Source organism: Rutilus rutilus (genome assembly GCF_951802725.1).
Source record: "Rutilus rutilus genome assembly, chromosome: 8".
Taxonomy (NCBI): Eukaryota; Metazoa; Chordata; class Actinopteri; order Cypriniformes; family Leuciscidae; genus Rutilus; species Rutilus rutilus.
This window is the reverse complement of record NC_140222.1, coordinates 12,694,973-12,767,061: the sequence shown is the minus strand read 5'-3', so window position 1 is coordinate 12,767,061 and position 72,089 is coordinate 12,694,973. Positions and strand designations below refer to the sequence as shown.

At 37.3% G+C, this 72,089-nt stretch overlaps 1 protein-coding gene across 2 annotated transcripts; it reads left to right on the top strand.

The window, feature by feature from the left end:
* Positions 1 to 25,449: 25,449 nt before the first annotated feature.
* On the top strand, positions 25,450 to 70,718 carry LOC311294838 (uncharacterized protein). Of its 2 annotated transcripts, XM_084415879.1 has the most exons (7): positions 25,450 to 25,624; positions 30,446 to 30,784; positions 54,257 to 54,607; positions 60,224 to 60,547; positions 64,162 to 64,536; positions 67,974 to 68,086; positions 69,791 to 70,718. In XM_084415879.1, the coding sequence occupies exons 1-7, from the start codon at positions 25,534 to 25,536 to the stop codon at positions 69,815 to 69,817; spliced, it is 1,620 nt and encodes a 539-aa protein (XP_084272005.1). In that variant the 5' UTR covers positions 25,450 to 25,533; the 3' UTR covers positions 69,818 to 70,718. The 2 variants fall into 2 exon arrangements, with proteins under 2 accessions (XP_084272005.1, XP_084272006.1); XM_084415880.1 differs by lacking the exon at positions 60,224 to 60,547 and having other exon boundaries at positions 25,460 to 25,624; positions 69,791 to 70,711.
* The last annotated feature ends 1,371 nt before the right edge of the window (positions 70,719 to 72,089 follow it).

The following is a 72,089-nucleotide window of genomic DNA, read 5'->3' as shown; positions in this document are numbered from 1 at the left end:
CTCCATGATTATATTGTCTATTATATTATATCCAGGTAATTGGTTGATGGAAATTTGATTAAAATTAAGATACAATTTATACAAAACGAAATTCACTTTAAAGAAAGGCTTTCTAAACAAAACTTAATGAAGTGGTCAAAGTCTGACCCACTCCGTGTCTCTCGTATTGCGCATTCTATCCTACTCGTGCTGTTCACTTTTCATAAACAACATAGATGGAAAAAAATAACATTATAATATTTTAACAAATATGAAACTAAATGCGCTTTTTTAATGGCTACAACAGTATAGTAGGCCAATAGTCTCTCTATTTGTGCAAATTGCTGCACATTCATTTAATTCTGAATTTTGCACACGCAACTGGAAAGGCATTTGTTCAAATCAAGTTCACGGATAATTGTGCAGGCATTTGTTAGTCATTATGATACTAAAATCAAAACAAAGTAGGCTATGCTAAAAAATCAGATGAGCCCAGAATATGAACCAACGTTTAATTACACGTTAAACATTTTCCTCCCATAGAAAACCATTATAAGAATGCTTAATGTGGCTTAATGCAGATTAGAATGTCCCGTTATTATGTCGAAATAACGAGATATTATGTTGAAATAATGACTTAATATCACGAAATAACAAGATAAGTTTTCTTTTTTTCTTTTTTTAAATGCGGTTCAGGGCTTCCATAGAATACAGCCTGAATATAATTGCTTCCAGAATTTATTTTTGGGGGTGCTTTGGTCTTTCTTGGGGGTACTGAAGCACCTGCTAGCCTCCCTAGCGCCGCCCACGTCGTTAACCAAGGACTGAAACAAACCAAGTTAACCAGAAATATAATTTCGTAGCATTCAATATCATAAAACACATTCTCACTTGTGAAATGTAATCCCTTGCTGTCTGGGTTTATATTTCGTTCGCGTGAACATCCATATGCAGCACAAAAGTCCGGCATCATCCGTGAATTCGAAGTACAGGCGGAGATAGCAGCGTTCCCTAGCCACTTCCTATGACAAGACCCCTGTTCCAAGATGGCGGCGGTTTTGACCAGGGGGGTAATCGAGCTCTCGATTTCCGTACCACCCCCGGCGGCCGCCATTGGCTATCAAGCCTTCACCTGCTGTTAGCATCCCATTGACTCCCATTCATTTTGGCATCACTTTGACAGCGAATAACTTTACATCTGAGGCGTTTAAAGACTCCATTTGTCCATTATTTATTTCTAAAGAAACACGACAATGTATAAAATGCTCCATTACCTTGTATCTTACGTTATGGCCCCGTAGAAGCAGTTTTTGTAAAAACAGGCTAATGATTGCGTCATAACCACGCGACTCTCTGGAAATTACCGTAGAGACAGGAGGAGAAGCTTGCAGTCAATCGGGGGGACGTGGAGACATAAAGTCCGAAAAAGTCAAGGGAGAAGCCCATGGAGAATCATAAAGTTGCTCCTGCTCCTAGCTCATGGACAGATCCTACTCACACTCTCCGTCTCTGCAAGATTCGGAAGGGAATGATTCAGATTTTTCTTGGCACAGCTCCTAGAAGACTTACAACTGTCAGACAGGCTGCTCATGTCACATCCACGTCGTCAAGCTCAGTTTGAGTCTGCGCAGTTCGCTCGGCAATCAGGAAATGAGTGCTTCTAATTTGCTTCACTTTTCTCCTTTGAAACCCCAAGGCGACATCTAGTGTTTATATCTATGACTTCGCATCTGCTGCCATGTTGGATCCATAGATATAAACAAACTGCTTCGGTGTGTCGCATAGACGTCGTCATCGTCTTGCTGCTCCCTCCCCGTTCTGTGATTGTGTTGTGTATTGAAGTATTAAACACAAGACCGGAGTAATTCCTTCGATGCTCTTTTATTTAACACATGTCAAACTTGTCTTCTAGAACATATCACCTCTCATTCTACTCCCCAAGCAGCACTTCAACACTTCAGCATTCCACTGCCACCTTGTGGTTAACTATGAACACCACAGATTGGTTCCCTTTTTGAGGGGAAAATCTGGTCCATGGTGTCCAGGCTGCCTAGCAGCGTGAATAAAATCGCGCTGCGCTCAAGGCAGCATGGGGGAACCCAGGCTACATATGCATAGCAATCAAACTTAGAAATAGGAACGACGTTCTTAAAGGAACACACACATCTTTATACATCACTGATGTGAAATGTATATTTCAATCACCTATTAGATCTGAATTAGAACCAAACAAAAGCAAATAGAAATGAGATAACCCATAACCTGAAGAATCATATTCTACTGGGTTATATATAACCAATATATATATATATATATATATACATACAGATAGATTAATAGATAGATACATATATACACAATGCTACAGCTGATGCCACAGTGGAAGTGAAAAAATACCTTAACGATGCATTTTTGCCCAGAACTCATGATCCCCTATAACTTACTGGAAAGAGAGAGCAGTAATCTTTCCTCATTTGTATGTCCTTGCTAAAAAATATCTTTGCATGCCAGCAACAAGTGTCCCTTGTGAGATAATTTTTTCAAAGGCTGGAGAAATTATCTGCAAAAAAAGAAGTAGGCTAAGTCCTTCCACAGCAGAGAAATTAATATATTTGAATTAAAATCTATAAAAAAGTGAGATATTGTGGCTTGATTTCTTTTATTAATATTCATTTTTCATGACCAAAATAACATTATGCACAGTGAGGAGCCTACAGGTTACAAGCTTCACATATAAAAAAGAAAAAAAAAAAGAAACATTTTAATGGCTCGTTGTCAAGGTTGTTTCAGATCAACACCTGCAAGTGACCACTAGGTGTCACCGTTGAGACGGGTGTCAGATTGTTTCAAAGCCTCGACACAATATGGCACATTAGCTTCAATCGTTTCATTGTTTCACGAAGCCTCGATCTGCCCATCACTATGTACCGCACCGGACCGTACCGCTCAGTGGAAACGAGCCATTAGATCTATGGCATCATTTTGAAACGGAAATAAACTGACCATAACATAATTATTTATTAATTTATGTATGTTGTTAGTTTAAGTGAAATATCAGTCATTCAAGCATTTCATGTTAGCCATGTCACTCACTAAATCTTGCCAAAACAGTAGAGTAGATACAGTGATAAAACAGATACAAAATCTTCCTAAATTCACAGGTACATTGACAGAAATATTGACTTTAAACCTCTCTAAAACTGAATAAATTCTATGATTTCTCTTCTGTTTTCTCTGTTGTCGATCTGACGTCATCAATCAGAAGAGTATGGCAGTCGCAGCAGCCATGCCCATCAGTGCAGTGACGACCAATCGGAGCACAGCTTCAACAGAATCACAACGGGGGGCATGGCCTTCTGAAGAATCAACTGAAACAGAATTGAGATTTTCAAGAAGTTGAATTTAGTCTCTGTCATGAACTCAAAAATATATCATTTTTTTCTCCACAGAAAAAAAAGTAAAAATAGCTTAGAAAGACATGAGTAAATGATGACAGAAGCTCATTTATCGCAGACTACCAATCAGCAGATTAATTCACTGAATAAATGCAACAAACAGTGCTGTCGTACCTGCACATGTGTGACAGAGTGTGTTGATGTCCAGATGTGTGGTCTGGTTGCTGTCGGGATTGTTCAGCACACAGCTGTAGGTGTTTTTATCCTGATATTCCACCTCCAGAGGTAGAGAGAGACTGTTGCTGAGATCAGACACACTGGTGCTGGACAATACACTGATTCCTTTGTACCAGGAGAGAGTCACATGACCCACTTTCACAGATGAACACACCAATGAACACGATGATAATGGTGAAAAACATCGTGAAGAGCCACTGCTGATGACAGGAGCAATCAGATAAGCTGAAATAAAGAGAATTAAAAATATGTAGGGAATAACTTTCATTCTAACTAATCAGTCTTTCATTCATTCATTCTTTCTTTCTTTCTTTCTTTCTTTCTTTCTTTCTTTCTTTCTTTCTTTCTTTCTTTTTAACTAATCAATCTATCTTTCTTGCTAACTAATCTATCTTTCTTTATCTTTAACTAATCCATCTGTCTTTCTTTCTAACCAATATATCTTTCTTTCTTTTTAACTAATCCATCTTTCTTTCTTACTAATCCATCTTTCTTTATTTTTAACTAACTAATCCATCTTTCTTTCTTTCTTTCTTTCTTTCTTTCTTTCTAATCAATCTTTCTTTCTTTCTAACTAAATAATCCATCTTTCTTTCTTTCTTTCTTTCTTTCTTTCTTTCTTTCTTTCTAACTAACTAATATTTTTCTTTCTTTCTAACTATTCTTTCTTTCTAACTAATTTATAAATCAAAATTTAAACTACTTAAAACTTCTAACTACTTTTAACTTCTTCAAACTCTCTGGTCCGGCTTTCTCAAGCCAACTTAAAGTTTGTCTCAACATTTTTTTTTTCTAGTTTGAATGAATGCTATTCATCATTTTGACCACCAGATAGCCACAGCGAAAACCATCTGAAAAGTTTCCAATGAATGAATCCTTCTAAAAGGACAATTCTGTAAATAGGAAAATTCTACTAGCATTCACCTGAAGACAAAACGGATTTACAAAAGCAGAAAGAAAGGGACACACACACAAATTACTTCTGTTGAAAAGTATGCCTTTGATCTACAGGTATAAGTGTATTTTCTATACTAGATTACTACTAAATTATTCTGGTGCAAACAAGAGTGGGAGAGGCCAAAAATCAATACAGTGTCATTAATATGATGACATGCTGAGGCACATGAGGCAAGAAGAAAAAAAAAACAAGAAAGTACAACACCCAACAGACACAGACTGACACAGATTGAAGCAGTTTTCACATCAGTACTCTCTACATGACTTAAACATTTCCCCTTTTCTGAACTGCTGAAGAAAATGTTTTGCTCACTTGTTTTTTGCTCTTTGTGCTTTTGGCATCTGATTGGCAAGTTCTAACCATTTCTATAGTTTTATAAATCTATTATAAATCTGTATAGTCTGTGTTTGATCCCACATTCAGTGCATTATTTTTCTATTATCTTATTGGCATATTAAATGATGAATTTGGAAGTCTTAATGTTCTAAACGTCACTCAGCTGATTCCATCTGACAGTACAAAGTATCTGCAATATAAATAAAGTTTATGTTCCTTCTGAATTTCAAACTGGGGAGAGTCTAAATCTGATTTAAACAAGAAAATACATCAATACGTTGCTGGATCCAGTTCACCCAATGGCCATCAGTATTTCATGGGTTGCTGAATTATACATATGCCAAAGCCAAATCTAAAGATAGTTATTCTTACTTAAATGTACCTGCTTAAATGTGCTACTGATGATGAACTCCCTCTGTTCTGCAGTGTTTGGTAATTCAGATGCAGTGAAAATGGTGTCAGTATCAGTGACGGAGGGAGATACTATCACCCTAAAGTATAATGATTCTCAGCTACAGGAAAATGATCTGTTTTCATGGACATTTGAACGTCCGGAGAGTCGTATAGCTGAAATCAATAAAAGGGCTAGAACTTTCCTCACACATAATGGTGTTCCTGATGGGAGATTCAGAAACAGACTGAAGCTGGACAATCAAACTGGATCTCTTACCATCACAAACACCAGAACCTCAGACTCTGGACTCTATGAAATGACCATCAAGAGCAAGAAAGACAACACATACAGATTCATTGTTGCTGTCTATGGTGAGTCCACAATTACAGGTTTGCTTGTTCTGTCTACTATTTATTACTAAATCAGCTTTTTAGCAGTGGCATAACTACTGTACTTATATGGACAAACCCAAGAGTAAGTTTAAAATTTAATTAAAACGTTTAACCCAACTGATGGGTTTGTCCATATTTTACCCAAATCCTTTTAATTACTGCCAAAGTCGCGTGATTTCAGTAAATGTGGCTTTCTTACGGCATAACTGTTTCGAAATGTTTCAAAACTCCAACGGTTCACCGATGTCACCGATGGGTAACTGAGATCGCTCTCCAGCGGCCAACCATTGAACAAGTGACCTCTGATCAGTTTAAAAAAAATACTGATATTTAAATGAGGAATTTGAATAATTAAAATGAATAACAGTAGCCTAGTTAATAGTCTATTGGCCTTTTTAGCTGAGCCATCCTTAAAACAAACCAAACAAGCCCTGAAAAATAAAGAACACATATACAGACACTTTAATATTAGATGTTAATTGCATTTGATAGATTATACTTTCAATAAAACATTTGCAATGGGTTTGTAAAAATGTGTTTATGCATGTTTTTGTTGCATTTACTCTGTTCTCACCAGCAGGTGTTCCGAGCGCTTCGAAACAGTGAATCATTTTGTGAAGCAATTGCTGATTTGAAGCTTTTATAACGTTCTATTCAAAGATTTAAGGCAGCAACTGAACTTAAGTTTTTAAGCTGAAATAAAGAGAATTAAAAATATGTAGGGAATAACTAACAACAAATAATACATGATTAAAAGGAAAGGACTGGTTCTATTGTCAATCACTCTCATCTCATTGTCTGCTTTGTTTTTATTAGGTAATGTTTCTCAATAATTGACACTTCTTTAAATCCTGAAAACTCCCAGATTTCTCTAAAACTTAAATGCTAAAATGACTAAAACTGGATCTTTACATAAAGTACATGTAACAAGTACAAGTACTTTACATGTACAAGTACAACATGTACAAGTACATCTGTGCATGTAAATTACACCTATCTCAGCTTAAAAACTTAAGTTCAGTTGCTGCCTTAAATCTTTGAATAGAACGTTATAAAAGCTTCAAATCAGCAATTGCTTCACAAAATGATTCACTGTTTCGAAGTGCTCGGAACACCTGCTGGTGAGAACAGAGTAAATGCAACAAAAACATGCATAAACACATTTTTACAAACCCATTGCAAATGTTTTATTGAAAGTATAATCTATCAAATGCAATTAACATCTAATATTAAAGTGTCTGTATATGTGTTCTTTATTTTTCAGGGCTTGTTTGGTTTGTTTTAAGGATGGCTCAGCTAAAAAGGCCAATAGACTATTAACTAGGCTACTGTTATTCATTTTAATTATTCAAATTCCTCATTTAAATATCAGTATTTTTTTTAAACTGATCAGAGGTCACTTGTTCAATGGTTGGCCGCTGGAGAGCGATCTCAGTTACCCATCGGTGACATCGGTGAACCGTTGGAGTTTTGAAACATTTCGAAACAGTTATGCCGTAAGAAAGCCACATTTACTGAAATCACGCGACTTTGGCAGTAATTAAAAGGATTTGGGTAAAATATGGACAAACCCATCAGTTGGGTTAAACGTTTTAATTAAATTTTAAACTTACTCTTGGGTTTGTCCATATAAGTACAGTAGTTATGCCACTGCTAAAAAGCTGATTTAGTAATAAATAGTAGACAGAACAAGCAAACCTGTAATTGTGGACTCACCATAGACAGCAACAATGAATCTGTATGTGTTGTCTTTCTTGCTCTTGATGGTCATTTCATAGAGTCCAGAGTCTGAGGTTCTGGTGTTTGTGATGGTAAGAGATCCAGTTTGATTGTCCAGCTTCAGTCTGTTTCTGAATCTCCCATCAGGAACACCATTATGTGTGAGGAAAGTTCTAGCCCTTTTATTGATTTCAGCTATACGACTCTCCGGACGTTCAAATGTCCATGAAAACAGATCATTTTCCTGTAGCTGAGAATCATTATACTTTAGGGTGATAGTATCTCCCTCCGTCACTGATACTGACACCATTTTCACTGCATCTGAATTACCAAACACTGCAGAACAGAGGGAGTTCATCATCAGTAGCACATTTAAGCAGGTACATTTAAGTAAGAATAACTATCTTTAGATTTGGCTTTGGCATATGTATAATTCAGCAACCCATGAAATACTGATGGCCATTGGGTGAACTGGATCCAGCAACGTATTGATGTATTTTCTTGTTTAAATCAGATTTAGACTCTCCCCAGTTTGAAATTCAGAAGGAACATAAACTTTATTTATATTGCAGATACTTTGTACTGTCAGATGGAATCAGCTGAGTGACGTTTAGAACATTAAGACTTCCAAATTCATCATTTAATATGCCAATAAGATAATAGAAAAATAATGCACTGAATGTGGGATCAAACACAGACTATACAGATTTATAATAGATTTATAAAACTATAGAAATGGTTAGAACTTGCCAATCAGATGCCAAAAGCACAAAGAGCAAAAAACAAGTGAGCAAAACATTTTCTTCAGCAGTTCAGAAAAGGGGAAATGTTTAAGTCATGTAGAGAGTACTGATGTGAAAACTGCTTCAATCTGTGTCAGTCTGTGTCTGTTGGGTGTTGTACTTTCTTGTTTTTTTTTTCTTCTTGCCTCATGTGCCTCAGCATGTCATCATATTAATGACACTGTATTGATTTTTGGCCTCTCCCACTCTTGTTTGCACCAGAATAATTTAGTAGTAATCTAGTATAGAAAATACACTTATACCTGTAGATCAAAGGCATACTTTTCAACAGAAGTAATTTGTGTGTGTGTCCCTTTCTTTCTGCTTTTGTAAATCCGTTTTGTCTTCAGGTGAATGCTAGTAGAATTTTCCTATTTACAGAATTGTCCTTTTAGAAGGATTCATTCATTGGAAACTTTTCAGATGGTTTTCGCTGTGGCTATCTGGTGGTCAAAATGATGAATAGCATTCATTCAAACTAGAAAAAAAAAATGTTGAGACAAACTTTAAGTTGGCTTGAGAAAGCCGGACCAGAGAGTTTGAAGAAGTTAAAAGTAGTTAGAAGTTTTAAGTAGTTTAAATTTTGATTTATAAATTAGTTAGAAAGAAAGAATAGTTAGAAAGAAAGAAAAATATTAGTTAGTTAGAAAGAAAGAAAGAAAGAAAGAAAGAAAGAAAGAAAGAAAGAAAGAAAGAAAGAAAGAAAGATGGATTATTTAGTTAGAAAGAAAGAAAGATTGATTAGAAAGAAAGAAAGAAAGAAAGAAAGAAAGAAAGAAAGAAAGAAAGAAAGAAAGAAAGATGGATTTGTTAGAAAGAAAGAAAGATAGATTAGTTAGAAATAAAGATAGATTAGATAGAAGGATAAATAGATAGATTAGTTAGAAAGAAAGAAAGATAGATTAGTTAGAATGAAAGAAAGACAGATTGGTTAGAAAGAAAGATGGATGGATTAGTTAGAAAGAAAGAAAGATGGATTAGTTAGCAAGAAAGAAAGAAAGATGGATTAGTTAGAAAGAATGAAAGATGGATTAGTTAGAAAGAAAGAAAGAAAGAAAGAAAGAAAGAAAGAAAGAAAGAAAGAAAGAAAGAAAGAAAGAAAGAAAGATGGATTAGTTAGAAAGAAAGAAAGATGGATTAGTTCGAAAGAAAGAAAGATGGATTAGTTCAAAAGAAAGAGATTAGTTAGAAAGAAAGATAGATTAGATAGAAAGATAGAATAGTTAGAAATAAATATAGATTAGTTAGAATGAAAGAAAGATATATTAGTTAGAAAGAAAGATGGATTAGATAGAAAGATAGATTAGTTAGAAAGAAAGAAAGAAAGAAAGAAAGAAAGAAAGAAAGAAAGAAAGAAAGAAAGAAAGAAAGATGGATTAGTTAAAAATAAAGAAAGATTAGTTAGAAAGAAAGAGATTAGATAAGAAGATAGATTAGTTAGAAAGATAGATAGAAAGAAAGAAAGATAGATAGATTAGTTAGAATGAAAGAAAGAAAGAAAGATATATTAGTTAGAAAGAAAGAAAGATGGATTAGTTAGTTAAAAAGAAAGATAGATTAGATAGAAAGATAGATTAGTTAGAAAGAAAGAAAGATAGATTAGTTAGAATGAAAGAAATATATATTAGTTAGAAAGAAAGGTAGATTAGATCGAAAGATAGATTAGTTAGAAAGAAAGATAGATTAGTTAGAAAGAAAGAAAGATAGATTAGTTAGAATGAAAGAAATATATATTAGTTAGAAAGAAAGGTAGATTAGATCGAAAGATAGATTAGTTAGAAAGAAAGAAAGAAAGAAAGAAAGAAAGAAAGAAAGAAAGAAAGATATATTAGTTAGAAAGAAAGATGGATTAGTTAGAAAGAAAGATTGATTAGTTAGAAAGAAAAAGATGGATTAGTTAGAAAGAAAAAAAGATTGATTAGTTAGAAAGAAAAAGATGGATTAGTTAGAAAGAAAAAAGATGGATTAGTTAGAAAGAAAGATTGATTAGTTAGAAAGAAAAAAGATGGATTAGTTAGAAAGAAAGATAGACTAGTTAGAAAGAATAGATAGATAGATAGATAGATAGATAGATAGATAGATAGATAGATAGATAGATAGATAGATAGATAGATAGATAGATAGATAGATAGATAGATAGATAGAAACAGTCTGAAAGTCTGACCTGAGTTTGGAGTTTGTAGAGTTAAAGCTCTAGGAGGAGTTAGAGTTGAAAAATTTTGGGTCAGAAGAATAAGAAAAAGAAGAAGAATAATAATAAGTTTAAATAGGATTTCAGTAAGTCGGCTTTCCCAAGCCAATTTAATTACTGTGTCCCTCTGGCTTCACATTCTGCAAGTGATGGCCGGAAGTAGTGTTGCACGGTGTACCGATACTTCAAAAGTATCGCGATACTCGGAAATTAAAAACGTCACAATACCTAAATTTATCAGTATGGATACTAAAAAAAAAAAAAAAACGTCTCCCTATGGACGTCTGTGTTTTTTTTCCTGACGCACGCAGCACAGAACCTGCCGCTGTCAGTGTCATGTGACAAAACACTACAGCGAGATGGCTGCATGTGCGAGCACAAGTGGTCCACGACTCGTAGAAAAAGATGACGCGAGGAGTGACATATGGAAGTACGTTGCCTACCTTGCTCTGTTGCACGGTGCACCAATACTTCAAAAGTAAATCGGAAATTAAAAACGTCACGATTCCTTAATTTATTAGTATCGATACTTCTAAGAATGACCACGTTCCAGATTTGTAAGGCCGGCGACACACTGGCTGCGTGTCGTGTCCGTTTTTATTTCGGCTCCCATGTTAACTTCCTGCGTGACACACGCGTCTGGGCGCAGCTCGAGACGCGCGGAAAACGCGTGCATGCTAGAAACATAGACTGGCTAGAAATAGAACCGACGCCTATTTTTCACGCGTCACGCAAGCGTGTTGGAAGCGTTCCCAGGCAAAATAGAATAGGAAAATATGTTTCTATGTCATTTTGACACGAATACATATTAATAAATGACATTTTTGATGTTTGAAAGTTTTGACATAAATACAATATAAATGTAATTTAAAAAAAATAGTATCGATTTTCAAATATTGCACCTCTCAATACAGAACAAATTATTCTGTAGCCTATTTTGCCGTCAACACTGCCGACGTTGTCTTTGCTGCTATATATTTATGTTTAACATGAAGTATAGGCCTTCCACAACTCTCTCCCCACGTCAAATATATCACCAATGAGGCTTATCATATGTTACCAATATTAAACATTGTTTAATATAATCGCTGTTCATATTTTTATTCAAAGTTCAGAATCAAGATACAGCTCTTATGTTTCTTATGATAAATGAGATAATGCTGCTAAATTTATAAAAAAATGTACCTTGACTTCCGGTCGGAGCATCGTCAAGATGGTCGCATAGAGAGAGAGCTCCCGGTTGAGCCAGTGTAATTAGAGAAATTCCCCCATACAAGACAAATAAATAATTTCATAAAAAACACAAATAAGGGGGCAAGAACCATAACACCACTTAGAGCAATAAAAATTCGTCCGAAGACAGGAGGTGAGAAAGACGGGGCGCAGCAACATTAGCAGCTAACGGGTTTAAACTAGCAAACAACGTGGAGAAATGGCCGACTTGGAACTGATTCTGCGAGAATTGAAGGAGTTTCGCCAAGAAAATAAAGATCAATTAGAGACAATAAAAGAAGAAATTGTGAAGGTGAATACCAGATTGGACGAGGCAGAAGGGCGAATTGAGAAAGCAGAGGAGAGGATCCAAAATACAGAGGATGTCATCACTGCTATGCTAAAGCTACACACCAAGCTGGAGGACAAGCTGCTGGATCTGGAAAGTCGCTCCAGACGCGATAACATACGGATTTATGGGGTGCCGGAGGGAACCGAAAAAGAATCAACAACGATGGTCTCATTTGTGGAAAATTTACTCCATGAGGGTCTCGAGTTAACTGATGACATGCCCGACCTGCAGATTGAAAGAGCTCATCGGTCGGTGGGACCGCAGCCGCCAGCGGACGCGCCGCCACGTTCCATCATAATTAAGTTTTTAAGTTTCAAAACAAAAGAGACATTACTCCGCAAGGCATGGCAGAGGAAGGGGTTTACCTGGCAAGACAACCATATAAACCTGGATCACGACTATCCACCTCTGATACTCAAAAAACGAAGAGAATATTCAGAGATCCGCAAAGTGCTGAAAGAAAATAAAGTTCAGTTCCAGACCCTCTTCCCAGCCAGGCTACGCGTGAGACACGACGATGGAACCAAAACCTATGATACTATAGAGGAGGCTTCAGAGGACCTGCGGAGAAGAGGCTACACGGTAACAACAACCACCAGACCGCCGGAGACGCTCATGGAACAGGTGCAGCGATTATCCTGGAAGAGAGTAGACAGACGAGCAAGGAAGGATACACTCAAAGCCGGACGTGATGCAAACTACAGGGAGAAACTCCGAGCCTTCAGGAGATCATCACCGGCCCCCTCCGGGACCTAAAGGATTTAACCCAAAGTTCGAGGACAACGGAGTTATTGTGAATTTTTTTTTTTTGAACTGTAAATAGTGGCGGAATTTTATAGCAGAATTGACTGGTTCGTTCGGGACTAACTTTTCATCTTTTAATCCCTCTATTTTTATTTTATTTTATTTTTTTACTTGTTTTAATTATTTTATTTTATTTTTCTCCATGCGACTGTTGCAGGTAAGGGCCTCTCCCTCCGGAATGAGGAGGGGGAATTTTCCCTTCGAGCCACTTTGGGAGGCTCAACAGGGTCAAATTAACAGACCCCTACATAGGGAGTCACACGGACAAATGTTCGGTTTTATGTTTATTAATATGTTAGTCGTTCATTCCCTGCCGGTTCTTGCAGGGAGGGGGAAGCGCACTAGGTTTCGGAGCGAGATGAAGGGGGGAATCACATAGATGCAAAATAGGTCATTAAAGATAGCATCATTTAATATAAATGGGGTACTCAATCCAGTTAAGAGAGGGAAAATCTTATCAAAATTAAAGAAGGATAGAATTCAGGTAGCTTTCTTGCAAGAGACGCACCTTAATGACACTGAACATGCCAAATTGAATAAATCAGGATTTAAACATGTTTACTTTTCTTCCCATGGATCGGGAAAGAGGAGAGGAGTGGCGACTCTGATATCCGGTGCTGTAAATTACGAACACATATCAGAACATAAGGACACTGAAGGCAGATTTGTTATGATTACGGGCAAAATAGAAGGAACTGTGATGAGTCTCCTTAACGTGTATGTTCCTCCGGGCAGTGACTGGTCCTTTTATAAACATATAGTTGATCTAATGACAACAAAAAGTCAAGGGATTTTAATAGGTGGCGGAGATTTTAATATCCGATTAAACCCGAAAGTTGACTCATCAAATGGGAAATCTGGCGCTAAAAACATTAGTAGAAAATTAAATACGTGGTTGCGTGAAGTGGGGATTGTGGACGTGTGGAGAGAGATAAATCCGACGAGCCGAGACTACTCGCATTACTCACACGCTCACAATGTCTACTCGCGCATAGATTACTTTTTTATGCTTAAAAGAGATCTTTGTAAGGTGGATAATTGTGAAATAAAAGCTAGCACTATTTCAGACCATAGTCCCATTTATATGTTAGTCCATCTGAATAATAATAAGAAATCCACTCTCTGGAGACTGAACTCAAACATTCTGAATAACCCAGTTATTAAAGATAAATTGAAAAATGAAATTCAGTTGTACTTGGATATTAATGACAATGAAGAAGTGACCCCACCTATTCTCTGGGACGCATTAAAAGCGGTGATTAGGGGCAAAATAATAGCTATATCCTCATATGAGAAGAAAATTAGAGGAATGTAATAGCAATTTTTTATCTCACTGGGAAAAACAGCATCACAGGGTTAAGGAACACTCAAAAGGCAAAATTGTAATAAAGAAGAAAAGGCCTTTATTCTTTGAGGAATCTTTTCGCAACCGCAGCCACCCAGATGTGAAACAGAAAGCCTACTGACATAATAAAACTGAGACATTTTATACAGGTTTCTGACATTCTTGACTCCTCCTTTCCCTAGTCTCTGTAAATTTCCTTAAAGACATCTAGTATGGACTGGTTCTACCCCCCCCCCCCCCCCCCCCCCTGGGCAGGTTATGCTGTTCTTTGTCCCTGAGAAGCCAAAAGGCCTTTATTTACAATCTTTATCCCTGAGAAGCCAAAAGGCCTTCATTTACAATCTAGATGACCTCCTGCTGTTCTTTATCCCCTAAGGGGATGGCATGGGACCCCTTGTTTATTGTTAAACGACCCCTGTATTCTCCTGGCTGGATCCTTTCTCGTGCTCAGGTGTAAGTTTTTATCACCCTGTCTTCCTGTCCCTTCTTCAGCTGTTAGAAAACCCTCACAGAAATATATATGGTCAGATGCTTTTACACACACTCAATTGAAATCAACAAGTTTAAATGAATGGACACAAGAACAATGAATTTTTCATTAACAGGAATAAAACAAAAAAAATTGGAGGAAGATTTGAAAAAACTACAGAAAGAACACGCAAAGTCTCTAAAAGATGAGAACAAACATAAGATTAATAAACTAAAAAAAGAATTAGATGAAATAAATACTCAGGAAATAAAAAAAAAACTACTTTTCACAAAGCAACAATACTATGAGGCAGGTGGGAAATCACTGAAACTTTTATCATATAGGTTAAGAAAACAACAAGCGGATAGAACTATACACAAAATAAGAAACTCCACAACAAATGAAATAGAAACTAGACTGGAAAAAATCCAACAGTGCTTCCTAGAATACTATAAAACATTATATTCCCAGCCACAGACAAGCAACGACAATCAGATTGATACCTTTCTGGCCCAAATTAATCTCCCACAGATCACTGATGAGCAAAATGAAAAATTAATATCTAAAATAACAAAAGAAGAAATTCAATCAGCAATCAGGAGAATGAAAGGGGGGAAGTCTCCAGGGACCGATGGTTTTCCTACAGAATGGTACAAAACAATGCAAGATCAACTAATTCCAACATTATTAAAAACGTTTAATTGGGTTTTAGAAAACAAAAATATCCCCCCTTCATGGAGGGAGGCAATGATCTCGGTCATACCTAAAGAGGGGAAAGACCAATCGGACTGTGGGAATTATCGTCCTGTAAGTCTCTTAAATAATGACTACAAACTATTCACCTCCATATTATCTAAAAGAATAGAACTGATATTACCAATATTAATACACAAGGACCAGACTGGCTTTGTTAGACAAAGACAGACCCAAGATAACATCAGGAAAACACTGCACGTCATGAGACAAATCACACAACAAAAACTGGAGACACTGATATTAAGTTTAGATGCAGAGAAAGCATTCGACTCAGTGAGGTGGTCATTTTTATATAAAGTACTTTCAAAATTTGGTTTCCATACGAGTATAATTGACACATTTGCAGCTCTATACAACAAACCAACAGCTAGAATCAAAATCAATGGAGATCTAACCAGTTCATTCATCCTGGAAAGAGGAACGAGACAAGGGTGTTGTGCGTCGCCGCTCCTCTTTGCCTTGTTTATAGAACCCATGAGTCAACTGATTAGGCAGAGGTCGGATATAAAGGGGGTAACAATGAAATCTGGGGAGCAAAAACTGGCCCTATTCGCTGATGATTTATTGATAAGTATAACACAACCTACTCAGACACTCCCAAAATTGATGAAATTATTAGAGGAATTTGGTTTCATTTCGGGTTATAAAATTAATATCAACAAAACTCAAATATTAAAATTTAACTACGATCCACCACCCTTAATTAAGACCATGTACAATTGGAAATGGGATGCTGAATCCATTAAATATTTAGGTGTTTTATTACCTAGGGACTTCTCAAGATTGTATGACATCAATTACGGCCCATTAAATTCAAAGATAAAATCTGATATACATAGATGGAATGTTATCCCCTTTTTAAGTTTAAGCTCCCGGATAGAATCAATCAGGATTAATATTCTTCCACGGTTACTATACCTTTTTCAGTGTTTGCCAGTCAAAATACCATCTAAGCAATTCTTAGAATGGGACAGATTAATAGCAAGGTATGTGTGGCAAGGGAAAAGGGCCAGAATTAAATTTAAGACACTGCAATTAAGAAAAGAGAAGGGTGGAATGGGCCTTCCTTGCCTACAGGATTACTACCATGCAGCCCAACTGAGACCTTTAGTCTGCCTGTGTTCGCCAACATACACTGCAGCATGGAAAGAAATAGAAAGTACGATGTTAAACAGAATCCCAATAACAGCCCTACTAAGTGATAACAAATTATTAGAAGAACAGGAAATCCCAGACGATTCTATAACAGGCAATTCTCTGAAGTCCTGGCAGACAATAGTAAAAATTTGCAGATTAGAAGAAGCATCAAAAATTATGAGATGGTGTGCCTATGATTCAGACTTTGCACCAAACAGGATCGATGGCAGATTTAAGATATGGATCTCAAAAGGTTTAACTACTTATTACTCATTCACCCACAAAGGGGTATTCCAGAGTTTTGAAACCCTACAGAAAGATTATGGACTGGGAAAAGATGATTTTTTTAGGTACCTGCAAGTGAGACACCATTTTAACGAAAACCTTAAAGGGGTGTTAGGAACAGATGAGTCAGGGTTCCTGGAAGTATTTTTAACATTAATTAAACCCAGACCAAGTAACAAAATTATCTCCAAATTATACAATACCATACAATTATCTAAACAAGAAAATACAGAATACATAAAGAAGAAATGGGAGAGGGAATTGAAAGTGATGATCACACAGGAGAGCTGGGGGAAAATATGCCAATTACAATGGTTATCAACCGGGTCAAACACATGGCGGGAGTTCTGCTGGAAAAACATTGTACGATTTTTTATCACACCCATTCAGAAACGGTACCAGGGTAGCGGAGATGCTTGTTGGAGACTTTGTGGGTCTAATGGAGCCAACCACTTTCATATTTTTTGGGACTGCCAGACAATTAGACCTTATTGGGAAGAGATCCATAAACATATAAACAATGTATTTAATGTAAACATTCCATTCAAATGTGAAACTGTGTATTTGGGCAATCTAGGGTTCGAAACATGGAACATTAATGATAAAAAATTGCTGGCGATACTGTTGGCAGCCAGCAAGAAATCTGTTACGAGGAAATGGTTAAAAGTAGATCCACCCACCATTGATGAATGGATTGAAATTGTTTATGAGATTTATGTTATGGAAAAGATATCCTTCTCCCTCAAAGTTGAAAAAGAATTTTTTTATAAGATTTGGTCCAAATGGACTGAGTATGTAAAACCAATCAGATTTGATTTCATTTGACTGTACTTGTGCTTTGTGTAGACCCTGCCCTCTTTGTGTTGTTTTAAATACCTGAAGTTGTGCGCATCCCGGTTCCGTTCTGCTTTGTTATTGTTCTTAACTGAAATAAGTAGAGGTCCGTAAAAGGAAAACTCAGAAGGGCAATATGAACAACTCATCCAAAATTTCTGAATTCATCCCTGCCTATGTACTTGAACACCTAATATTGTAATTAATGTATGTGGTGGGATTTTGCCTTTCCAAATAAAAAAATAATATCAAAAAAAAAAAAAAATGTACCTTGAATGTCATTGCTCAAATTTATTTTTTATATTTTGATATTTCATATTTTGTTCAAATGTTTAATATATCTGCTGTACATATGTTCATTTATTAGTGTGTTATATGATTAGAATGTTGTCCCGGTTTTAAAATAAAGCACAGCAAAGATATTTGAGAGTGTTTCTCACTTTTCAGGAAAAGTATCGAAAAAGTATCGAAATCGCAATACTTGACTTGGTATCGGTATCGAAACAATAATTTTGGTATTGTGACAACACTAGCCGGAAGCTAGTTATTTTAGTTGATAAAGCTTTAAATATGGATATTTTTCTTACACAAACGCAATGCTTTGCTTCAGAAGGCCATTATTATCCGCCCGTTTTGAGCACTTGTCTCATTTAACTCTGATTGTATTCTGAAAGAAGAAGGACATATACACCTAAGCAGAGGTGTAAAGTCCAGGAGGTAAGAAAGTAAAAGTCCTGCTATATGTTTATTCCACCCATGAACTCAGCCAGCTTATTTCACTAATTAGTTTTATCTCCTGGCTGAAAAACTGTGCTAGTTAGCAAATACAGGTGATTGCACCAAAACTGAGGAGGACTTTTACTTTCTGATCCTGGACTTTACACCTCTGCACCTAGGATGGGTGAGTAAATCATGGGCTAATTTTCACTTTTTGGTGAACTATCCCTTTAAAACTTGTAGCCTATAGGCTTACAGTCAAAATGACTCAAGAAAGTATGGTTTCATTTTGAGGGTGTTTACAGCTTCTTTTGTTACCAGCAAATATAGGAAGGCAATGAGTTGCAGGTTTTTAAAAGATTAATCACTTATTTAAAAAAAAAAAAGAAGAAAAAAAAAGAAGGAAAACATAAAACCCCAGAGAAAAATCCCAAAAGAACCAGTGGCGAAGTCTTCTGCATTCTGACGTCATCCCTGCATCACTCACCACTCCACTTGGCTGTTCACTTTGCAGAGCGATGAGTGGAATGTGGAGTCCAGCTCCCCCTCTCTGATTGCATCTAATGTGTGGAGCTAGAAAGAATATCCAAACACACCCTAACCTATAGGTTACTCATATCTCTATCCCTCTACCAATTAGATGTCCAGAGAGGTGGAGCCGTCAGCCTGTCAGTAATATTATGGAAGGAAATTGGGGTCAAAAGTTTTTAAACGAAATGTGAATTTTGTCCACGTCAACACGCACCGTTTGTCCGTGTTAACATGACAACACACACAGCAGCCAATGAAATTGTTGTATTTGAGACTACTTTTGCATATGGGACGCGATGGTACGTTGATATATATGTATACAAACATCAGACATCATGTTTATTCATGAAGGATGTCGTAATGGTATACTGGTATGCACGTATACAAACATCAGACGTTTTATTTGTTCATGTGGGATAATGCATTGATACGTTGTGAGTGATGTCAGTCTTATGTCATGATTTGTCAAACGGTGCGTGTTGACACGATCAAATTTCATGCGTTGCATTTAAAAAGAATAGGCCCCATTCGCCTTCCATATTTACATGTATTTAATGCTTTGAATGCGCGTATTTAACGCGCTGATTTGTCACGCGTATTTCACACGTTAAATACGTGTTAAACATGCGTTGTTGACGTGTTAAAATTCATGTGTTTTTGGCCCTCTCGTCTTTCCATACGTGCCTACACATACAAAATAAACAAGTAAAAAATTCCCACATTAATGCAGACAAACAGTGTGTGTTGACATGGTCAAATTTCACGTGTTTCGTTTAAAGACTATTGGCCCCGTTCGCCTTCCATATAATATAAACGCATGACCAGCGGTATTTGAAGCTGCGTGTAGCAGATCGCATGAACAGCGGTCTTTGAAGCTGCGTGAAGCAGATTGCGCGTTTTCAGTTCATTCCATATGGGGGTGGAGCTTATGGAGGCAAAATAGTCTCAAATATAATTCACGCAAAAAAACATGATTCATACATGTGTAGACAATTTCACATGCATGAAACCTAATTCATGTACACACAAAAAAAAAAAATCACGCTCACAAAAAGCTATTCACATGCGCAAAATAAAATTATGTTACATTTCACAAAGGCAAAACACAATTCGTAGATATACAACTGTGCACAAAAACCTTTGAATGTTTAAAATGTACGTGTTTATCCTTGAATGTGAATGTGCAAATCATCATTCACGTGTGAATCGCCTTGTTCAGGTATAGTGACATCTGTCTTGAGCGTTTCAAAATATGCAGGTTGTGCTGGAGTTTATGCTGCATTTAGTGCGTAAATCATAGCCTATTTTTTACACAATGCTTTGCATTTGTAATGTTAAATATTGCAGTTGGATGCTTGCATTGTGCTTACTTGTTGTGTTTCCTAAAGTAAATTAAACTAAGTAAATACAAATAAGTAGGCCTAATAAAATTGACAGAATATCTTTTACTTATGGCAATCAGGAAAATAAATAAATGTCTCTTTCCAACTGTAATCGCGTGCATCTGTGATGATATATTGCCGGTGTGTTGATAATTATACATTACACACTCGCTGTAGACACCCCAATTAAGGATAGGGGTTGGGAGCATTTCCGTTGTGTTGTGGCTTATTTCCGTTTTGTGTTGTGAACTTATGTTTGCTTTTAAAATTCTGTTGTGTGGTGCACTACTGGGCCATCATACCTATCAAGTATTTTATGGCAAAACATAAAACACGAATGCAAACTTTTTTTTTCTTTTATATACTCACCTAAAGGATTATTAGGAACACCTGTTCAATTTCTCATTAAAGTGTAAGTTGCAGGTTAACCACCACAGCCAATTAATGTGTAAATTAAAGTGCTCTATATGTATATATTTAATTATTTCTGTCTTAAAATGCGTTCCGTTTTCAGTTACTGAGTGATGACGCCATAAGAGGAACTCGCAACCCATACTCTGCTAGATTCTTACTGTATTATGGCTATTTGGAGAACGACTGAGGATGCGGGAAACCATCAAATTCTTTATGGACCACAGCCCTACAATTTTTAACCGGTCAGGAGTGAGAGAGGGGAGCCATGGCACTCAAAGAGTTATTAATGTTTGGTGTGAGGAGAATGAGTGGAGGGCTGGCCAGGTGTCCTGGTGAGTAACGTTAGCTACGTTAGATCTAGTCTAGCCTGGTGCAAACTTAACCCGGATAATATAACGGAACAAGCAAGTCTTTTCAAAATACTGCCGTCATGTAGAATAGCAAGGAGGGACAACGACTGAAGACATTATATACTTAAAGTAAGTCAGTCCAAATCAGAGCTGTAGAGATGCACACACTGCACAGGCACCAATCGCTAGTCTCATCGACGCCTCAAACGTCATGTAATACACTTCCTCAATCCACGCGTTATCAATTTCTCACGATTTAATTAGCGATGTTTATTGTCAGAAAAGAAAAAGAGAGATTGATGTCCCCATCACTGTGTTTGTGTGGGCTATGCCACCCAATTGAATCAGCAGTGGAGAGTGTGTGCTGCCGTGAGGTGAACGCGTTTTGGAGTTTAGTGGAACAGCTCGACCTGCGACCGGCTGATCTGATGTGCCTGATCCCGTTTGTTTTGCGAATAGCGTATTCTCATTTCAGGCAGGATCACGGTCCCTTTGAAGTCAGCACACACGAGTATGTTTACAATGGAGTTATTTTATCCATAATTTTTTTTATCAAATAAAACATACAACGAACTTTTCTTAAGTTATGTGAGGCATCTATAGCTGCTAGCGTACGGTAACTCTACTAGTGAGTTCCTCTTATGACGTCACGCCCCATCTAGTGGAAGGGAGCGGGAGCGGTTAAAACCACTGTTAAAAGTGCCAACTTTTCATATTATATCAGCATTTTGGTATAAAAAACAATGGTGGGCGGTTCTTATCTTTATGTTTAATAAACACATTGCATTACTTCGTGAAAAATTTAACCTGTAACTTACACTTTAATGCAATTATCTAATCAACCAATCACATGGCAGTTGCTTCAATGCATTTAGGGGTGTGGTCCTGGTCAAGACAATCTCCTGAACTCCAAACTGAATGTCAGAATGGGAAAGAAAGGGGATTAAGCAATTTTGAGCGTGGCATGGTTGTTGGTGCAAGACGGGCCGGTCTGAGTATTTCACAGTCTGCTCAGTTACTGGGATTTTCACGCATAACCATTTCTAGGGTTTACAAAGAATGGTGTGAAAAGGGAAAAACATCCAGTATGCGGCAGTCCTGTGGGCGAAAATGCCTTGTTGATTCTAGAGGTTAGAGGAGAATGGGCCGACTGATTCAAGCTGATAGAAGAGCAACTTTGACTGAAATAACCACTCGTTACAACCGAGGTATGCAGCAAAGCATTTGTGAAGCCACAACACACACAACCTTGAGGCAGATGGGCTACAACAGCAGAAGACCCCACCGGGTACCACTCATCTCCACTACAAATAGGAAAAAGAGGCTACAATTTGCACGAGCTCACCAAAACTGGACAGTTGAAGACTGGAAAAATGTTGCCTGGTCTGATGAGTCTCGAGACATTCAGATGGTAGAGTCAGAATTTGGCGTAAACAGAATGAGAACATGGATCCATCATGCCTTGTTACCACTGTGCAGGCTGGTGGTGGTGGTGTAATGGTGTGGGGGATGTTTTCTTGGCACACTTTAGGCCCCTTAGTGCCAATTGGGCATTGTTTAAATGCCACTGCCTACCTGAGCATTGTTTCTGACCATGTCCATCCCTTTATGACCACCATGTACCCATCCTCTGATGGCTACTTCCAGCAGGATAATGCACCATGTCACAAAGCTCGAATCATTTCAAATTGTTTTCTTGAACATGACAATGAGTTCACTGTACTAAAATGGCCCCCACAGTCACCAGATCTCAACCCAATAGAGCATCTTTGGGATGTGGTGGAACGGGAGCTTCGTGCCCTGGATGTGCATCCCACAAATCTCCATCAACTGCAAGATGCTATCCTATCAATATGGGCCAACATTTCTAAAGAATGCTTTCAGCAACTTGTTGAATCAATGCCACGTAGAATTAAGGCAGTTCTGAAGGCGAAAGGGGGTCAAACACAGTATTAGTATGGTGTTCCTAATAATCTTTTAGGTGAGTGTATGTTGTCTAAAAGTAAAAAATTAAATAAAAACTCTTTCAAATATATATGTTCCCACTATTATTTAACTATTTTAAGCTTTAAATGGTTAATAGAAAGTTAGTGTTTTATAGCCTAATATAGCCAAACAAAAAGAACAATAAACATAACAGTACTTTTGAAGAATGCACAAAATACTGTATATAGCTTAAAGAAAACCGCTGAATCACTGCTGTCACATGCACATATATTTTGCCAACCTTGCACAATTTACACTATCATTTCTCTTCTTCATCATTTGCTCCTTGTCCACGTTGGGGATGTTCACGGAGTGCGCAAGCCTCTTTTACGCAGGATAGCCTCAGAGTGCAAGTGGTCATGTGTGAGGAGGGGATGCATGGCTAACAGAAGGGAGCGGGATAGCTGGTTGTGCATTTTCGAAGAAGCAACAGCGTTTAAGTCTGGCGATCGATTCGAAGTGGACTTTGGCTGAACAACGCGTCTATGCCTAAAATCTGCGGGACATCTGTGGCAATTTAGAAAAATGGCAAGCTCCTCTGAATATTGCTGGGTTTGTTTAATTCTGCATTCAATCCTGCGATTGCAGAATCTCAAAATCCCGGAGGGTGCCGTTTTACCACATTAAGGAGAACTTCCACGATCGCTCTTCGGCGGTGGACGAGAAGGGTATTCCTGCACAACCGGAGGCTCCAGTTTCAGGACCCCAGTTCTAGGACCCCAGTTCCAGGACTCCTTTTTTATGACAGCGCCACCTACCGAACTGGATCACCAAAAACACTAATTTAAAATGGACGAAATGGACTCCAATCAGACTGTGAGAACCGATATTCAATTAAGTTTTATTTTATAACGTTTAAACAAAGCAAAGTTTATATCACCAAAGTGAGAGCTGCTAACTATGAATTAATTATTAATTCCCACGAATTTAGAATTTGTGTGCTAGTTTTATTATTTATTACGATGTTCTTAATTCGTGGCCATGATTTAATGAATCCTTGTTGAGTTTTAATGACTATAATAAGTCAATCTAGCCAGCACATTAATTAAACTTAAAAAGATGACAAAAGCATGATGTGTGTAAGATTTACCTGTAGCTTACTGTATTAGTGTGAAACTTGCTTAAAGGGTTAGTTTACCCAAAAATGAAAATTCTGTCAGTAATTACTCACCCTCATGTTGTTCCAACCCCGTAAGACCTTCGTTCATTTTCGGAACACAAATTAAGATATTTTTGATTAAATCTGAGAGCTGGATCACTCCTCCATTGGTTTCTAAGGCATTATAACTTGCTGGCCCAGAAAATGTATTAAAGACATCGTTAATATAGTCCAAGTGACTCCAGTGGCTCAATCTTAAGTTTATAAAGTGATGAGAATACTTTTTGTGCGCAAAAAAACACACAAAAATAACGACTTTATTCCACTATTCATTTCCTTCTCTCTGGGCCTCGAGTGGATTCACGTAGTATAACAGCGCAGCGCATCTGGATTGTACGTCACACGTAGGCTCACTATATGCATGTATATATACACATTCTTGAATCATTCTTGAGTCTTGTCTTGCCTCTCTACAACCTATCAAATATCTGGCTGTAATTTAGTGACTGCATATGCTAATTCCATTTTACCTGAAAATGAGCTACACTGAAAAAAATGATTTATTGACTTAGTTGAATTTACAAAAAAAAAATATGTTAAGTGGTTCCACATAATTGATTTTAGCTACATTTAAACAAAAACATTACGTTGAACTAAGTTCAACTTGATGCATTTGTTTAAATGTAGCTAAAATCAATTGCGTGGAACCACTTACGATAAAAACATTTAGAAAATTCAATGAATTTACTGAAATCATTGAATTTTCTAAATGTTTTTATCGTAAGTGGTTCCACGCAATTGATTTTAGCTACATCAGAGGCTAAGTCAATGATTAAAAAACATGTTAAAAAGTTGTGGCAAGATAAATGGGATAGGGGAGATAAAGGGAGGGGTTTTTACATTGTAAATCCTGAGATTGGTCAGGGTCGTCTGGTAATTAAGGTGTCGAAGAGAAGAGGCAATTACAAGAATGAGAATAGGGCACACCGGACTAAACAAAACATTACAGCTAATAGGAAAACATAATTCAGGAAACTGCGAGATTTGTAATGTACCAGAAACAGTGGAACATGTCTTTATGATGTGTAGGAAATTTAATAGAGAAAGGGTTTTAATTAAAAGGAAAATAGAGGACAGTGGGGAAAGTTTTATCTTTAGAGATATTTTGTCTAAGGCTTCTGATCATAGAGTAATAAAATATATGGTTGAATTTTTAAAACACACCGGACTCAATGATAAAATATAGGAAATTTATTTATTTATTTATTTATTTATTTTTTGGTAGCTTGCAGGCTACATTATTTCCAAAGATGTAAGCCATGTTGATGATCAGGCACAATTTATCTGGAGGGTGGCGGTAGTGCGCTAAGGTAGTCTGCATCCGCCGTTAAGCAACCAAAGAAGAAGAAGAAGAGCTCCGTAGACGGGCTCTGCTACTGCCTACTTCAGTGGACGCATTATCACCCTTATTGACAGAATGGTGGATATTTCACGTAACATCCGTCCACTAATTTTCACAAGAATTAAGTTCTTTATTTGGCACATAGCGAGGATTTTACTCGTGCTTGGTAAGACATTAAAGTGTTTATCTTTCTTCAGGCCAGCAATTCGGGGCATTTACTCAATAATTATTTCTTAATTATTCCCATTTTAAGTGTCTGCATTGTTATAGATTTATAGATTTACGTGTTTCTAGGGTTGTGGTGACATAAACTATATGTTAACCCATTGGCGTCGGAAGAAAAAAAAAAGTGGGTGGGTCCTCCCCCAGAAAAATGTTACTGGAGTAGCTAAATACCATTTCATTCTGGTGCCTTTTAATTAAACAAGTAAACTAAACTCCACTTAACGTCGGGCGGTTCTTTGCCTCCACGTCGTGCATTAAATGCACAGCTATCCGTGGATTATCCCCCTAATATGGTAATTTGCCAGCAATGACAACTTACGCCCGTTTCACACATACTCCGTGTGCAGTGCGGGTGCGGTGCGTGTTGCAGTGCATATGCAGTGCAGGAGCAGCACATGCAATAGTGCTTTCACATATGCTGCGTTTGCAGTGCGTAACTGATCCGCTGCTGTAGGCTATAACACAAATACATACTCGCTATTTGTATTTCAAATCCGGAAGTTATCAGCAACTTTTATTTAAAAAAAAGTTTTTTGTCAGCATTGCAATTCTCTTTGTACACATATACACTCTTTAATAGACGTATTCACGTTTAAACACAATTTAAACAACATATTATTAAATGCATTACTTCTATATAATTATATATTAAGTTGCTCAAGCAAGTGGTAAAATATTTTACCATGTACAGATATTAAAATCGAATAACCTACATACATTTTAAATTAAAAATTAAAATTGACAAAAACAGCAGACTCATACCCTCTCTTTGCATAATTTAAATCTTTATAATAAACCTTGCATGTCACAAAGAACTTGTTTTTCCACCTCCACGAATGAGACGAGTGTTGTTCATTATGCCTTGTTGAAGCAAATTGTATTTTCCCTTGATTTACCCGCGGTCTTAACGTCTCAGCATTGCGATTATCTTTGCACATTTCACTCTTTAATAGACGTGTGCACGTTTAAACACTATTTAAACAACGTCAGCCTATTATTCAATGCATTACTTCTACTTAAGTTGCTCAAGCAAGTGGTCAAATATTTAACCATGTACAAATATTAAAATCGAATAGCCTACATTTTAAATTTAAACTTAAAATTGACAAAAACAGCAGACTCATACCCTTTCTTTTGCATAATTTAAATCTTAATACAATAAATCTTGCATGTCAAAACTTGTTTTTCCACCACCACGCATGTGACAAGTGTTGTTCATTATGTCGCCTTGTTGAGGTAAATTGTAGCTTTCCTTGCTTTACCAAAAAACGTAGTATTTAATTAAATACATTTATGGTGAGATTTACTAAATTTTATTTAATTAATCGCATTTATGGTGAAATTACTACATTTTCAGGTCAATCTGTGTTCATTTTCACCACGCAACATGCGCTGTCACTTTAATTCAGCGTTTGCAGCACAGCAAAAAAAGGCCCCGTTCACACCGCAAGTCTTGATGCTCAATTCTGATTTTTTGCTCAGATCCGATTTTTTGATTGGCTGTTCACATTACCTTTTACAATGTGACCTATATCTGATTGCAGTGTGAACTGTTTGAGGTTTCAAACTAACACGCATGCGCAAAAGAACAATAACAATGACGTCAGACGCAGCACGCGGTTGCACTAAAGTTCGGGAGATTATGGAGGAAGTAAGCATATTCGGATTTATTTCAAAATGTTTGTGTAATGGAAGCCGTAACATTAATGAGCAGGTGCTGAGGAGGAGAAGAAAGAGAAAGAGAGCAAAATTGGCAATTTTTGCCTTTTGCGGGTTTATGGCTGTTACGGTAGGATCCTTCTAGTTTAGCTTGAATTGAAGTATCTCCCCATATACTAATTAGGTCTAACACCTCACTCTCCCTCCATTGACTCGCTCCATCGCTGTTCTCCATATTAGTGTCTGTTGTGTCTAAGGCTTCGCCGGCGCATAATTGTGACAAATGTCGACGTAGATTGACGTAAAAGTCGCATCAAATCCGCCTTGGTTGTTCACACTGCAGTCGCATTGAAAAAAATCAGATATGGTTCTGATTCAGTACCACATATGTATGTGGTCTAAATCTGATTTGAAAAAATCAGGTCTGGGCTAGATTTGAGTGTTCACACTACCTATGAAGAAGTCTGACCTGGTCACTTGACCCCAAAAAAATCAGATTTGGGCCACTTTTGCCTGCAGTGTGAACGGGGCCATAGACTCGGTGCGGAAACGATCTCTGCACTGCTGTATACGCACCGCAACTGGAACGGATCGACGGACTGCAACCGCATGCAGTGTGAAAGCTCTAACCTGATAACATGGGTACGGAAAAAAATACGCACCGCATACGCACTGCAAACGGAGTATGTGTGAAACGGGCGTTAAAGCTGTTATTGATGTTTGCAACGCAATATTTGACTGGAAAGGTACAACGGGCGGTTACTTTCGTCAGTTGCGGCTCGTTGAGAAATATAATGTAGCGATTCAGCGGAAATGGAGTTTAATTTATTAATTTTAATAAAAATAAAAAAATGTAATTTAATTCCTCAAGTGGAATGGATTTGACTGACGACGCTCTGAAAAGCGAACAGACAAATGCGCTGAATTAGAGACGGTAAAAATGAGTGGTATCATTGATCTTAAAAAGTGGGTGGGTCCGGTCCCACCCATATACAATGGTTCCGACGCCTAACCGGTTAGAGCTTGCACAACTGCCTGCGTGACGCGCGCATAGATATCATAAAGGCTAGATGTCTCGTGCGCACTGCTGGCCAATGGAGGTCGACGTCCGCACGTGGCGGCCATCTTGCCACAGTGTACTCGCTCACTACTTCAATGGTGCATGTACTTTTAAATAACCATAACTTGCTCATTTTTCTACCGATTTTCAAACGGTTTGGTTTGTTTTAAACGTCAGAGATGTAGTTATGACACTGCATACATACACTGCATACATATGAAAAATTATACATGTTCAAGCATTCGGAATTATAGCCACGTTAATAACGTTTGTAAGGGTGCTTTCACACCTGCCTCATTTAGTTCGGTTGAATCGCACTAGAGTTCGTTTTCCCCGTTGGTGCGGTTCGTTTGGGCTGGTGTGAATGCGGCAATCGCACTCGGGTGCGCACCAAAAGCGGACCAAACAAGCGTACCGAGACCTGCTCGAAGAGGTGGTCTCGGTACGCTTTGAAACGAACTCTGGAGCGGTTCGTTTGTGGTGAGAACGTGATCCGACCTCGAACAGAACCAACTGCCAAAGAAATGCGCATTTTGGACTAAACCAGTTGCCGTAGTCAACTGCGCTGTGATTATGGGATGAGGAGAAATGTTTGTTGACAGTTTGCACTCGCGGACAAACTTGGAGTTGTGAGGAGGTGCGGAGCCTGATAGAAATTATTAACAGCCGCATCCTCGCTTCATTCTCAAATATTATTGTTTGTCTAAAGTGGTGTAAACTATAATAACCTATGACCAAGGATACAATCAGCCCACGCAGTCGTCTCTCCATAGTAAACGGTGGCGTGTTATGCACGCGTCGCCTCCTCCTGAAGTGACTCGCCGCGTGCATTGAATAAAAATTTTTTTTAAGCCGCATCCCTCGCTTTGGACAAACTATATAATAAACTATGACTAGGGATACAATCAGCCCACGCAGTCGTCTCTCCATAGTAAAAAGTGGTGTGTTGTCTGCCGGATGTTCCTCCTCTTTGCTTAATTCCGGGAGTTCTGTTGGAATTTTCCCGCACGTTAATTCTGACAATCGAAGTGCAGTTATGAAAATACGTTCAAGACCCATCTGGCCAACGAGTGATGTGGATGTTGTCACATGACTGCATTTTGGTTCGTTTCATAAACTGATCCGGACCAGAGCGATAAGTGTGGTGTGAAAAGAAACCAAAACGCCTGAAAAATGCTACAAAGTATCATTTTTCTCCCTTGGTCCGGACCAAATGTACCGAACTACAGATGTGAAAGCACCCTAAGAAACCAAACCGTTTGTAAATCCGTCAAGATTTCAGCGAGATAAGAGGATTTGTGTGCATGCTGATTCACCTTAATGCACAGAGCACTGTGACAAGATGGCCGAACGATGATGCCGGAAGTGACTGCGCCATAAGACATCTAGCGTTTATATATGATATCTATGGACGCGCTTCTCAGGCGCGGTCTGCATGCTAGAAATAGCACCGGTGCACCGACGCCTTTTTTCCACGCGACATGCAAGCGTGTTGGAAGCAAAATAGAATAGGAAAAGATATTTATATGTAATTTTGACATGAATACATATTAATAAATTAATAAAACATATTTTAATGTTTGAAAGTCACTAGGTTTTGACATAAATGTAGATATAGGCCTAAATGTTATAAAAAAAAAAAAACATATTATCGATTTTCAAATATTGCACAGTCAATACAGAACGAAATATTTCCTATTTTATTTCCTAGTAGCCTATTTTGCCGTCAATACTGCCGACGTTGTCTTTGCTGCTATATGTTTAACATTAAGTAGCCTATAGGCCTTCCATAACACTCTCCCCATATGTCAAATATATCACCAATAAGGCTTATCATATGTCACCTAGCAGTAGCAGCGCCGCGTCAGACACGTTTCTGGTGTGCAAAGACATAGAAAACGCTACGCTCACGCCAGGCAGCCAGTGTGTCGCCGGCCTAAAACTGCATGACGAAGATTGATTTCTGATTTTTTTAACTGGATGATTGGCTTAATATTATTATTATTATTCTGTCCTGTAATTTATAAATTATTCTTTCTCCAGCTGCATCGGTTGCTGCTTTTACAGAGGGAGTGTCAGTGTCAGTGATGGAGGGAGATTTAGTCACTTTATACACTGGTGTTCAAAAAACCCAACAGGAGAGAATAAAATGGTATTTCAATGACACTTGTGTAGCTCAAATTACCGGAGATCTCTGTAAGATCTGTGAAGATAATCAATGTCATGATGATGGAGAGAGATTCAGAGACAGACTGAAGCTGGATCATCAGACTGGATCTCTGACCATCACAAACATCAGAAACACAGACTCTGGAGAATATAAACTACTGATCAACAACATCAGCAGCAGCAGTGAAAAGACCTTCAGTGTGTCTGCCCGTGGTAAGTTGTTTAATGAATGCTTCATATCACAGAACAGCATGGTTTAAAAGAAATCGATGAGCTGTCAGTTTGTATGGGGTTCCAAATGTGCCAAAAAATGTATGGGGTTCCATTTGTGCCAAAAATGAGCCGACTGCTTTGTGCTTTGTACTATACATTTGTCCTTGACAACAGTCATTGCCTAGTTGTTCAGGTAAATTAGTATATGTTGATATGTAGGGCTGTCCACTTTAGTCGTTTAGTCGACTAATCGGTCGATGCCGTCTTGGTCGACTGACATTCTCATTGGTCGACTAGTTGCATTTACTTTTATTTTTTTCACCAATAAAGAAATTTTCATTGATTTACTCCTTGATATTTATTCCTTTATAAGCAGTTATATATTACTGTATTCTAAATATAATTAGCCTATGTTTTATCCCCAACTTTAAATGCAACTTTAAATTTTGTAACAGCCACAGTTTAGCGCACCACGTAGAACACTCGTGAAGCGCACCTGTGGCTGGCTGCACTGCTGCGTCGCGCTCAGTAAGGAATATAGGTAGTTTTGCTGTATTCATTCAGTTAGAACGCTACTTGTTTTGGCTTAAGTCGACAAAATGTCCAAGAAATCTAAATCTTTTGTCTGGCTGCATTTTACAAAAAAAGACGACAAGACTGTGAAGTGCAAGCTATGAGGATAGCTAAATAATGAGGAGAGATATCCACGACTTGCTCGGGCAGCCAAACGCATGCTCTGCATCCCTGCAACCTCCACTCCTGCAGAGCGCATATTTTCCAAAGCAGGATTTATTGTTAACAAGTCGAGGAGCTGTCTTTTACCCAAGAATGTGGACATGTTAGTGTTTTTGGCCCACAACATAAAAAAGGTGGACTAGGCCTGCAGATCTACCGCGCCGCGCTCTACGCCTCATTCGTGCCACAGGAATTTTTTACGCGCGTCTTTGCATTGACTTAACATTGAAATCACTCGCGCCTGACGCGCTATTCGCGTCCGGTGTGAACGCACCATAAGTAGCCTTAACGGCTTTATTATGCTGACTCAATAGATCGTGTTTTCTTATTTTTTTGTTTTTATTTGTACACTTGACGCGTTTGAAAATAGCCTAAATAATGTAACAAAAAGAAAATAAACCTATAGGCCTTCCTACTATACAGCCTATTATTATTAGGATTGTTTTTAAGGCTATTTGTTTTTTTTGTATGTTTGTTTTAAAATGCCTAGATCGGCTGGACAAAAGTTAACCCATAGCTTTTGAAAGTAAAGAAGAATATACTGCTACAGCCTGTATATACGAGAGCTTTTGTTAGGATTTTGCATTATTTGGCAGTTTTAGCAGTTATATTTTTTGTAGCATGTGGTGTGGTCAGGTGCGCAATTGTGACTGTCACTATAGACCTAGGACAGAGCTCCTCACTTTACAGTTAAAAAAAAATCACTTAATTTTCAAAGAATTGTATTATTATTATAGTTTTATGTATTATTGATGTTTTTTCGTTGTTGGTTTATAAATGCTCTATGACAATTGTTTAATAAATGTTCAATCAAAATGCAAAAGATCGTTTTTTTTTTTTTTTTTTTTTTTGGTCGACTAAGCATTTCTTTGGTTGACTACAGCCCTATTGATATGTATGTTCTCTGTTTATGTAATCATGCTCTATCGTCTGGTTCCGTCATCTATCTAACTGTTGTCTTGTTCTGTCATCTTAACTGTCGTCTCTTTCTGTCATTTGGTTTTGTCATCTCTTTCTGTCATTTAGTTCTGTCGTCTTAACTGTCATCTCTTTCTGTCATTTGGTTCTGTGGTCTTAACTGAACTGTCGTCATCCTGCAACATGACATCATGACTTTGCGTAAACATACACGCCACTTTCAAGTCAAAAGTGGCGTGTTATTTATACGCATTTTGAGCTATCCGCGTGTATGTTCACGCCGAAACGAACCGTCATCTTCCGCGTGTATGTCTACGCCGTTAAATGTCCGGGCGAAACGGAGCAAAATGTACGTGAAATTAATCATGTTGGTCCCCTTTGGAAAACGTGTAGATGTCACAGTTTAACAGCCTCAGACGTGAATCTTACACGTACCATTATCCCCGGACGTTTGCTAATCCTACCATCTAATCATAACCATTTCTTAAAACTACGTAGGCTACAATTATAAAGAAAAACAACAGACAGACAAATATAATCACAATCATTTATTTAATGAGAAAATGTCAAAATCGGTACCAAAAGTTGTTCACGTGATGTGTCCTCTCTGGCAGTGGTTTTGTATGAGGTAACAGAGCAGAATTTAACTTATTAATTAAAATCCATGAAAATGTTAATCCGTCTTCGGTTCGGTTCGGTTCGGTTCGCTCTGAGGGCTGCCGCCTGCGCGGCAGTGCGCGCTTCATTTCAAATGTGAATGTGCATGACGCAATCTGTGACGAAGCAGGCGAGGCGAGAGCCAATGAGTGTTTGATATTACTGCCGTAACCATAGTAACCTGTCTTCTTGAGGGCGCAATTTTTGAATTTGAATTCATAACAAGCGCGGGGTTTGACGTTTACGGTCAAGATGACGATTACTGGATAAAGGGCTGAGCCCAGCAAACACATTTACGTTGTGGCAACGTCTCTGGCACGTTGCATTTCTGCTATGGCAACGTCGCTGTATACGTGCTCGCAACATTGTAACAACGTAGAATTGTAAGACGTGACAGGGCTGTAGCAACGTTGTTGCGCGACATTCAGCAACTGAGAGACGACGTTCTGACAATATTTTTATATGGTGTATTTTGTTAGATAATTATATACTTTTTATCATTTATTGTTTATCTATATTATTTAATGGGGCTATCAACACCTGCAAGTGTAGCCTACACTTTAAAGAATAAAAATGACAGAAGGTTTCGTTAATTCAACTTTATTAAAATTGCATATAATCAAATTGCACTTCCAAAAGTCATACATTTGTGAAAAAAAAAGAAATAAACGAATACACATTTATTTTAAGTATAATACATAAAACATGAAAAGCAAAGGCAGATCAGAACATTTAATGAACAAAACCGGGTCTATATGGCAGACAGTAGCCGAGCAGGTGTCACCGGGGAAACATCCACAAATCCAGAGGAGCAAAGAAACGAATGAGACTAAATAGCGGAAAAATCAAACGAAAAACTAAACAGTGTGAGCGATGCTTCATTAATCACATTAGAAATTAAAGCTGGTTGTGTTTGATAGCTGAGGTAACTGTTAGGCTAAACGCAATACTCACGTATCCTTGCTCGATGATAAATGAGAACACAATGAGCCCAACAACAGGTGGTTGGAATTTAAAAGGCTGATTTTCCCGCTTCAGGGCAGTGACGAGTACATATGTAGTCCAGTGGTTGTCAAGACACCCTAGGCACAACCTTAAGCAATGGCCCTGAACGATGGTTTAATGTCAACATTGTGACAACGCTGTAACAACTTCACCACACAACGTAGTTATAGCAACCTTTTGGCCATGTTGTTAAAACGTTGTTAGAAGGTTGGCTACGTTGTGCCAACGTTCTGTGTTTGCTGGGAGTTTGGATCTTTTTCTTGCAAATAATGGATTCTGAAGGTTTGGATTACATCAAGCTAATAAAATTGGTGTATTTTGTGAATCGATGTTGTGTTGTAAGGTTAATTATTGTGATTATACATTTTAATATTGTCCATAAAATGGGTATGTTTAGGTGTGGGAGTACAGTTAAGGGATCTTACATTTATAATCTATACATGGTATTAACCCCAGTGACGGGTAGGTTTAGGGACGGGTTTGGGGTAAGTCATATATGTCTGAAAGATGTAAACAGTGAGAGATCGTGTGGCTGGTAGTGGCCGTAAACAGCGAGAGATCGTGTGGCTGGTGCGACGCTTCGCTTAGCCACGAGCGCGCTCCCATACGGGTAAAAAGACCAAATAAAAAAAACAGATAAGATGAGAAATAGGTAAATAAGATATGTATTGCACTGTATGTGTGCTTTTGTGTATCATTAGGGGTGTCTGATAGATGTAAACAGTGAGAGATTGTGTGGCTGGTAGTGGCCGTAAACAGCGAGAGATCGTGTGGCTGGTGCGACGCTTCGCTTAGCCACGAGCGCGCTCCCATACGGGTAAAAAGACCAAATAAAAAAAACAGATAAGATGAGAAATAGGTAAATAAGATATGTATTGCACTGTATGTGTGCTTTTTTGTATCATTAGGGGTGTCTGATAGATGTAAACAGTGAGAGATTGTGTGGCTGGTAGTGGCCGTAAACAGCGAGAGATCGTGTGGCTGGTGCGACGCTTCGCTTAGCCACGAGCGCGCTCCCTTACGGGGAAAAAGAGCAAATAAAAAAAACAAATAAGATGAGAAATAGGTAAATAAGATATGTATTGCACTGTATGTGTGCTTTTTTGTATCATTAGGGGTGTCTGATAGATGTAAACAGTGAGAGAATGTGTGGTTGGTATGGCCGGCGCGACGCTAACAGAGCCACGACCGCGCACTCCCATACGGGTAAAAAGAGCGAATAAAAAATAAGATTTAGTTGAGAAATAGGTAAATAAGATATGTATTGCACTGTCTTTGTGCTCTCGTGTATCATTAGGAGTGCCTGAAAGATGTTAAACAGTGAGAGATCGCGTGGCTGGTAGTGGCCGTAAACAGCGAGAGATCGTGTGGCTGGTGCGACGCTTCGTTGAATCGCTTAGACAACGAGCGCGCTCCCATACGGGGAAAAAGTGCAAAAAAAAAAAAAAACAGATAAGATGAGAAATAGGTAAATAAGATATGTATTGCACTGTATGTGTGCTTTTGTGTATCTGATAGATGTAAACAGTGAGAGATTGTGTGGCTGGTCTGGCCGGCGCGATCCACGAGACTGGTCGAGTGGCCGGCGCATATAAAGCAGTGGCAGGCGCATATATCTGTGACTGGTCGAGTGGCAGGCGCATATATCCGTGACTGGTCGAGTGGCAGCTCCCCCTGCCACGCAAAGATTTTACCCCCTCTCTCTAAATCCCACTTATCGTCACGCGCAGGTTAGATTATTCAATGACAAATTCTTCCATCCGTCTTCATGTAGCTGCTACCGTTAACGTCGTCCATTTTCTGCTGCGTCACAGGCAACTAATGTTTGAAACACGAACCGAACCTCAAAAAAGCTTTAAAATTGCTCACAGATTCGCAGACATTGTTTATCTTGATAACAGGAATGATTATTTTGTTCAGTTGAATCCCGCTGACAAAACAAGTTTGCCTGTTGTAGCTGCCTAACGTTACTGTCTGCTGCTGCTCGCATGACGCGTACCATTTGAACTGAATTGAGCGCGAAAGAAATCAATCCCACAATGCAATGACTTTTCAGTCAGTATGATGGTAACGAATTTATCAGGACGAAAACAGAAATGTGCTGTATATTTACAGCTGTTCTGTAAAATATACATCTTAATACTGTATTATGGAAATACAGTACAATTCTGTAAGAAATTCGTTGTAAATTTACAGTAAAGGGTTACAGTGTATGTTTACATACATTTATTAAATATGTTGAAAACAAATATGTATGTCACATATTTATAATTAATGCTGTCCATAGATGCGAGAAACCAATACTATACTGTAATATATGCAGATATTATGGTATCATATATGGATGAACTCAAATATTTTCTTTACATGTTTGGACACATACATGTTCATATATGTTGCAGGCATATATTGTGATCTCAGATAAGTCAAATATATGTATAGATATATGTTGCAGTCATATATTGTGTTCTCAGATAAGTCAAATATATGTATAGATATATGTTGCAACTTGCAGGCATATATTGTGTTCTCAGATAAGTCAAATATATGTATAGATATATATTGCAGGCATATATTGTGTTCTCAGATAAGTCAAATATATGTAGATATATGTTGCAGTCATATATTGTGTTCTCAGATAAGTCAAATATATGTATAGATATCTGAGAACACAATATATGCCTGCAACATATATCTATACATATATTTGACTTATCTGAGAACACAATATATGCCTGCAACATATAAGTCAAATATATGTATAGATATATGTTGCAGGCATATATTGTGTTCTCAGATAAGTCGAATATATGTAGATATATGTTGCAGTCATATATTGTGTTCTCAGATAAGTCAAATATATGTATAGATATATGTTGCAGGCATGTATTGTGTTCTCATATAAGTCAAATATATGTATAGATATATGTCATGCTATTTAAAATATAAGTACATATATGGCCATATATTACATTTTTGTATGGGACAACTTGCCGTCTTGCGTCTCCGTTTTTAATTGTATTGAAAATTAAATCGGAGTTGATTTATTGTTTACAGAGTTTGATAATATTGTTGTGATCATCTTGTCTGAACGATTGTTTTGTACGCTGTACATAATGGATTTATAAACAGACTGTTGCTGGCTGAACAGGATCTAAAATCGCGATAATCAAACACGGTTTTAATGATAATTAAATTTTAAACGATATTACTAACCGTCAGTACATTTTATCGTGGTTTATAGTGAAACCGGTAATCGTCCCATCCCTAATACTGAGTATCAGATCAGTGCATCCCTAGGTTCTACTGTCCGTCTCGTCATTCAATCCCCCAAATCATCTTTCTCCAGGAGACACATTTCAGATAAACATCTCAATGCTTAAATCTGAAACAATGATCAAAAGAAGAGGTTGCCCCCCTTTCCCCCACAAGCATCTTTTAAACATTCAAACATCAAAGTCACAGAAGTTTCATCTCAAAACATCAAACATTGGTAATGTTTTTTAAAAACGATTTCTAAACATAATGCCATTAAAACATTTATTATAAATTATAACTACATATCAATGCTAATAAAACTAAGAATAAAGCTAAGAATCACCCCCCTTTTGATAGTAAACCTTTTTCTACAATGTGTTACTATCATTAAACTAATTCTAATTTGCATCAGCATTTGCTTGTGACTGAGCTAGTCATATGTTTGCTCGTGCAGTGATATGTTTGACAAGGTGTGAATGACTTCTTCTTTATTTCCCTTCAACAGTGCTAACTGGGTTTCAAACTATGATAGCTCATTTTTCTTTTGTGTGAAAAGTGACACTGTCTTGCCTTGTGCCCCATCATTCCAAAGCAAAACAAACAACTTCCTGATCTTTCTTTCTTTTCTCCAAACAGTGCCTTGCAATGTGACCATCCTTTCCACATGCATGACTTTATTCTTCCACATGCATGACTTTATTCTTGCAATTCTTTTAAAATTAAAATAATTGATTATTCTGAATTTATTCTTGCAAATCTCCTTTGTCTATGATGGAAACCATTAGACAATGTAGAACATTCTCTCTCACCAAAGGCAGCAACTGGATGTCTAGATTTGGCAGCTTTCATTTGACTATTGCATTAGCATTATTGTTGTAAAACTGTGTCATTTTAGCAATAATGTCATTATATTCAGAGAGTGGTGTCACTAGCATTGTCACAGCAGACCAGGTGAGTGGGTCACATTTGTTAAGCAAGGCAGACTTGAAACTGACATCATTCTTAGTAATATCAGGATTGCCACAGAAAGTTTTTAAACCTTTACAATAGTCATTCTGAAAATGCTGCTGGATGCTCCCCTTTCCTCATGTGCATCTCAGATATTTTATCCCAATTAACTGACATCACACATAAGACTTCAAGCAGTGCCTTTTTCCTCTCTGACTTATTAGCATTTCTTTCCTTTACTTTCTGAGTTAAGGCTCCAGACAAAGTGTCAGGCAAGCACATTCTTAACAAAACGCATGCATCACCATCTGTTAAATTGTAAACTTCAGCATATTCCAGCATAAGTTTTTCAGAAAATCTAACAGATCTTGTTTGGCAGGATCAAATTTACCAATATTCTTGATCAAAGTTTCAAGTTCAACTGGATTAAATCCTCGGACTATGGTTGAGGTCATTGGTTCTTCCCTTCATTCACTACCAGGCATAGTCGTAGTAGCATGGACTAGTAGCATGGAGTAGTATTGGCTACTGAATGACTGAGAATCTTTTTCCCAACCCTCAGCCTTGTCTTCCTGCAAATCTGGCATTTCTGTAACTGGGATACACAATGTGACACCTAACAATGTCTTACTAGGGTTTGTCTCAGTTGTGCCATTCTTTATCATAAACTGACAAGCTGCCTTCGCTTCCTCCAAATTGTTGGACAGTGTTTCCACAGATGATTTAAGCGTACTATTGTTAGTTCTAAGAAGTGCAGTCTTGACCTTTTCTTCTTTCCATAGCGTTTCACTAACCAGGTCATTTTTTGTAGAAATTACCCCAACACTGAGTCGCTCATTTTCAGCCTCTAACTCATCTACTCTCCTCCTAGTTACTTTGTATGAAGCAAAAAGTGCTTGAAGCGCATTAGCAATTTTCCCATTTTTGTTCTTTGGCATTTTGGGATCATTTTGTAAACTTAGAGATAGCCCACTTGTACGGTTTATCAACAATATTCTCTATTCCGTCAAACATTCCCTGAGAACCGTGTTTACCTATGTATTTAAAGCCCAATAAGACTTTTGAAAATGGAAGAAATTATTGTTAGAGTATCTCGTGATCTAATAGTTATTCACAAAGTCTTGTGACACTGTCACATTTATTTAAGTGTTCCTTTAAAAACAGAAATGCTTATGATTGCTCAGGAGGTATTATATTGGTTCACATAATGTCTATGTATGATGAATGATACTCCTGTGTATTCCTGTGTGATATGCTTACCCAGGTGAAAAAAAAGTGCACTAAAATACATTTTATTTAAGTGCACTTAGTACACTTCCATAATACACTTTCATAATGTACTTAAAGTGCTCTATTTTCGACACACTTATTTTGCACTTAATATACTAAAAGCTTATATTTAGTACTGCTTAATATAAACTTAAAATCATCTTAGTGTACTCAATTGTGCTTTTTTGAGACACACTGAAGATGAATTTAAGTGTATTTTTAATATACTATTTCATATTTAAAAAAAATGTATTTTGTTACCACTTTAAGTATAATTGAAATCATCTTTAAATACAATAATAAACTATTTAAATTATAATAATAATAATATTAAATTATATACAAATTATACTTAGAATGTATTCCTAGATTAAAAAAGTGCACTAAAATACATTTTATTACACTTCCATAATACACTTCCATAATGTACTTAAAGTGCTCTATTTTCGACACACTTATTTTGCACTTAATATACTAAAAGCTTACCTTTAGTACTGCTTAATATAAACTTAAGATTATCTTAGTGTACTCAATTGTGCTTTTTTGAGACACACTGAAGATAAACTAAAGTGTATTTTTAATATACTATTTCATATTTTCAACAAATGTATTTCGTTACCAGTTTTAGTATAATTGAAACCATCTTTAAATACAATAATAAACTATTTAAATTATAATAATAATAATATGTAATTATATACAAATTATACTTATAATGTATTCCTAGATTAAAAAAGTACGCTAAAATACATTTTATTTAAGTGCACTTAATACACTTCCATAATGTATTTAAAGTGCTCTATTTTCACGCACTTATTTTGTACTTAATATACTAAAAAATGTTCTTTAGTACTTCTTAATATAAACTTAAGATCATCTTAGTGTACTCAACTGTGCTATTTTGAGACACACTGAAGATTAACTTAAATATGCTTTTAACATACTATTTCAGCTTTAATTGTATCTTTAGATTAAATATTTAATACATTTTTAAATACACTTATAAATTATTTAAAATATAAGAATATATCAACTGTGCTATTTTTATACAAACTTAAGATGAACTTAAACATGATTTTAAAATATTATTTCAGCTTTAATTTTTTTCCCCCTTAGAGCAATAGAACCCATCTTTAAAACATTTTTAAATACACCTTTAAATTCTTTAAAATATAAGAATATACAATCATATTATATTTATGGAAACTAATTTATTGTAAAAATGTATTTTAACTATGTCAAAAGTACTTTTATAAAACATTTAAATGTTAATGGTTTTTTTTTAGTCAAGTACACTATTACTGTGTTATCAGTAGCATTTTCTGCCTCATTTATGCTGAAGTTATACTGTTAAAATGTAAATGTTAAAATTGTCCACCATTGATGAAGGCGTTTAATACAATAATCATTTTAAAGTTAGATGTAATGCATTTGATAAAAATAACCGGTAAATGTAATTCATGTAAATGAAAACACCTATAGTTTAAAAGGATACAGGAGGAATGGTATGTGTACAAACAAAAAGCATCTCTTTCTTAAAAAAACACTTTATTTTTTTTAAACATTATTAAAGTCCAAACAGACTGTTGGGAAACAAAATAACACAAGTGGCAAGCTTAAACTAAAAGCATTAAAGGAGTTCACCCAAAAATCAAAATGATCTCAGTTTTTTACTCACCTGCGTGTTGTTCTAACCCGTATGGCTTCCATTTATAATTGCATAACAAAATATTATATTTATGATGTAATCTGAGCGCTGGATAAGTCTTCCATTGACTTCCAAGGGGCTTAAACTTGCTCGATCAGAAAACATATAGACATTGTTTAAAATAGTCCAAGTGACTTCAGTGTCTCAACCATCGAGAATACTTTTTCTGCGCCAAAAACAAACAAAAATAACGAATTTATTCCAATATCCATTTACTCGTGTTGTGCTTGAAAGTTGTTTACGTAGTCTATCTGCGCAGCGCTTCTGGGTTCTACGTCACCACACAGGCTCACTATTGGCCAACGCAGGTCATGTGTGTGACGCCTGGTGACGTAGAACCCAGAAGCTCGCGCAGATACACTACGTAAACAACTTTTAAGCACAACACGAGTATGGATATTGGAATAAATTCGTTATTTTTGTTTGTTTTTGTCACAAAAAAACTATTCTCGTCGCTTGATAAATGGATGGTTGAGCCACTGGAGTCACTTAGACAATTTCAAACAATGTCTTAATACGATTTCTGATCGAGCAAGTTTAAGCCCCTTGGAAGTCAATGAAAGACTTATCCAGCGCTCAGATTCCATCATAAATATAATATTTTGTGATGCGATGGTTAATGGAAGTCTTAAGGGTTTAGAACAACACGCGGGTGACTAAATACAAAGAACTTTTCGATTTTTGGGTGAACTAACCCTTTAATAAAATGATTAAACTACAGATTACTGTAGGTATCTTATATGAACAAAACACAAATTTATATGCACTAAAAATACATTTAAAATATCAATGGTATTTAGTATACTTTCTTAATTACACTTAAGTACTACTTTAGTATTTTCACTAGGTGAAAATAAAGTGTACTTGAGTGCACTAAAAAAAACACTTAATTACAAGAAAGTAATTTGTAGTACATTCTTATTTTTTGTGCTAAAAACAACTGTAAAAATAATACATTATAAATAAACTAATTACAAGTATGTTTTAATTTAAATAGTAATTAAGTGTAATTAATAAAGTATACTAAAAGCCTTATTTTTTTAATGTATTTTTAGTGCATTAAAAAATATATACTTTTGAAAAAATAGACAGAAGAGTTTTTTAGTGTATTTCTTACAAGTACATTTTAACACATTACAAATAGTTCATTGCTAGTGTACTTTGATAGCTATGTAAAAGTACACTAACAATTAACTATTTTTAATGCGTTAAAAATGTACTTGTAAGAAATACACTAAAAAAACTCTTCTGTCTATTTTTTCAAAAGTATATATTTTTTTATGCACTAAAAATACATTTAAAATATAAATGGTATTTAGTATACTTTATTAATTACACTTAAGTACTACTTAAGTAAAAATATACTTTTAATTAGTGTATTAATAGTGTATTATTTTTACAGTTGTTTTTAGCACAAAAAAATATGAATGTACTACAAATGTACTTTCTTGTACTTAAGTGTATTTTTAGTGCACTAAAGTGCACTTTTTTTTCACCTGGGTAGCTTCCACTGTGTATGTTGGTAATGCTGGGTACACACCAAAAGATTTTTTACATCTTATAAGATTTTCAAAATGTGACAGACCACAAACATGAGGACAAAAAATCCTAGATTTAAGCGTTTTGCTCCTATAGTGTGTGGTGTGCCGTGATGTGACAAAGAGAGCACACCACACACAAACAGATTTTTAACCAGAGTCTCAACAGGGAATCTCGCAAAATATCGTGAGACTTCAGAATAAGCATGACGGACGATATGCAGGAAGAAATTGCGATAGTGTTTGGAATGATTTTCACAGAAAATTCACGTGAAAAACCCATTGTAGGCTACCTACCATTATATATAACCTTTTATACAGAAATATATTCATTCTTTATTGTCTTTATTTATTCTTTATTGGATTTATTGTCTCTTTAGAAAAAGTTATTTAATCCCTCTATAGAACCTCACTGATCCCTTAACACTCAGCTTCTTCTTCTTTTTTTTTTTTTTTTTAATCATTTTTTTTATTGATTTTAAGAATTAAAATTACAGTCAGGGGGGTACAAAGAGTAAAGCCGATAAACAAACATAAAAGACATATACATAAACAGTGACAAACTTAAAAGTTAAACAAAAATTTGAAAATGTTTACAGATTGAAACGCACTTTGCAGCTTTCTTATTTTTCAAACCCAATATTGTGTTTAGGTATTGTAAAATTTCTGCTCTTAAAATGAAAAGCAAAGGCTTGTTTCCTCGAAATTTATACTTATGAATCCTAAATCTTAACATTAAGCTTCTTGCAAGTGTGTGTGTGTGTGTGTGTGTGTGTGTGTGTGTGTGTGTGTGTGTGTGTGTGTGTGTGTGTGTGTGTGTGTGTGTGTGTGTGTGTGTGTGTGTGTGTGTGTATGTGTGTGTGTGTGTGTGTGTGTGTGTGTGTGTGTGTGTGAGAATGACCGTGTCTTCCATCATCTCGCTTTCTGATTGGATATTGTTTTGTTTCACGTGATAATCTCCAGAGCGTGCGCGCGTTTGTCCATGGGGTTCCCCTCACACATCAGGATTTCTGATCGTAAATATTAAACATGTTTAATATTTACGATTCGCGATCGGAGCGGCTCCGACGTTCTCCCGAGCAGGTTCGGACACTCTTAACACACCTCACACCAAGGGAAAATCTGATAAGATAATCTGTTAAACCATCAAGATAATCGGGACAAAACTAGGATTGTCGGAAGGGGGGAAATCGGCCCAAAATCAGCCCGATTATCTTTTGGTGTGTACCCAGCATAAGAGGGGTTGTCTCTTTAATGCTGGGTACACACCAAAAGATAATCGGGCTGATTTTGGGCCGATTTCTCCCCTTCCGACAATCCTAGCTATGTCCCGATTATCTTGATGGTTTAACAGATTATTTTATCAGATTTTCCCTTGGTGTGAGGTGTGTTAAGAGTGTCCGAACCTGCTCGGAAGAACGTCGGAGCCGCTCCGATCGCGAATCGTAAATATTAAACATGTTTAATATTTACGATCAGAAATCCTGATGTGTGGGGGGAACTCCGAGGACAAACACGCGCACGCTCTGGAGATTATCACGTGAAACGAAACAATATCCAATCACAAAGCGAGATGATGGAAGACACGGTCATTCTCACACACACACACACACACACACACACTTGCAGGAAGCTTAATGTTAAGATTTAGTATTCATAAGTGTAAATTTCGAGGAAACAAGCCTTTGTTTTTCATTTTAAGAGCAGAAATTTTACAATACCTAAACACAATATTGGGTTTGAAAAATAAGAAAGCTGCAAAGTGCGTTTCAGTCTGTAAACATTTTCAAATTTTTGTTTAACTTTTAAGTTTGTCTTTTTATGTTTGTTTATCGGCTTTACTCTTTGTACCCCCCTGACTGTAATTGTATAATTCTTAAAATCAATTAAAAAAAAAGATTAAAAAAAAAGAAAAAAAAAGCTGAGTGTTAAGGGTTCAGTGAGGTTCTATAGACTAGAGGGATTAAATAACTTTTTCTAAAGAGACAATAAATCCAATAAAGACAATAAAGAATAAATATATTTCTGTATAAAAGGTTATATATAATGGTAGGTACAATGGTTTTTTCACGTGAATTTTCTGTGAAAATCATTCCAAACACTATCGCAATTTCTTCATAGACAGTAAAAGAAATGGACACAGCGACCCCATTGGAACTCAATTGAGACAAATGAAGCCCATTTTTAGCGATTTCTTAGCACTTCCTTTCCTGACGCGCAGACTCAAACCGAGCAAAGCGTTACACGGACCACGTGAGCAACCCGTCTGTCTTCTAGTAGCTGTGCCAAGAGAAATCTGAATCATTCCCTTCCGAATCTTGCAGAGACGGAGAGTGTGAGTAGGAGCTGTCCATGAGCTTGGAGCAGGAGCAACTTTTGCTAGGTATTCTGATTAATTATATTGTCATTTTGCCTCCACGTCCCCCCGATTGCCCGCGAGCGTCTCCTCCCGTCCATACGGTAATCTCTCTACTGTGCGACAGAGAGTCGCGTGGTTATGACGCAATCGTTAGCCTACTTTTACAAAAACTGCTTCTACGGGGCCATAACGTAAGCTACAAGGTAATGGAGCATTTTATACATTGTCGTGTTTCTTTAGAAATAAATAATGGACAAATGGAGTCTTTAAACGCCTCAGATGTAAAGTTATTCGCTGTCAAAGTGACGCCAAAATGAATGGGAGTCAATGGGATGCTAACTGCAGGTGAAGTTCTGCTACAAGATGGCGGCACGCGGCCGACTTCAACTTCCGGTCGACTTCCTTTCCCCCTGAATTTCTTCCTGCATATCGTCCGTCATGCTTATTCTGAAGTCTCACGATATTTTGCGAGATTTCCTGTGTTCATAGTCGAGACTCTGGTTGAAAATCTGTTTGTGTGTGGTGTGCTGTCTTTGTCACATCATGGCACACCACACACTATAGGAGCAAAACGCTTAAATCTAGGATTTTTTGTCCTCATGTTTGTGGTCTGTCACATTTTGAAAATCTTATAAGATGTAAAAAATCTTTTGGTGTGTACCCAGCATAAGGCTCGGCCGCCCGCACTTACTATGAAGGCGTGCCTAAGCTTATGAATGGAGGGTGAATCAGGAGGGGGAGGAGGTGTGTTTGAATTCATGGCGCCAGCAATGTTTGCTGCAGCTATAATATTTAAAGCTTGTTCCTTATGGTTTGATAGCAGTTTCAAACGTTACTTTAAGAGACTGCTTTAATGGTGGAGAGGATGGAAAATTATTCAACCACCTGGATTTTTCACTCGTGTACGCATCTCTGGCAAACGGATTATTCTCATGGACTAACTTTTTTCTTTTTTGGTGTGTGTGTGGATTACTTTTTTGTCTCGTTCCGATCGAGGATCATTCCCATGGACTAATTGACTAAACGTTTCCCGGTTGGAAAGACGGTAGTGAGCTCATGAGGCAACCGGATATTTTTTTTATTATTTTTTTTCCTGTAGGCCTACGGGGTGTTTGAAGGTGGTGAGTGCACGGGATAATTGTTTCATTATAATACTGCGCTCAGCGCGTCATTCAATTGAGCTGTTTTGTGTGTTTTATGTTTATGGTGTTCAGCGCCGTCTGAATATTATTGTTATCTTTTATGCTGTGTGACTTATTCACTATCATACATCTGCTCGTGCTAATTTATATGTTAGAAAGCATTGATGTAGGTGACAGTATTGAAGTTTTGGTGATATTCGCCATTATTGTATTCATTCCAAAGAATCTCCTTGTGTGTTTATAGTAACACTGCTGTTCAAAAATAATATTTGAGGGCGGATTGTTACAGTCTGATTTAGATGACTACATGTTATCTAGTTCCTTTTAAGATATCCGTTAGTCTAATTATTCACAGCTCCAGTTCTTCGGACGCAAATGAACAAAATAGCCACGGCCACAATCTATTGGGCCTTAAATTTCATTACGCAAAACAGTTAAGAAATATAACACTATCACACTACGTCTGGTTTTATGTTATATTCTTAAAAATGTTTTGTTTAAAAAAAAAATTAACACTGTCATAGTACTTCAGACAAAACCTCACTATGTTGGGTTTTATGTTATTTTCTTAAACCAATTTACTTAGCCACAGTACTTCGGGCTTAAACAATATTTACCAAATTTAAAACAATGTCACAGTACGTCGGGCAAAACCACACTGTTTCGGGTTCTTGGTTTAAACTTCACAGAGTCACGCCGTGTCTGACTCACTAGCCCAGGGCCGTGCACAGACCTTTTGAGGGGCATGTGCTGAAACTAAAAAAAGGGCGCCCCACCTCCCATTTTCAATAACACAAAATAATAGTCTCAAAAGCTTTAGATTTATTCACGATTAATAACAACCATAATAATAATAATATAGATAAACATGTTTTAAGGGCTTCTTTAAACCTAACAGCAACCTTCTGTGAGCCAGGGATGTTGGTCTCTTGAAGGTCTCTTATTCACTACACTTTCTCTAAAATAAGCCAGCAATAAAAAAATAAAATAAAAAATAGTGTGAAAAGTAGGCCTACAGTTGCAGTGAAAAGCATTTCTGAAGGATCACGTGACACTGAAGAGTACTGAACTGGAGTAATGATGCTGAAAATGCAGCTTTGATCACAGAAATAAATTACATTTTAAAATATATTAAAATTGAAAACAGTTATTTTAAATTGTAAAAATATTTCACAATATTACTGTTTTTGCTGTATTTTGGATCAAATAAATGAAGCCTTGGAATGAATTAAATCATGAATTTCATTGTGCATGATACAATATAAAGATTTCACAGTGATCTTCTGTAATGTTTTTTTTAAGTCACTACTACAATATTACTGTAGTAAAACCATGTGAGGACGAGCGGAGAGTATAGAATAGGCTATAGATTAAAAAATTAGCTAGATAATACGTGCATATTAACAGCCTTGAATTAACCATAACATGATTAGTCTAAATGTTAATAAATTAAGTGTATCAGCAATCATAAATCAAAGAAGAAATGTCTTACGTCTTAGAAATATGTTACCTAGGTGACGAGGATCACTCGTAGCTTTGTGTAAGTTCCAGTACGAAACAGCGCGGGGGCGCACCTGTTATTTTTCCGTGGGTAAAAACAAATTATATGTTGTTGTATTACTTATAATCAGTATATAGTTTTTGACCAGCGAATGTGTGCAAATGTGCATTTTTTGTCCGTCATTAAAACGGCGCCGGCGGTACCACATTACATTTTCATCAACAGGTTACAAACTAGTTTGTTGTACCTATATGGGTGCTCAGTTTTTCCTGCTGTAAAATAAATTTGGCCAAAATCGCATTTTATAAAAGATGAAATGCTACTGTATGCACAGGCTATTTAAGTGTCTATGTATTGGCTATGACTAGATGGCAAATGCTAGCCGTACCTCGACGTCCCACATGTCTCAGTGAGTCAGACATCAAATAAATAAAATACTAGCCTTTATAGACATAGTGTTTAGTAGTAGCCTACTTATTCAAACAACAAGATATTTATTTACCCTTCGTAAAACTTCGTTCAGCTGCTGTCTACTGTGCGGCGCCGCTGTGGAACTTCAGGATTCAGTGAATATAGAGGGGGCGGAGTTATCAGCATACTGACAGCTTGAGGATCGAATATTTACACAAGTTCATTTTAAGAACTTTCATTGGCTAAATATTTGTAAAACAGACAGACAGACGTAAATGGTAACCAATAGCATTGATTAAAAAAAAAAAAAAAAAAAAAAACACCACCCAAAAAAGGGCACTTCGGAGTGTAAGGGCAAAAAGGGCATGTGCTCTGCACAGGTTGAGCCCTACCTGTGCACGTGCCTGCACTAGCCTACACTACACAAATAGTTGTGAAATAATTCTGTGACCACACTGCGTCAGGTCTATTCAATTACTTTAGAATTTCCTCAAAATTATAACAACTTCACAATCAGTTTCAAGTACGTTAGAAACATACACATTTATTTCAGTTACTTTAGAAACAACCAATCTAATATAACTCTCCCACCACACTACTTTGGGTTGATTTAAATACTTTAGAATCTTAACAGTATTATTAGAGACCAACACCAAGTTTCAGTTACTTTAGAAACTTTACACTTAAACACTTTGTTTCAGTTACTTTACAAACAACAATCCCAATACAACTCTGCCAACACACTGCTTCGGGCTGATAGTATCTTAAACAAAATCGTACGGAATAGGCTTAAAGGATTAGTTCACTTTCAAAAAAATGTTTAACTGATAATTTACTCACCCTGATGTCATCCAAGATATCCATGTCTTTCTTTCATTGGTCAAAAAGAAATAATTTTTTTTGAGGAAAACATTCCAGGAATTTTCTCCATATAATGGACTTCAGTAGCAACCAAATGTCAGTCTCAATGCAGCTTCAAAGTCTCTACACGATCCCAGTCGAGAAATAAGGGTCTTATTTAGCGAAACGATCGGTCATTTAAAAAAATAAATAAAAAAAAATAACCACAAATGCCCGTCTTGTACCATCTCTGAGATGTGCGACGCATTGCGTCATCACGTTGGAAAGGTCACGCGTCACGTCATCTGTCTAAGTTATTTGTCTGTGTACTCCGGTTCAAAAAGGTAGGAAAGAATGAAAAATTCGTCCAACATCTTTGTTTTAATTTATTATTATTATTATTATTTAATTTTTTTGTGACCTTTCCAACGTGATGACGTAATATGTGGCGCATCTCAGAGATGGTACAAGATGGGCATTTGTGGTATATCAATTTTTTTTTTTTTTTTTTTTTTTAAATGAGCGATCGTTTCGCTAGACAAGACCCTTATTTCTCGACTGGGATCGTGTAGAGACTTTGAAGCTGCATTGAGACGGACATTTGAACCTTCTTTGAACATTGGAATAGTTGGTTGTCATTGAAGTCCATTCTGTGTAGAAAAATACTGGAATGTTTTCCTCAAAAACCTTAATTTATTTTCGACTGAAGAAAGAAAGACATGGATATCTTGGATGACATCGGGTGAGTAAATTATCAGCAATTTTTTTTTTTTAAGTGAACTAATCCCCCTTGCCTGTCAGGGATCACTGGTGATCCCGGATTATTGTTGTTCAAAATGCATTACTCTTCAAAACATCACACTCTTACTTGATCTGGACAAACTCAGCATTATGAGAAAGGTTTAAGACTCCAGCTTCGATATTTGACCACTGTTTATGATTAAACTGGTTTGCAGTAACATTAATTTCTTAATTTATGCCAGGAGTGCAAAATAATTAATCTGTAATGATCGTTATTTTGAATAGAAATCAACACTCACACGACATTCATTCTCGTCTTCTCCGGTTTATTTGTGCTCAAATACATATAATATACAGCATACGACAGGGCTATTAGTCCAATAGTGCGCATATTTGGAGAAATAATGAATAATTATTACATGCTAGTAAAATCGTTCGTCATACAGAATAACATTTGTATTCATTTTCCACTGAATTATGTGATCTGAAGAGCTCAAACAGCGAACGGAGCTAGTTGTGTGTAGGGGTGGGCGGCTCGATCCTGAAGTATCGATACTATCGATACTGACGTGGTATCGAAAAGGATCGATCCTCACATAAAAATATCGATCCAAATGTGTGTTTTTTTTACCAGTAATTTTTTATTAATTTAGCACGCAATTCAGTGCGTAAAATAAGCTTCTAAGTGGAAAAATAAGTGAATGTTAGCGGATAATTGTGTAGGATAGAACTTTTTCTCCTAGTCATCTGGATACAAGACGAAACCAATCAATCACAGAGAGCGTTTGATGCTGGTGCTTCGCTGAGCTTGCAGGTTCACAACCTCAGTGCATTTAGGAAACGAAGCCTTGCTTAGTTGACAGAGAAACAATCGGGAGTTATTTCGCAATAAACAAACCAAAAGTGTACATAACGGTTCAAAAAAGTTGACGTCAGTAAGGACCACACTATGTTAAGATAACAAAACGTAAAATATGTATTATTTAAATGTACTAAAAATTAATTTAAACTAAATAGGTTTTATAGATTAAAGTGATATAGGTCACGAATTTATCACATTATGTTAAAAGGAAACAATGCACATGGACACTAATGAAATAATGTGTGTGTGTGTGTGTGTGTGTGTGTGTGTATAATCATGTTTTGTTTGAAACTGTAATATGTATTAATTTATATAGTAATAAGTGCATGGAGTGCATTGTAAACATTAAGATGAATGAAATTTCACTTAATTAAATTCTACATTTTACTTGTTTGCAATGGATTTTTTAAAGACAATCACCTGTTATCTGCAAGTCTCTGTCCTTGTGAAACCATAGTGAACATTACGTGATACCTTTAAATAACATTCTAGTTTAAGAACAAAAAATACTTCAAAACAACTGCAACACGGTCTTTAACCAAGGTAACGTTAGCCAGAAATATGTTAACAAAGGCAGGCAACGCTGGTTGACCACAATAAACATTAAATACTAGCAGATTTTTATCTTTTAAAAATAACATTGCTGTAACTACATGCACATACTACATTCACATATCAGTGTATTATATACATATTGTAAATCAATTCATTTATTGACTACAAACTAACAAAAATCACAGTTCTCTGCTCTCTAACTCCATCGATTTGAATTGGCGCTGTAGCACTTCCTGGAACTATCTGAGATCTGCGCGAATCACGTGACAAGTAAGCATTTTGAACTTCCGTTGTCGCAACTCTCTCTCTCTATGGCTCTGGTCCAGGATATGCAATCATATTTCTCCAATTCTGGAGACTGTACACTGGCTACCAGTCAGATTGTGACAGACAACACTCTCCATACACTTACAGAGCACAGCTGTTAAAACCACTGGTCTGTAATCCTCAAGCTCCTTATCATGTAGCTTTTTTTGGCATTTGGACAATGGTTCTTTCCTTCCAAGCCACCGCATTTTTTTTGCCTGCCTCTTTTCCTTGTTCCACTAACTTGGCCAAGCATCATTGCATTTTCCAATGAAGCTGTTCGCACCACATGACCGAAGTAGATGAGCTGTATTTTTCACTCAAGTGACATTTCTGGTTTGATGTAGTCCAGGACCTCGCTGTTGGTAACCCTCGTAACCCTCCATATCCTTAAGTACAACACCACATCTCAAAGGCATCAATCCTCTGCTGATCTTTTTTTTTTTTTTCATAGTCCAGGTTTCACATTCATATATTGATATAGGAAACATAATTGCCTGGACTAGCCTGTATTTGGTTGAGAGGTTGATGTCTTTGCTCCTCCAGATTTGTTGCATGCTCAGCATTGCATTAAGTCTTAATGAAATTCTATGCACACCTGAAATAAAGCAGTCACCGGTTTGGTCAATCATAGATCCCAAGAAGCAGAAGTCCTTAACTGACAGTATAGTTTTATATAATTAGTGTAGAAATATGTGAAAGGCTTATAGATCATTTAATATTTATTTAACTTTTATAGACCCCAAATAACATTGTTTAAAATTTCCAGACATAATTAAATGTATTGCTGTCCATTTAAAGGCACACCGTGTAACTTTTCAACCTTCATAATATATTTCCAAGACCCTTGTGATGGTACATCGACTTACAATAGGTTGAATGACACGTCTGCCATAGCCTGACGGGCAGGGCCGGCGATTGCTATAGGCGAACTAGGCGGTTGCCTAGGGCGACAAATGTGTTGGGGGCGCGGACGCACTCTAGTGTCGCCCTATCTACTTCCCATATTAATCATAAAATTAGAACGAAACGCGAAATAAAACATGTTTATTAAACATGATCAAAGGGCAAAAACTCAATCTTGCCTAGGGCAACCAAAGGGCTAGAGCCGGCCCTGCTGACGGGGTCTGTATCGCTTTTACTGGCACTATGTAACTTCAGGGTTCGGGTAGTAACCCGAGCACAAGAAGAACTACAAAATTCGACTGCTTTACGGCATACGTCACTTCCCCCACCACTTCCTCAAATCTGGACGTGAGAGGCTAACCAGCGTTTGTTTTCGGCTTTCGTGCGTATGTTTTTGTCATGGGGGCTGTTTACACCTGGCCACTTCATGCGTTTTCTCAGATCGGATAGCTATCCGATCGACCAGGTGTAAATGCCCTCCGAAACGCATTCGAGACGGATTTGAATCCGATCGCTCAAACCACTTCAGGAGGAGCTCTGAGACGCATTCCAGACGAAACTGGACAAATGTAAATGCATCTGGTTGTTGAAACCACATATGTAAATTGTACTCCTCCCCAAAATGCTAAAAAAAAAAACGTGTGAAAGCGTGTTATAGTCTATGTAATGTAATAGCCAGATATGACGACGCTACTGGAATACGCATCACCGCAGATGAGAAGCTGAGCATCTATTCATCAAGCCAACGTGCAAACTATCGCAAATCAAAGTGAAAGTAAGTCGCAGACGCTTAACACACAATCATCATCATCATCATTAAAAGTAAAGAAATGAAATGATCTTACCAGGGCTGTTACTGCTCTCTCTTATTGCGGTCTTTGATTTTGAAATTTTAGCTGATGATCAATAAAAAAGGGTATTTACGACAGTGCAAGTGTTCCACAGCGACTCTAGGGGTCGCTGTTTGACAAAAACACAATTTCTACACAGTGTGCCTTTAAAATTAAGAGACAATTTAGTCTTTTTGAAGAAAATGCATATTTTAAAACTTCTATAAAGACACTTATATACCCTTGCAATATGGAATAAAAAAGAAACATACAGACAGCACATTCCCATAACCTGACACCAGCTTAGAAGCACACGCAGCACAATAATTATTTAATTTCTGCATTTTTTTTTACATGCTGTCTTAAATAATAGGACAGTTTGTCTTGTGTAGTATTTCTGCATTACAGTATTATAGTTTCTACAAACATATTACATGATGAAAACATAACATAACAACCCATTTTAACCCCTGAGTATAATTATGATAAATATGTAAAATGTGTTTAAAACCAACAAATTTGGACAAATCATCACCTTGGAATTGTAAGGTTCAATCTGACATTTTTGTCGAAATTGAGTTATTCACATATTCTTATTCTGTGACAACTATTTCACATTATAAGTTTAAAACCGCTCAGAATGCAAATAGAACCTTAAAATTCCAAAGTGGTGAAATTTTTCTTTACAGACTGAATGCTCAGGAATAGCTTATTACATTTTTTTTTTTACTTGTTTGACAAACATGACACAAAATATGTTGTTGTTATTCAAAAATTACTAAGCAATATGCATATTTTCCAATGTATTTATACATTATGCTATGAATATTTTTAATGTACATTTTTACTATAAAAAATGAACTATTAATACATCAAATATAAAAAAAAAAAAAAAAAAAAAGGAATGTTTTCATATCTGCAGTTATTTGTTGTTCACTTTCCCCTGAAAAATATCCTCCAGCATCTGTTGGTTTGTGTTTCAGGTGTTTCTGCTGCTGAACGAGATGAAGTGAAGAGAAAGATAGTGAAGGAGGGAGAATCTGTTACTTTATATCCTGGTGTAACAAAAAACACAAATGATGTGATGACGTGGTATTTTAATGACATTTGCATCGCTGAAATCACTGGATGTCTTAGTAATATTTGTACAGTTGAACAGTGTGAAGATCAGAACTTAGAACTCAGAGACAGGCTGAAGGTTGATCATGTGACTGGATCTCTGACCGTCAGAAACACCATAACCACAGACGCTGGATTTTATCATCTAGAGATTAGCAGCAACGGCAGCAGCTTCAGTATCAGCAGCATTAGGAGCTTCAGTCTTACTGTCATTGGTGAGTATCATTTAATTTAACCACTTCCAAACCTTCAGCTAAAAGCACTTTTTTCTCGTAGGCCTATTTCACCTCTGATCTGTTTGTTTCCTAATTTAGCCTCCTTAAGACATTAATTTTCCCTGTTCCACTCCGTATCGCGCACAGTGTCAGTTACCTTGCCAATAAAGCGTGTGCTGCATCTCAATTCACGTACTTGTACTATGCCCTAAAAAGTATGTACTCTTTTTGTGAAGAAAAAGTAGAATGGTCGTGGGTCTTTCATGAGGGTCTTTCATCTTTATAAAAGTTATTGCAGATGGAATATAACACGGATAGCATTAATAAATATTGTTTTTTTTAATCAGGTTAAATTTTGATTAGTCACTCAAACCGCGCGTGATTTTTATTTTCAAATCAGTTAAGCGCAAACCACGCCCCGCAGCGATGACTCGCGTCTATAGTTCGATTTCATTGGTCAACTCTATCACATAGTCATCTGAGGAAAAAAAGTTTAGACATCAGCTAAATGGATCCAATGCTGACAAATGGTAAAATATGCCTGATTGTTTTCAGTGTCATTTTATTAATAGATTTATTTGTAGGTTTCAATTATGATTATAATTTTAACTTATTTTATCTTATGAATTTCTATCTTCCTCAGTGGAGGACTGTTATGTGTTGAAATGTTGGGACCATCTCAGTTAAAATGCGTATTGACGAAATCTCTGCCAGCTTTAAATAGCAGTGGCTAACATTTCTTTTTAATTTAAAGAAATGGTTACCTCTCGGGTACAATTATCATTTCTGCACTCCAAAATGCAAATCACACCTGGACCACACAAGCTTTGAGACGTCATTCAGAATTGCACTGATAGAAGTTTGGGAAGTGAAGGAATGGGTGAAAAAGCTTGGGGAGTCCAAACCAAAACCAAAACCAAACAAGGGACAACGTGTGCTTTTTAAGGTAATTCAATTATTTATATATTTTGCTTTAGTTTGCCAGTAAGAAATGATGGATGGATGGGTGGGTGGGTGGATGGATTTTCATATGCACAGGTAGTCTAAAACAGTATTGTCCACACATTGATCTGATCTCACTATCATGGAGTCCATCTGGGGTTAGATGGAGACTAAAAAAGCTGAGATAGACTAAACCATGTGACAAAATCTCCAATGTCTTCAATGAGAAATCTACCTGTAAATCTAAATAATACAATCTAGAAAAAAAAAAAAAAAAAAAAAAAACAGTTTCATTAGTTAACATTGGTTAACTAAACTTGCTAAAATGAACTAGTAATGAACATTACTTCTGCAGCATTATTAATCTTTGTTTATGTTACTTTTTTACATTCACTGATACATTATTAAAATCAAATATTGTATTTGTTAACATTAGTTAATGCACTGTAGAATAACATGAACAAACAATGAACAGCTGGATTTGTATTAACTAATATTAACAAATACAGTACTGAAATGTATTGTATTGCTCATGGTTAGTTCATGTTAGTTATTAATACACTAACTAATGTTAACAAATGAAACCTGTTGCTGAAAATTATTTATGACATTATTTTTGAAAACATTCTCAATTTACAGCATTTTCTCAGACCAGATCCTATGGACCATACTGTCTGTTTCTGGACTGTTTGTTTTTGGATACAGAAATCTTAGTGGATTATTATAGTTAAGGACAAAATGAAAATTTGGAAATGTAAACTAATATTTCCTATTGGCACACTAATGCGAATTAGATAAATATCTAAATGAAAATCTAACATGCCTAAGACTTTTGCATAGTTCTGTATATTTAAACATCCATATTCTATCTATATCTATCCATAGGCTCATTATAGGTGCCAACACAAAATGTTTGTGCCCGATCAGGCACAGCTAATCAAAGATGGCTCTCAAAAAATACACGCTGTGAGGCTAAAATGGTTTGCACTCTGGTAAAGACTGTAGACAATAGAGGAGGATCTAAGTGGGTTAGCAATATGAAAACTAAATAAAATAAGAGAGGACAATTAGTGAGGGATTGGAGCTGCTGAAGTCCTTATTGACAAAGGATGCCTTTGGAGGGCGAGGTGAGGCACGCCCTTGTTTGTTTGTTATAGATGACTCAAAGGCAGAAAAGGGAGCTATAGCCCAGGGGCCGGTTTCTCAAAGCTATTTTAGACCGGTCTATAGTGTTAGACAAGTCTAAAATTTGCTCATAGACTAGTCTAATGCAAGTTAGACCATTTCACAAAAATAAAGACTGACTTAATTTAGACCATTGGTCAGGCAATGTCCACCTTGGTGGTCCAGGAGCACCACCTTTGGCTCAACATGGCCGATATGCGGGACACCTATAAATATCGTTTCCTGGATACCCCTCGGTCCCAGGTTGGGTTATTCGGCAATGCGGTCGAGAGCTTTCCAACACATCCTGCCCCGGTGGGCCGCTGCTGCCATCACCCGTCTGGCAGCCACAGACCCTCCGTCTGCTCGTCGCTGAGGTTGACCTGCGGTGTCCTCCGCTCCCACTAAGCACCAGCAGCAGCAACCACCTAAGGCTTAGCAGGGAGGTACAGTATGTGTTGGACCACACACTAATTACCCACTCAGGGCCGCTATGCCGTCTGAGGCAGGTCCCTGCATTCCGCCGCGCTGCCCCACCCCAGGTACGTCTGTGGTGCCGTGGTACCCCAGACACGTTGCACTGCCAGCTGTTTTACTCCCTAACCGAGGGGACCCTCGGCACGGATGCACTGGCACACAGCTGGCACCGGGGTCTTCGCAAATATGCATTTCAGCCAGTGAGCCTTCTTGCACAGACCCTGTGCAAAGTCAGGGAGGACAAGGAGCAGGTCTTGCTTGTTTTGCCGTATTGGCCCAACCGAACCTGGTTCTTGGAACTAGTGCTCCTCGCGACAGCCCCTCCCTGGCCCATTCCTCTGAGAGAGGACCTGCTCTCTCAGAGACGGGGCACCTATGGCACCTGTGTTCTAACCTCTGGAAACTCCATGTCTTGTCCCTGGACGGGACACGGAGGTTCTAGGTGACCAACTCCATGCGGTAGTTGACACCATCACTTGAAGTGGAACCTGTTCGTCGAGTGGTGTTCTTCTCAGCAGGAGAACCCCCGAAACTTGCTCGATTAGAGCCGTGCTTTCCTTCCTGCAAAAAAGGTTGGAGTGAAGGCTGTCTCCCTCCACCCTCAAAGTGTATGTTGCCGTGATTGCCGTAAATCACAATGCAGTTGAAGGTACTGTAAGTCGTTGGGAAAGCACGACCTGATCGTCAGGTTCCTGAGTGAATCTGCCTCGCCTGCTCTCTATACCCTCTTGGGATTTGTCTCTGGTCCTTTCGACACTTCAGAGACCACCCCTTGAGCCCCTGCAATCAGAGGAGTTAAAAATCCTGTCCTGTAAGACAGTTCTCCTGGTTGCATTGGCCTCCATCAAGAGGGTAGGGGACCTGCATGCATTTTCGGTCGACGAATCGTGCCTAGAATTCGGCCCGAATAACTCACATGATCCTGAGACCAAATTCGCACTCGTCCTCTGAGAGACGTGGCTTTCTGTGCGCGCACTTGGCAGTGTACACTAGCAGAGTGTTAAATCATGCTAGCAGTGTGCTATTTCATGCCAGAAACATAACAATGTGCTAAATCATGTTAGAAACATGTTAGCAATTTGTTAAAAATCGCTAGCACCATGCTAAATCATGTTAGCAATGTGTTAGATCATGTTAGCAACATTTTATTGACTTCTCTGAGTAAAACCTTCAAACTTCAAGTTTTTTTAAAGTTATTTCAAACTTTCAGGCTTTGTCAAGCTGTAAGACTTGAGAAATTAAATAAATGCCAGGCAGTCTACTTGAGGCCCTGGGAGGACAAAGGACCTCTCTGGAAATCAACATTTGAACTCCCCCTTGTGCAGAGACGAAAGTCTCACCTCCGAGTCATCCTAATCTACATTTCATTCCCTCTTCCCTCACCCTCTCTCTATCATGCTCAGATCACCTGAATTCACCTAAGAAAATATATAGTTTAATGTGAATGATTATCACTGAGTATTATACATGTTTGGTATCATTTGAAATGTCACAGTGCGACTGGTACAAATGTCTCATTTCCAAATAAGTAAAACAAAAGGTAATACGGTTTTTAAGAGTTTAGAGATAACTGGCACACAAAGGAAGGTGGTCTCCTGGCAAATGGTCTCCAAACCCCCAAAAGGTGTAACCTCTGAATGCAAATTTCCATTGTTAGCAGATGTTTCCAGGTGAAAGAGGTTCTGTCTATATAATGGAATGCAGCAAAAGGCTCTTGGCCGTTTTGTAACTCAAGTTGGCCCATGATGCTAAGAGTGACCAAAATTCTTAGCATCATGTATTTTAACCCTTTCACACGTAAGTTTAAAATATTCTGGCTAACCCCCCAGCGTGAGTTTTTCAAGGCGACCGTTATTTAGACCGTGTTACTTTATGGTTTCCATGGTGACGTGTCATTGCTTGTCACGTGACACACCGCAGCAGCAACAGGGCTGAATGAATGATGATCTGCTTTTATGTCATTTTTCCTTTATTCAAAATATTCACAAATTTGTTAGCTATGGCATGAAATATCTGATATTCCGATTGTCAAATATATGCAAGTGGAAGTGTTTTGTTGTTTAAACACCTTTATAACGATCGCGTTAGTTGAGCTGTATGCCGCCATGTTAGTTTGTGCCGCAGAATGCAGTTCAGAGAATCGGATCTGTTGGATTTACAACACGTGAATTTATCCACTTCTCCCTAAATACATAAAAGTAAGTGGCTGGTGAACTGGGAGAAGAATAGAGTAAACTTTAAAGTTACTTACACAATGTGTATCTGATATGAATAAAACGTGTCTAAATAATGGATATCATTATTTAGACATTATTTATATATCATTATTATTATTATGGATATCTAAATCCATAGACATCAGTGTGTATTTTATAAACTGTAAATGTATTATTTTTTTAGTACTTATGTGAATTTATATGTCTAAAACCTAAAATAAACATTATGTGGTTGAAAACATTTGCAAACAGTTGTGATATATGACAGCTCTGAGCGCGCCTGTCTCTGGCTCAGCGCCAGCCAACGCGCGAAAGCACATTTGAATTTAGCAGTTGATCACGTGATGTGTGTGATCACACCGGTGTGATCGTACGCTCCAGGGACTAGCCTTGACTGATCACACCGGTGTGATCGTACGTGCGAAAGGGTTAATGTCGGGTTCGCATCTCTTCTCTTTAATCCAGAGCTTTTGATGTTTTGTATTGATTATCTTTGAATTGATTATGTAATTGGCATGATACATTTACCTGACATAATAAATTGATTAAGAACATTTGATTATTCTAACTGACATCGACATTATTTTCATTAAAGAGTTAAAAAGAATATTAAAACATTCGCTCACTTTTAATGATGCAAGGATATCATTAAAACCTTTTCATTTATGGAGTCAGATGAAATAACGAGAAAATACATTATGAGAAAATGTATTGCATTTAATCAAAAAATACTTTGCCACAAGAAAAGACAGTAACACATAGAGAACATTTGTCATAAAACCGTTCTCGTCTAGTTCACTGTTAATTTTTTCTTCAGGTGTTTTCGGAGTTGAGACTGATGGAGAGTCGGTGTCAGTGATGGAGGGAGATACTGTCACTCTAAACACTGGTGTTAAAAAAACCCAAGACAACACAATTAAATGGTTTTTTAATGGCACTCGCATAGCTCAAATCAATGGAAATCTTAATAGGATTTTTCCAGATGATGAGTATGTTGAGAGATTTGCAGACAGACTGGAGCTGCATCATCAGACTGGATCTCTGACCATCATAAACATCAGAACCACAGACCTTGGTGTTTATAAACTACAGATAATCAACAGCAAAATCAGTGAAAAGATCTTCAGTGTTTCTGTCTTTGGTGAGTCTATTAATGATTGTTTAAAGTCAGGTTTTGTACATATAAACCACATAATGTGTTTATTATAGCACAATGAGCTTTTTTATTCTACTACATACATATTTATTATAATTATATCAAAATCATAATTGTCAGATATTTATACTGTAGTAATTATTAATGTTGATTACATTTACATCAAGATATTTTCCTGTAGGCAGAAACATCATGCCGTATTTTATAGTCAGCAGCTATTTATACTTGTAAAGTGTTAAAAAGCCTCTAAACGGTTACTGGTTGTGCCAAGAATAAATAGCAACAAATAGCATTTTGTTTACACTAAGTGCAAATAATGATAGATGTCAATACATGCTCTCTCAATCACTCTTTCTTCTTCTCCCTGTCTCCTTATCTTGCCCTGTCTCTTCCCCTCCTGAAGCTGAGCTTTGACTGATAGTCTTTTCATTTTCATGTGAAGAAAGTAAACGTAGGGTCAACTGATATTTATGTGTTTTATGATTATTATTATTTATTTTTTTGTAAGGAATGATGTAGATCTTGCCGGATGTTATCGCAGAATAAACCCTGACAGGGTGATCAGGTGATCAGAATAAATTTCTAGCTTGGAGCCCTTCCCTGGACAGCACGCCAAATAGGCATAAATTACTAAATCTTATTTCATGTACGTGTTAACTCGTCAAAGTAGAGTTAATACCATATTAGGAAATAATTTTACTACCTTAATTATAATCACCTTGGAAAAATACAGAGGTCCGGACCTCGGTGACCTCATTGCTGACTACGGCCATGGAGTAGTGGGCAGAGTTAGTGTGAATAACCTTTGCCAACAGCTTTGACCACATGCACTTAGTGTAGACACACTCTGTATATTGTTTATGTAGGCTAAGGGTTCAAAATGTATACTAACCCACTTAAATGTATAATATGAAAGCTTGTTTCCACCACAGAAAAAAATAGAATAAACAAGGTAATTGTGACATTACATTTACATTTTCATTTAATAATTTAGCAGACGGAGAGGAGTGACGTGCTCTCTTTGGCTCGTTAAAGACCACTCTAGCTGAAGCATTCTGGATCAGTTGCAGAGGTTTGACAGTGCAAGCTGGAAGACCAGCCAAGAGAGCATTACAATAGTCCAGTCTGAATAGAACAAGTGCTTGGACAAGGACAATGTTGTATAAGGCAAATCTGCAGGACCGGGGAGTTCTAGCAATGTGGTCTGCTAAGTTCAATTGATCATCATTCACAACTCCGAGGTTCCTGGCTGACCTTGATGGAAATTATGGGTGATGTACCTAGCTGAATGGAGAAGTTGTGGTGTAGTGTTGGGTCTTAGACACCTCACCCCTCCACGACACCCTAACGTACCAGGTATGACTTTAACCATTGGAGTGCGTTTCCCGAGATGCCCTTAGTCTTTAGGATTGACAGGAGGATCTGGTGGTTACCTGTGTCAAACGCAGCAGACAGATCCAGCAGGATGAGAACTGAAGCTTTGTAAGCTGCTCTTGCTAGTCTCAGAGCTTCAATTACCAAGAGCAGGGCCGTCTCAGTTGAGTGTCCACTTTTGAAACCTGACTGGTTGTTGTCAAGGGGGTTGTTCTGTGTAAGAAAGGCAGAGATCTGGTTGAAAACCACTCGTTCAAGTGTTTTCGCGACGAATGAAAGAAGAGATACCGGTCTGTAATTTTCCAGATGTGCTGGATTTAGAGTGGGTTTCTTAAGCAGTGGGGTTACCCAAGCCTGCTTAAATCCTGTGGTAAAGGTACCAGTGTGAAGAGAGGAGTTGATGATGTCCGTGAGTGTGGGTACAACTAAGGAAGAAATGGCTTGAAGTAGATGAGTGGGAATAGGATCACGTGGACAGGTAGTAGGGCTGGGCGATATATCGGATGATATTGTTATGCACATCTCGTCAGTAAAGCCGGTTCCTTGATTAGTAGTAAATCGCCATCACCTGCCTTCAGATGGAGCGGCATTTACTACACAGAGCCGTAGTTCACTGACAACCGGGGCAATTTCCCCTTCATTATCACGGACGTATCGTCTGCGATAATTAATGCGATATGGCTCAGCTTGTCAGTGAACTACGTCAGTCTTACTGACGAGATGCGCATAACAATGTCATCCGATATATTGCCCAGCCCTAACAGGTAGTAGGGCAATTGGAAAAGAGGAGTTAGGAGACTTCTGCCTCTGAGAGCAGAGAGAAGGAGGGGGGAGAATGTGTGTTATCTGTTAAGATGTATTTGTCAGTTTGTGTTGTGGCAAATTGGCCGTTGATAGTGTTTTTTGAATTTATGAAGTGTGGCAAAATAGTCAGCTGTTAGGGTTGATGAAGGAGGAGGAGGAGGAGTGTTGAGAAGAGAGGAGAAGAGAAGGTTTTGAAAAGGGTCCGAGATTCAGAAGAATTGTATAAAAAAATTGAGATAGTAAGTCATTTTAGCAATTAGACATTAGCAGAGATGGAAGAGAGGAGGGATTGATAAAGATCAAGGTCAGTAGGATCTTTCGATGTGCGCCACTACTTCTCTGCAGCATTGAGTTTAGAACGATGTTCGCGAAGAACATCAGACAACCAGGGGACAGAGGTGGTGGGGCAAATCAAAAGATCCTACTTTGGTCTTTATCAACTTTTTGTCTGTTTCAATTCTTACTTTTTTTGTGAGATATAAACTTGTGAGTTATAAGTTCAGAATTGCGGGATTTGAAGTCACATCTGAATTGAGAATTGAACAGAACAGAACTCTGACCAGAATTGCAAGGTTAAATCTCGCAATTTGGAGAAAAAAGTCAGCTAGCAATTCTGACAACTTTGAGTTTATATCTAGCAGTTCTGACTTGATAACTTTCAATTGCAACTTTATATGTTGCCATTCGGAGGAAAAAAATCTGAAATACAAGAAATAAACTTCCAATGGTGAGGGAAAAAGTCAGAATTGTGAGTTTATATTTTGACTTTATTTCTCATTAACTAATTTCAACTTTTTAATCTTGCAATTCAGTTATAAAGTCAGATAAAAATAAAAAGATAAAGTCTCGATTACCTTTTTTTTTTTTTCTGTGGTGAAAACAAGCTTCCAATAGATACTCCACCCAAATTTTTTAATTTTCTCAGCTACTTGTCTCAGAATGTCAGCATGTAGTGAAGCTAGATGTAAATTAATTGTGAAACTCGTGCAAAAACTAATATGGAAACACAGAGGACCTTCACTTCTTGTGAGAGCTTCACAGCCCACTAACGTCACGCTTTGACGAATGTGAACTCAACCCTTCCATGAACCCGCGTATGACAGTTGGCCAAAAGTGTCTGTTTATAGTTAAAATTTTAAATATTAGTATTTTTGTCACAAACCAATCATTTCGCTTCAGAAGACATCGATTCATCAACTAGGATCATATGGATTACCGTAATGTTTGTTTTACATGGTTTTTGAAACGTCAAATTGAGGGTGCGTAAACTTGCATTGTATGAACTCACAGAGATGGATTTTTCAAAAAAATCTCCATTTGTCCAAAAATGTGTTTATATGCAACTACTTTCACTTTCATCTCTACAGTTCTTTCTTGATTCAGCAAATATATCCTCTAGCTGCTGTTGGATTGTGTTGCAGATGTTCCTGGTAAAGAAAGAGATACAATGAAGACAGAGTCAGTGATGGAGGGAGAATCTGTCACTTTAGATCCTGGTGTAATAAATCACCCAATCGACTTGATGACATGGTATTTTAATGATGCTTGCATCGTGGAAATCACTGAAGATCTCAGTAAGATCTGTACAGATGCTCAGTGGGAACATGCTGATGGACGATTCAGAAACAGACTGAAGGTGAATCATCAAACTGGATCTCTGACCATCACAAACACCAGAATCACAGATGCTGGACTCTATAAACTGGAGATAAACAGCAGCAGTAGCAGCATCCGTCGTCGTCGCAGCAGCAACATCAGCTTCAGCTGCTTTAAGAGCTTCAGTGTTGCTGTCATTGGTTGCGTATATCATTTAATTCATTTAAATTATGCATGTTTGTTCAGTATTACTAAATCAACCCTGTATTTATTGTATTGTATTTATTGTGATCTGTTTGGGGGGAAATTCATTTTAAAGGGTCAGTGCACCCCAAAATGAAAAAGTAGTCATTAGTTATTCACCCTCATGTTGTTCCAAACCTGTGAGACTTTCGTTCATTCTTGGAACACAAATAAAGATATTTTTATTTAAATCTGAGAGGTTTCTGTTACTCCATTAAGAGTCTTTGCAACTTTCAATTTGATGCTTCTAAAAGGTCATAAAGAGATCATAAAACTAATTCATATCATGAGTGATTTAGTCAAAATATTCTAAATATAAACATTGATCAGTGCTCAACTGTACCTGTTTGACGTGCTAGAATGAACCTCATTGGTTCTTGCTGAAGCTCAAACGTGCTGCGTAACACGAGAATGAACCTCATTCCGTTTACCATATCTGATGTGCGGTGATGATAGATAAAAGTCTAAATTCAATCTGTTCTTAAAGGGATAGTTCACCCAAAAATGAAAATTCTGTCAGTAATTACTCACCTACATGTTGTTCCAACCGTGTAAGAATAGAATAGAATAGAATCGGGCATTTATATAGCGCTTTCATATGTACTACTGTACACCCAAAGCGCTTTACAATCATGTCAGGGGATCTCTCCTCAACCACCACCAGTGTGTAGCATCCACTTGGATGATGCGACGGCAGCCACAGTACAACGGCGCCAGTGTGCTCACCACACACCGGATATAGGTGGAGAGAGGAGAGAGAGTGATAGAGCCAATTCAATGTAAGGGGATTATTAGGAGGCCATGATTGGTAAGGGCCAATGGTGTGTGGCCATGACACCGGGGTTACACCCCTACTCTTTACGAGAAATGCCATGGGATTTTTAATGACCACAGAGAGTCAGGACCTCGGTTTAACGTCTCATCCGAAGGACGGTGCTCTTTGACAGTATAGTGTCCCCGTCACTACACTGGGGCATTAGGACCCACACAGACCACAGGGTGAGCACCCCCTGCTGGCCTCACTAACACCTCTTCCAGCAGCAACCTGGTTTTCTCAGGAGGTCTCCCATCCAGGTACTAACCAGGCTCAGCCCTGCTTAGCTTCAGTGGGCAACCAGTCTTGGGCTACAGGGTGATATGGCTGCTGGCTATTAAGGTGTAAGACCTTCGTTCATCTTCGGAACACAAATTAAGATATTTTTGCCTTGTCTCACTCCTCCGTAGGCTGCTAGGTGGCCCAAACTTGCTGGCCCAGAAAAGTTATTAAAGAGATCGTTAATATAGTCCAAGTGACTACAGTGGCTCAATCTTAAGTATATCAAGCGACGAGAATACTTTTTGTGCGCAAAAACAAACAAAAATAACGACATTATTCCACTATTCATTTCCTTCTCTCTGGGCCTCGTAGTGTTTTTGCGCTGCGCGTCTGTGTTGCACGTAATCACGCATCACACACATGACCAGCGTCGGCCAATAGTGAGCCTACGTGGTGACGTGTAACACAGACGCGCTGCGCAAAAACACTACACGAACCAACTAGAGGTCGAGAGAGAAGGAAATGAATAGTAGAATAAAGTCGTTATTTTTGTTTGTTTTTGCGCACAAAAAGTATTCTCGTCGCTTGATATACTTAAGATTGAGCCACTGTAGCCACTTGGACTATATTAACGATCTCTTTAATAACTTTTCTGGGCCAGCAAGTTTGGGCCACCTAGCAGCCTATGTAGGAGTGAGACAAGGCTCAGATTTCATCAAAAATATCTTAATTTGTGTTCCGAAGATGAACGAAGGTCTTACGCGGTTGGAACAACATGAGGGTGAGTAATTACTGACAGAATTTTCATTTTTAGGTGAACTATCCCTTTAATGTGAAGTCATCGAGTTTCTTCAGAACATTTGGACTAAACCACTCAATATGGATAAGTTTTACAATCTCTTTATGAACTTTTTGAAGTATCAAAGTGTCAGTTGTGTAGCTGTCAATGGAGGGATAGAAATCATTCCTATTTCATTAAAAATATCTTCATTTGTGTTTCAAAGATGAATGAAAGTCTTGCGGGTTTTTAACGACATGAGGGTGAGCACTATTATTAAAATTTCACACTAAATTTGGTAAAAAATTTAATTTCAATAACTCAGTAGCATTGTTTTTCAGTGAAATCTGCTGTTTCCTGGCAAAATCACAGTGCTGTGATGCTTTTTTAACCCTCTGGTGCTCTTCGCGTGTCGTTTTTTTTATTTGAATGAAATGAATGTACTATATATTAGTTGAAAATGTAAAAAAAAAATGTATGGTTCTAATTATTATTTTTTTTTTTTTTTTTTTTGCTGTATTTATAATCCATTTATTTACTTGTTTATTCATTTATCCATTTATTCACTTAAAGATATAGCGGAGGATTTTTTACTTCCGGGTGGATCACCTATACTATTGGTCCTCCTCATTGTCAATCATTCTGGTGAATCAATCAAACTTATTCAAAAAGTGGAGAGGGCGGGTCTTATCTAAAATTCGGAAAGATCCTCCACTAGACCTTTAAATTTCCAACTTAAACTGTCGTAAATCTTGAATGCGTTAGAGCACAGACTTAAGTTTGATCTCTTTTCAAAGATGACAGTGGCAGATTGCTGAAGTGAAATTTTTTTTTTTAATTGAACGTAAAAAAAAGTTACAGAATTTTACGTTTATTGTTATGAAAAATGTGCAAAAATATTTCCAATTTTTATATTAAATATATATTTTCAAAAACATGTTTTACTCTTAGCTTTTTAAAATGAGCTTTTAGAACGATTTTATTTGGCCGCAGTACCAAAAGTTTTCACTTGGTGAAATTAGAGGAGTACAAGTGTGACGGTTCGAATCATGTCCATGATTTTTGAAGTGCCAAAACCTTTACCTTTAGTTTCGTACCATTTTGATGAAAAAATAAATAAAAAAATTGCAGAAGATCACCAGAGGGTAGCTGTTCTTCAAAAAACATTTATCAGTTCAATCAATATCAAACAACTGTGATCCACGTAGAAATGTGTAAACATCTATTTAAAATATCAGTAAAGTTGATTGTCTACGGAGCCCCTTAAGAACATGGTGATGGGGAAAAAAATATGACATGGGAGAAAAAATGTAGTTAGATCCTTTTGCATTCTCTCACAAATGTTTGCAAAACATTTGAGTTCTTTGTGAGCAAACGCAGTGTTTCTCAGTGGAAAGCAAACGTTTTTGCGAGCAAAAGCAAAGTTTATTGGGGGTCCGCAAAACTTCTGTGGAAAGCAAAAGCATTTAAATATATTGTTTCCTCCCATCTAATATTTTTTCATCAGCATGTCCCTTTAGGGGTTCAATAATTATGAGTCGATCTCTAGTGATTATGTATGTCTGTCTTTACTGTTACAGAATCCAGTCAGTCTGTAGCAGTAATATGTGCTGGTGTTGGTGTTCTTCTGCTGGTTTCTGCAGCTGTTACTGCTGGTTTGATTTACTGGCGATCTACTGAACCAGGACAAAATGCAAGTATCACATACATACAGCTGAATTAAAAATAAATATGAGATTGTACATCAGTTTAAAAATCAGCATAAATGTAATTCACATGTATAAAATAAAACAATATGGGCGTATATTTACTAGAAGCTTGCGCCAGAGCAAACCCTCTACCTTTAATGGCTCGTTTCCAGCGAGCGGTACGGTACACTAAAGTACAGTACGGTTTGCAATTATTTTCCGTTTTGATTGTCAGAAGTTGTGACTGGTACCAAAAACTCGATCTGTACCATACCTTTTTTGGGACCTCCCGTTGAGGTAGCTAGCACAGGGCTGCGTTCAGCCCCGACAAAACGTTGCACAACGTTTTTTAAACAGAAACGGTGATGCGTTGAACACACTGTTCTGATGACGCAAGAGTTGCAACTATGGCAGCGGAGAAGGCCATTCTTTGTGTTCTTTGTGAAGAATTTTCGGAGCCTTATGAAGTTGGTATAAATATGTGTTTAATACTACAAAATATGCCCGATGTTACAGTTACTGCACTTGCTGCCCAGAACAAAAGAGAACATCCCAATCGAGTGAAGGGATTTGTGGAAACTGAAATGGAAGCACACATCTTACCTAATTCAGACTAAAACACATCTATTTAGCCTCACAAACTGACTTTATTTGTAGGTCATACTGTTTTAATTCCCTGTATTTTCTTTCTCATTTTTAGGAAAAGCACTTAATTACCATTGTTTATTTCTATACCAATACACTTGCAATGAAGCTAAAAATATAAACAACTACATCATTATGTTGATATCCTATATTTTTACAATAAAACTTTCGACAAACATGTCTTCTAATATCCTCAGTTTTTGCGTATACCGAGCTGCATCAAACACATTTGTAAATTACTTTTCTTGAACCCATTGTGCGAGTTCACTTTAATACCGCGTGCTTTATATAGCCTACATGTTGCTGCTGATTGGACTGCAGTTCTGACACACCCACCAAACAAGAGAAAACGTATCTCAAACCTCGTTGCACACCGGTGCACGCCCTTTCCAGGAAACATGACGTTCAACCCGGTAACCGTAGCAAAACATTGCGCACCGTTTTGAACTTGAACATGCCCCAGTAGTCCGGTACCTAAAGGGTGGAGCTAGACTCACTGCAGAACGTTTATTGGTTGACAGCGAATAAAGGGTGGAGCAAGACTAACTGCAGAACATTGATTGGTTGACAGAGAATAAAGGGTGGAGCTAGACTTACTGCAGAACGTTGATTGGTTGACAGAGAATAAAGGGTGGAGCAAGACTAACTGCAGAACGTTGATTGGTCGACAGAGAATAAAGGGTGGAGCAAGACTAACTTCAGAACGTTGATTGGTTGACAGAGAATAAAGAGTGGAGCCAGACTCAGAGCAGAATGTTGATTGGTTGACAGAGAATAAAGAGTGGAGCCAGACTCAGAGCAGAATGTTGATTGGTTGACAGAGAATAAAGGGTGGAGCTAGACTTACTGAAAAACGTTGATTGGTTGACAGAGAATAAAGAGTGGAGCTAGACTCAGAGCAGAACGTTGATTGGTTGACAGATAATAAAGGGTGGAGCTAAACTCACTGCAGAACGTTGATTGGTTGACAGAGAATAAAAGGTGGAGCTAGACTCAGAGCAGAACGTTGATTGGTTTTCGATTGAAAAAACACATTTGTCTTCTGTGAATCTGTTTTCTTACAGAACATTGATGCTGGAGACATGCCCTAATAAGGCTGAGAATCCATTGATGACTGTTGCCAATGAACCGTCCCCTAATCCAACGGAGGCTGCCAGTGTGACATCAATATAGCATTAATTATTATTTTGATTCTTTGAACATGGAGAGAAGATGAGAAAGCTTAAACTCACATAGAAACAGTGTCACGATAGCAAGATTTCGGTAGTCAACAAACTACTAGTAAACAATGTAATTATGCCAAAGTGTACTGTATTTTAGTAAGAAGTCTTTATGACCAAGAAGTAAATTACTAATCTTACACAGTGTTATACTACAATACTCAAGCACACAACATGCGCACAAATATGCATGCAAGTCAAACAACATGAATTAATTCTGCATGACTGCATGACTCCTCTATTCTCAGTCTATCTGATTTCTACAAAGCCCCTCTTCTGAAAATCCCAAAGTGGTCTGATTGGCCAGCTGACCTAGTGCATTATGATTGGCCAAACACCTCAAGCTTGTGTCAGAAGTCTAATGCCACCATAATCTCGAGCTTCAGCTTCCATGTCTTTTAAAGCATTTGTAAACACAGTTAGTCCATAAAATGTGGCGTACACAAGCCAAACTTCGCATTGTACTGCTCAGGAACAGCATCGTTAATTAATCTGGATTACTAATACTGAATACTAATGTCATCCATTTTTGAAAGGCCCAACAAAAGGACTTTGCTTTTGCAACACATAGCATCTCCACGACATTACATGATAACACTACAATTCACTTGAGCTTCATCTTCTCTCTTTGTTTATGCTTTTGGGTGAGCATCATGCTAATATTTGCACATTGTGACATAGACGTTGGAGAAATTAATGTCTGGACTTTGATATAGGCAGGATCAGTATTCTATGTTAATAGAATAAATCACTTTTTGGGAGATTACACTCTAAAAAGTTTAACTATTATTTACTAAGTAAATCTGAGTAACTGCATTTACATTAACAAATACCATTGAGTAGAAATAATTTAACATTTAAGCATTTAAAAAACAATATTTATGTTTTAACTGTTTTTATTTTTGAGTAATATTAACTTTTTTATTTCCTCTAAACCTTTGTAAAATAGTATTCCATACAACCACCAGTATACAGTACATGACATTGGCCTTTATTGTCGATGAGTACAGCAATATGGCATAGTTTACACTGTTTTAACATGTATACAATATTGCCTACATTTAAACTCATTTAACAAACATTTTAGAAGTAAAAATGAAACATTTAAACATTCAGGTAGCCTAATTCAAGTGTAATCAACCAGTCTGTTATCCAATTTCCACCGGATCAACGCTGGTTCTCGCGCCGGAGACGGACTTGCGCTCTGCGGGTGAACTTCTAACTTCAGACCGCCGTCCTGCGTTTTACTCACAGCCGAAAGATACTGTGAGCGACTGACTCCATAACCTGCCAATAAACAAACAGTGACAGTTCTGAGGACATTTTATCATCCAAATGAATTATATTCATTATCATTAGGAATAAAGTCGTGTGTTTATGCAAGGCGTTTCAATCACGCGAAAAGACAGGCGCGGCTCTCGTTTAGGTGTCGAATTACGCCTCTGTATGTTATTTTGCATTAAATAAAATGATTTAAAGGACAGTAATGACTTTACAGATAAAATAAAACATTCACATACCTGAATTTCACAGAGGAAATGCACCAATTCTGCGACGCTGAGAAGAGAAGACCTGTTCTGGACTGGAGAGAATTCAAACAGCCTGTGCTCACTTAACTGAGTAAACTTACTCAATTTCTTAAGATTGTTAAATATATTAATAATATTAAACTGTTTCTTGAAACAGATCAGTTTAATTCTCCATTCTCAAATATTTTGATAGAAATTTCACATATATATTAAGTGTATTATAAAGAAATAATTGGATAGTCAAATACTAAATTCTTTTACTATTCTTTTACTAAATCTTAAATATAACTAAATTTTATATACAATATAGGGTATATGTCGAACGTCGCATGACGAAACCGGAAACCTGGTCTCATCGCATCCGCTTGTCATAGAAAGTGTTAACAGCCGTATGAACTGATGCCGATATCTATGGAATTTTAAGGTAATCAGCTAACCTACCTATCTCACTTTGTTATTGGCTTTTTATTCTATTTAAATATCTAAACGTTAGTGTGAAGATTTTTTTTTTTTTTTTACTTTTAAATATCGATCTTCACATGCGAGGGACATTGGTTATGATCATCTTTGCTCGCTCCTTTTAAGTTATCTTGAGTAAAACAGTAAAAAAATGC

Excerpts from the sequence above, each read along its gene's own strand:
- LOC311294838 (XM_084415879.1), top strand. The coding sequence starts at position 25,534 with ATGGTGGATATTTCACGTAACATCCGTCCACTAATTTTCACAAGAATT. Across the intron at positions 25,625-30,445 it reads GAGGATTTTACTCGTGCTTG|CTGCATCGGTTGCTGCTTTT; the intron begins GTAAGACATTAA and ends TTCTTTCTCCAG. Across the intron at positions 54,608-60,223 it reads CTTCAGTCTTACTGTCATTG|GTGTTTTCGGAGTTGAGACT; the intron begins GTGAGTATCATT and ends TTTTTTCTTCAG.